The sequence below is a fragment of the Equus caballus genome, chromosome 10 (assembly GCF_041296265.1).
Source record: "Equus caballus isolate H_3958 breed thoroughbred chromosome 10, TB-T2T, whole genome shotgun sequence".
Taxonomy (NCBI): Eukaryota; Metazoa; Chordata; class Mammalia; order Perissodactyla; family Equidae; genus Equus; species Equus caballus.
In genome coordinates this window covers 5,018,169-5,090,257 of record NC_091693.1, presented here as the reverse complement: position 1 = coordinate 5,090,257, position 72,089 = coordinate 5,018,169, and the positions used below count along the sequence as shown (strand labels likewise).

Here is a 72,089-nt window from a genome sequence, read left to right as displayed (position 1 = left end):
GCATTTGTTTACGTTCACTCATTTTTCCGTTGAGCCATTCACCATATGTGTTGGTACTTTCCCTGTGCCAGGCTTTGTTCTGAGTGCTGCTGACCTGATGCTGATCAGCACGGTGACTCTCACAGGTCTTAGAGAAGCACACAGGCAAACACGGGGTAATTACAGCCCTGCCTGGTCAGGGGTATAATGAGGAGGGGCAGAGAGCAATGGGACGCACTACCCACCTTCTGGCCTTTGTGCCCAGGCACTCTGCCTTCCCTCCTACCACTGAGGACAGATGTTCTGCCCCTTGTCTGAGTCAGCCTCCACCGTGCACTAGATTCTGTCCCCTCTCACCTTCTGAGGCATTTGTTACAGCATCTCTCTCCTTTTTTCCCTTTATCATCAATTTTTCCTTCCCTACTGGATTATTTGCATTATGAAGAGTGAAATTCGTTCATAGCCCCATTTTCTCCTCCAATTACCACCCATTTCTCTGCTTACTTTTATGGCCCAAATCCTTGCATTATCTATATTCACTGTCTCCGGTTCCCCTCCCAGTCTCTCTGGAAGCCATTCCAGTCAGTCCTTCACTGCTACCACTCCACCAATACCTCTCATGCCAAGGTCACCAGTGACCTCTGTGTCACTAAATCCATTAGTTAGTTCACATCCTGACATTACCTGACCTACCAATGGCATCTGACACAACTGATCACTCCCGATACCTTTTCATCAATGGCTTTGGGGACACCACTCTCTTGGTTTTCCTTCTACATTATTGGCCACTTCTTCGTGGAGTTCTTTATTTCTCCATCTCTAAATGCTGGAGGACTTAGACCTTTTCCCTGCCCTCACCCCTTTGATGATCATATCCATCGCAGGTTTTAAATATCATCTCTCTAATGGAAACTCCGAATTTATAACCCCTACTCACACTTCTCCTCTGAGCTCCAGACTTGTGTGTCTACCTGCCTCTTTACATCTAACTTACCACCCACTAACATACTCCATTATTTTTAACCTATTTATGTATTTGTTTATTTCCCACTAGCCTGAAAGTTCCAGAAGGGCAGAGACTTTTGTCTGTTGTAGTCAAGGTTGTTTACACAGCTTCTAAAACAGTGTCTAGTGCACAACAATTGCTCAATAAATACTTGTTGAATGAATGAATGTCCTAAATATTCAAACTGATGTTTTCTGAAGTTTCTCCAATTTCTTACAATGAATTTATTTCTTATTTTAAGCTATTGAATTTCTTATTCTTAGATAATTTTTGGTTCATCTTTATAGAGGGAACTATGTTTGGCCAATGCTTAAATAATAATAGGTTTGATCAGTTATTCTATGATGGGTACCTGTTTCAAGTATTTCAGGTCAAGGTGAGAGGAGAAGAGAATAGTTTGCATTTGCCAGGGATTTATTTTTCCAGACAGAGTTACGATTGTCTGTGCAGAGTAGAAGAGAGCTCACCCAGAAGCAGCCAAGGGCAGGGAACTTCCCTGTGGGGCTGAAGCGTTTTGCTTTGTTTTTTTCCTTTTGTTATTGTTGTGGAAGTAGCAGCAGTAGGAATAGCAACAATAAGGTCAATAACAGATGCTAGCATTTATTGAGTGCTTCTCTGAGTGCCAGCACTATGATAGGGCTTTCCATGCATTCTCTCAGTTAAACCTTATAATTACCTTCTGAGCCAAGGACTATAATTATTCCAACTTTATAGACGATAGAACTAAAACTTGGATAACTTAGGTAATGCAGTAGCCAGCCTCCAAGATGGTTCCCAATGATCCTCACCTCCTGGTATTTACATATTTGTATAGTCTCCTCCCACATTACACCAGGGCTGGTCTGTGGGACCAATAACATCCAAAAGAAGTGAGGGTATGTTTCTTCTGAGATTAGGTTATAAAAGACTAAAGCTTCCTTCTTGGCCACTGTCTTGCTCACTCGCTCTCAGATCACTTGTTCTGGGGAAAGTATTATAAGTTCAGTCAGGCAGTCTACAGAGAGGCCCCTGGGGTAAGGACACTGTCTACTAGCCAGCGAGGAATTGAGACTTGCCAGCAACCAAAGGAATGAGCTCGGCAGTGGATTCTCCAGCCCCATTCGAGCCTTCAGATGGTTGCAGACCCGGCTGGCAGCTTGACTGCAACTTTGTGAGAGATCTTGAGCCCAACCACCCAGCTGAGCTGCTTCTGGATTCCTGATCTTCAGAAACTATTTGAGATAATGAATGGTAATTATTTTAAGCCACTAAGTTTTGGCATAATGTGTTATGCAGCAGTAGATAACCAATATAGGTAACTTGTTCAAGAGCACACTGCTGGGAAGTGGTGGAGCTAAAATTGGAACTTGGGTTTGTCAGACCTTAGAGCCTGAGTTCTTGGCCACTGGGCTCCACTGCCATGGTGAGAGCCACAGTGTCTAGCCCTCTTACCTGGGGGCCATTGTGAACTGCAGCTGAGTCTTGGGGTTCACTGCAGCCTGTGGGACTGATGGTGGTGCTGAGAACTGACCCCATGACTTTCCCTCATTCCCAGTATGGATTTAGCTTTTTACCTATTTGAAATTCCCCGAACCCTTTCTGTAAGCATTTGTGGAGAGCACCTCTGAGATATGGGTTGTGATCTCCATCTTAAACTGAACGCCTAGACTTCCTTTTTAGACCAGGAGCCAGCAAACTTTCCTTTAAAGGCACACGTAGTAAATATTTTAGGCTTTGCAGGTGTAACAGACTTTGTAAAATGCTGTCTGGACCCAGTTTTGAGACCCTCGTTAGGGGCTGGTCAGTTCTTTTCCTTGAGCAGCCGTTTAAGTCCATGCTCCCAACTACCTCCCTCATGGGGCTCTCACCCCTGGGCCACTGTATACCCACCCCGGGCCAGATATTTGACAACCAAGGACAGCCCCAATGCCCTCAGAGCCCTCTGAAATGATTCAAATTAACCTAGCTTAAGCCTGCCTACGCTGTTTTCATCGTTTCCTTTCTGTGGAAACTATGATGAAGGTACTTGCCCTCCGTTCCCCTTGTCCCTCTGCCTTGTGATCAACCCTGGTGCTTCCCTGAGTGGCCCTGGGTGGTTTGCTGTGTCCTCCCCCAGGGAACTATGAGTGACAAAATTGTGGAACTCTTTCCAGTTTCTCTCTTGATCTGCATCTGGCCTCACCATACCTCACCCAAGACAATATGGTAAAAACAGTAGGCCAGACGGTTTTGGTCACAGCTACGCAACTCTGTCAATGTCTCTCTCTCTCTCTAGTGCCAAAACAGCCGGGGCACTGTATCAATGAGCGGGTGTGACTTTGTTCCTGTAAAACTTGATTTATAAAAATAGGTGGTGGACCAGACTTGACCCACGAGCTATGGTTTGATGACCCCTCCTTTCAAACATCCTCATAGATGTTGATTTTTCTGGTCAATGGGTAACACTAAAGAAAGTTTAATATATATTACTTAACTACTAATTTTTTTTAACCTGTCAGTTGATACTGAACGACGCTGAAAAAAACTTGAAAGGTCCTTTTTACTCTGGGAAGTGTTTCAGCTCCAATGACAGTCCGTGTTGTAATCCATCATCCTAGAATTACACATCGTGTGATTTTAGAATGACAGTAATAAAAATGGAACCGCCACAGCAGAAAGTTGATGTATGCCAGCGACCGTGACAAGTGCTTTATATTCATTATCACTTTTCATTCTCCTAAGGACAACTGCAGCTCTCCATTTTATGGATGACAAAACTGAGGCTTAGAGAAGCTCAAGAGAATGCATCTGCTAAGTGGTAGAGGTGGCAGTCACTCCAGGTAGTCTGACTTAAAAAATTATGTTCTTAACCCAGTTATGCAATTGCATTTCTGAGATTCCCTTATCTCCTTTAAAACATGTCAAAGCCATCCTTTAAAAATGTCTATTGGCTTCAATTATGGTTATTTAATACATTATTTCTTTCGTTAAATAACTTTTAATTTTAGGTATCCCCAAAAGAATAGAAATAATTTTTCATAATTGGATGTTGTACAAAGTGACAGGATTGATTCTTGCATTCGTTTTTGTTCATAATAGAATATGTTAGTTTAGTTGGAATTGTTCATTTTCCCTTGGGCAGAATCCAGTGCCCAAGGCGCCGATTGATAAATCAATAAATCTTCAGTGAGTCTTGGAAATCACCTCTCACAAGTATGTCAACCTTTTCGCCGGTGGATAGATTTTACCCAGGACAAGTGTGTTTGTTCCTTTCCATTGTTTTCTCCCTCAAAATTGTATTATACTGAGGTATTTAAACAAATCTCTAAGATTGCAAGCTTTTTTCCTTTTTTAAAAAAATAGCAGTAGGGATCGTGCTTTTTCCAGCTATCTTAGGGAGAGAACTCAGTTGCTTGCATATTTGCATTTCAACCCCTAACCTCTCCCGAGGACAAATGGCCATCTGACTATTAAGCCCACAGGCACAGCACTGGGAGTGTGGGTTAAGCCTCTGAATGCTGACTAGTTTTGCGCAGCATTCCCAGCGTGTGTGAAGAATGTGTTTGTAGCTGGGAGGCAGACAGAGCATCCAAAGCCGGGCAAGAATTTTGAAAAATAGTTTTCTTATGTATAAATTTATTTTGCTCTTAGTGTTTTATTCTTGCCTGTTTCATTATTCCTTATGTCTACTTTCGTTTAAAATAGCTTAGTTTTGTTTAATGTCCTCATGACCCAAGTTTTGGTCACTTGTTGTTGAATGCTGCCGTTTTGATTTTTAAATGTTCTTTGTTTCTTTATCATTTCGATACCAAGCCATTGATGGGTGGCACAGATATCCTCCCCCTGGGAGAGAAGGCCTGGTGGTTTCCGCACAAGATGTCTGTGGCCTCCCCTCTGTACAATGAGGGCTCGGTGGGGAGCATCGGCAGGTACTGCAAGGCGGCAGCTTAGGTTTTACAGCGCGTATAATAGAAACAGCACAGCTTTGGGCTGTGGATTTATTTCTCTAACAGTTTAAGTCATTATTGTGCCTACTTTTGGGTAAAAAAAAAATCCAAATGTATTCTCCTAACTGGCTCTTTATTCTTTTAGCAAAGAGGCATATATCGAAGAAGTGGGAATTATATTTGGGTAGCAAAACCAAACGAATTTAATGAATTGGCACATTGACTTAAAGGGTCACCAATTAATTTCTGGAGAAGCTCCTTTTTGCACAGGAGGTGGGGAAGGTGAGGCACGATGCCAAGTGAGGTAAAATCCAGCCTCTGCCCTCAGGAGGACAAGATGAAATAAAGACAATTTACCCAGCAGTGAAGGAATCCAGTTTGAGAGGTTGTGGACAAGGCAGTGTTGGAGATGAACCTTGAAGGACTGATGGCATTTCAACAATGTAGCTACATTTATCCTGGCTATAAAAGCACAGGATGGAGCGTGAGTGAGAGGGAGAGAGAGAGAGTGAGAGTGTGTATGTGTGTGTGTGTGTCTTTGGGGAATAATTAGCTATTCACTTCAACTGGCACAAGTATAGGGGAGCGATGGGAGATGATTTTCTAAAAATAATTTAAATTTAAGTCTTATAATTCATTAGGTCTTTAGGAGAATAGCAATGCATATTTTCCTTTCATATGTAGTAAAATTAGATCCTTGTCTGTAGGGAGGATGATTAAATTTATTATAAAGTTAATGCCAAATCCATTGTGAGCTGTTTTGTCAGTCGTAATGTGACTGACACATAACGAGCTCTAAGTTGTAATTCTTAAAAATAGTTACAATAATGCTGCCCTCTAGGTCAGTGTCATGGTGTGGTTAAATTCCATCACACAGCCTGTGCTTTCTCAGTCTCTTTATTAATTATTTGTCTGTACACTTAAACTGGAATTGATCCCTAGTCTAGGCCAAACATCAGGATTAGCAGCAAGCAGTTTTAACTCTATCGTGGTTGTTTGAGAGGCAACTTCAAGGTACTGCTTGAGCTAAAATAGTTCACTCATAGGGTAAGCCATGGATAAAATTAAATTGCCTTTCTACTAAAAACATTGTGCTAGTTGGGATTTTTTTTATGTTATAAGAAAACAGATCACATTGCATACAAGTGTGTTTACTTTCTTCTTTTGCCTACATATTTATTTCTGTGTATTTTGGGGTGAGAATCTAGTATTACTTTGAACATATGCTTTATAGACATTCTGCTGTGTTGACATCAGAGAGGCCAGCAAAATTAATTGAGTAAGAGAGAGATTTCAAAAGCAGATGCGTTAAAATATGCTGTTTATAAGTGAAATGGATTGGGATTTGACGGGTGGCTTTTACTGGCTTGTAATTGAGGAGTATTATTTAGCAGCATTCCTAAGAAACTATTAGAAGTAACAGAATTATAGCGTTCCTCTGGAATCCATCATAATGGTTTAGTACACCAGTGGATCACTGGGAAATTTGAAGAGTGAAGATTCCCAGGTCTAAACTGTAGACATTTTGATTTTATAACTCGGGGGTGGGATCCATAAATCTACATTTTTAACCATTGTCTCAGGTGATTGAGAAATGCTTCACTGGAACATAGGTGTTTTAGCAAAACCCCATGTATAGTATTGAACACTCGCTCAATGAACATGTGTGGAGGTTGGATTAACGATGGTGACGGGCTGTGTCAAGTGACGGTGTAACCCACCACAGTGCTCTAAGCTAAAATTCTTGATGTCAGTGCTTTTGGGTTTTCCAAGTATAGATAATCTGTGGTTAATGACAGTTTTGTTTCTTTCTTTCTAATCTTTGTGCTTTTTTTTTTCTTTTCCATGACTTTCTCTGCCGGCTACAGTACAGTACTGAGCAGAACTGGTAATGGTGGACACCAGTGATTTCTTCTTTTTTCCTTCCAGTTTTACTAAGATCTAATTGACATACATCACTGTGTGGGTTTCAGAGGTACAGCATAGTGGTTTGACTTAGACATATTGTGAAATGATTACCACAGTAAGTTTAGTTAACACCCATCATCTCATATAGATTTATAAAAAGAGAAAGCAAAAAAAGAAAAAAAGAATTTTTTTTCCTTCTGATGAGAACACTTAGGATTTACTCTTTTAACAACTTTTAAATATATCCTACAGCAGCGTTAACTATAGTCATCATGCTGTACCTTATAGCCCCAGAATTTATTTATCTTGTAACTGGACACTTGTACCTCTTGACCACCTTTCTCCAATCCCCCACCCCCCATCTCCCCACCTCTGGTAACCACAAATCTGATCTCTTTTTCTATGAGTTTGGTTTTTTTTTAGATTCCACATATAAGTAAGATCATATAGTATTTGTCTTTCTCTGTCAGACTTATTTCGCTTAGCGTAATGCCCTCAAGGTCCATGCGTGTTGTTGCAAATGGCAGGATTTCCTTGTTTTTTTTAATGGCTGAGTAATATTCCATTGTGTACATGTACACCGCATCTTCTTTATCCTTTCGTCCCTTGATGGACCCTTAGGTTGTTTCCATATCTTGGCTGTTGTAGATAATGCTGCAGTGAACATAGGGGTGCAGATATCTTTTTGAGTTAGTGTTTTCATTTCCTTTGACTATATTCCCAGAAGTGGAATTGCTGGATCATATGGTAGTTCTATTTTTAATTTTTTGAGGATCCTCCGTACTGTTTTCCATAGTGACTATACCAATTACATTCCTACCAACAGTGCACAAGGGTTCCCTTTTCTTCACATCCTCACCAGCATTTGCTATCTCTTGTCTTTTTGGTGATGGCCATTCTAACAGGCAAGAAGTGATGTCTAAATGTGGTTTTGATTTGCGTTTCCTTGATTGTTAGTGATGTTGAGCATCTTTTCATGTACCGTCCTTTCATATAAGTAATTTATTCCTGATCCTAAAAAGAAACCTATTTTGTCACTGAGCATGTTACATATAGCTTCTTCATCATAATCTCTATCTAGTGAAGGAGCAGCAAACATCGCACTTAATGGTGGATGTGAAAGCTTTCTCTGAGGTGCCCTCTTTTCCTTACAATAACAATTTGTGCTTTAAATTCTATTTTGTCTGACAGTAAAATAATTACTTCAGCTTTCTTTTGGTTTTTATTTACATGCTATATAATTTTTCCATTCTTTTGCTTTCAACATTTCTATATCTTTATGTTTTAGATGCGTCTGTTATGAGCAGTGTATGGTTAAATTTTATTATTTTATCCATTTTGTCTTTTAGTTCATTTACTTGAGAGTGAATACTGATATATTTGGGCTCAAATCTGGGCTTTCTGTTTGTATCACCTCTTCTCTATTTTTTCTCATCTCCTGACTTGTTTTGGATTGATTTTTTGAAAAAATGATGTCATCATTCTTTCCCCTACTGCTAGATTGGAAATTATATACTATTTTCTACGGTGGTTACCTAAAACTTCAAAATTATTCTCTGATTTATCAAAGTATAATGTTAATCAAAGACCTCACTGTATACCTTCAAGCACACTAATTCCAACATTTCCCATTCTGAATTACCTGCTATTGTTGTTGTCTAGTTCAATTTTATATTTTTAAAAATCCCCACAAGGCATTTTTATAGTTATTTTATGACGTCAGTGTTCATTCACCCTTACCCACATGGTGACCACTGCATTTACTCTTCACCTCTTCTTGCTTCTCTGACATTCCATATGGGATCATTTTTCTTCTGCCTAAAATTTATGCTTAGAAATTTCCTTTGGTTCAATCTGCTAACCATTCCTCCCCATTTTTGTTTACCTAAAATGTCTTTATTTCAACTTTATTCTTTATTTTGATTTTCCATCTTGGGATAGGTGCAGACTTACAGAAAAGTTTTAAGAGTAGTGCAAAGAATTCCCAACACACTTTACTCAGATTCCCCAAATGTAATATTAATACCTTTGTTTTATCCTCTCTGTCTGGATAGTGTGTGTGAGTATTTTTCCCCCACTGTAATTTCACCCTTTTGAATTAATAAATATCTTCCGGAGGGTACGTTGAATCCATATAAATATCCTATTACTCACACTTTTACTTACTAGTTTTAGTCCCTTGATCATTCTTGCTTGAATCACCTATTATTATTATGACTCTCCCATGGTGATTTTCTAATTCCATTATTCTTTATATGGTTATTAGTTGTATTTCTACTATTTATTTATAGTTATAGAGGGGGTTTTTTTGGTAGGCTGTAATTCTTGATTATAAATGCTATTTATATTGGTGCTCAAATTATCCCAGATTTGGCCAGTAGCAACCCCCCAAGTTGGCTCCTGTGTCCTTTTGACATATCCGTATGATTCTTTGAGGACTTCCTTACTTTTTTTGAATTGTGGTAAAATATATATATACATAAACACATATATGAAACATAAAATTTGCTATTTTAACCATTTAAGTGTACAATTCATGGGCATTAATTACATTCACGATGTTGTGCAACCATCACCACTATTTGCAAAATTTTTTCATCACTCCAAACAGAATCTCTGTACCCATTCTCCTCTCCCACGCACCCTCTTAACCTCTCATCTACCTTCTGTCTCCATGACCTACCTACTCTAGATTTTCATATAAGTGGAATCATACAATATTTGTCCTTTTGTGTCTTCCTTATTTCACTCAGCATAATGTTTTCAAGGTTCATCCATGTTGTAGCATGGATCAGACTTCATTCCTTTTTATGGCTGAAGAATAGTCCATCATATGTGTATACCACATTTTATTTATCCCTTCATCTGCTGATGGACAATTGGGTTGTTTCTACCTTTGGCCCCTATGTTTCTGTCTTAGAGTTTTATAGTTGTAGCTCTTTGGTTTACATCTTTGATCCATTTTGAGTTAATTTTTGTATATTGTGTGTGGTAAGGATTCAATTTCATTCTTTTGCATGTGGCTATCCATTTTTACCAGCACCATCTGTTGAAAAGACTGTCCTTTTTCCCATCGAATGGTCCTCACATCCTTGTCAAAAATCAGTTGACCATATACATGAGGGTTTATTTTTGGCCTCTATTCCATTCATCTACATGTCTGTCCTTATGCCAGCATCACACTTTTGTGATAACTATTCCTTTATAGTTAATTTTTGAAGTCAGAAGGTATGAATCCTCCAACTTTTTCATTTTTAAGATTTTTTTGGGCTATTTGGGGTCCCTTGAATTCCAGATGAATTTGGGGATTGGCTCTTCCTGTTCTGCAAAAAATGCAGTTGGGATTTTGATAGGAAGGGATTGCTTGCATCTGTAGATCACTTTGGGTAGTACTGTCATCTTAATGATACTCAGTCTTCCAATCATGAACATGAGATGTCTTTCATTTTTTTGTATCTTCTTTAATTTCTTTCAGTGTTGTTTCATAGTTTTCAGCATACAAATCTTTTTCCTCTTTGGTAAAATTTATTCCTAAGTATTTTATTCTTTTTGACATTATTATAAATTGAATTGTTTTCTTAATTTCCTTTTCAGATTGATCCCTGCTAGTGTATAGAAATGCAACTGATTTTTATGTGTTATGTTTCATATCCTGCAACTTTGCTGATCTCATTTATTAGATCTAACAGTCTTTTTGTGGAATGTTAGGATTTTCTACATGTGAGATCATGTCATCTGTGAATAGAGATACTATTACTTCTTTCTTTCCATTTGGATGCCTTTTATTTCTTTTTCTTGCCTAATTGCTTTGGCTAGAACTTCCAGTACTATGTTGAATAGAAGTGGCCAATGCAGGCATCCTTGTCTTGTTCCTAAGAGGAAAAATCTGTTGAGTATGATATTAACTATGGGTTTTTCATGTATGGCCTTTATTATGTAGAGAAAGTTTCCTTTTATTTCTAGTTTACTGAGTATTTTTATCATGAAAAGATGTTGAATTTTGTCAAATGCTTTTCTGCATCAATTAAGATGATTATGTTTTTTCCCCCTTCATTCTATTAACGTGGAGTATTACATTTATTGATTTTTATATGTTGAGTCATCCTTGCATTCTAGGAATAAATCCCACTTGGTCATAATGTATAATCTTTTTAATATACTGCTGAATTCAGCTTGTTATACTTTGTTGGGAATTTTTGTATCAATATTGATAAGGGTTATTGGCCTGTAGTTTTCTTTTCTTGTAGTATCTGTGTCTGGGATTAGGAAGTGTTCCTTCCTCTTCAATTTTTTTGAAGAGTTTAGAAGGATTGATGTTATTTCCCTCCATTTTTAAGGCATATATTAAAATTAGGGATACTGTTAATTTATCTGTGATACATTGCAGAAGTTTTTTTTGTTCTGTTGACTTTGTTTATGGTAAAAAATGCAGGAGTTTTTAAAAAAAATTCTTATATGGTCAAATTTATCAATTTTTTCTTTTATAGGATCTGGATTTGGGGCCATAGTTAGGAAGCCTTTTCCTAAACTCAAATTCAAGCAAAATTCATCCCTGTTTTCTTCTGGTACTTGCATGGTTTCATTTTTATATTTAGATGTCTGATCCTCTTAGAGTTTATTCTTGTGTATTTTGGGGGGCATGGATCTAATTTAATTTTTTCTGAGTGATTAATCAATTTTCCTAGTACCATTTATTAAAAACTCCATTTCCCCACCTGTGATTTGAAATGCAGCTTTTACTATATACTAAAGTTTTATGTGTACTTGGGTCTATTTCCAGACTTTCTATTCTATCCCACCCTTCTGTCTATTCCTATGCACCATACTGTTTCAAGTATAGAATCTTTATAGTACATTTTAATATCTGGTAGGGCTAGTCCCTCGTGTAGCATTTGTCTCCCTCTCTCTCTCTTTCTTTCTTCCTTCCTTCCTTCCTATCTACCTACCCACCTACCTGTCTATGTATGTAACTACTTATTTTTAAAGCCTTTGTTTTTTAGGTTCACAGCAAAATTGAGAAGAAGATGCAGAAATTTCTCATATATCCCCTGGCCCCATACATGTACAGCCTGCCCTATTACCAACATCCCCCACCAGGTGGTGAATTTGTTATAATTGATGGACTTACATTAACACATTATAATCAACCCAAGTCCACAGTTGACATCAGGGTTCACTCTTAGTGTTGTACATCCTGTGGGTTTGGACACATGTATAGTGATACGTATCCATTATTGTTGTATTGTACAGAGTGTTTTCACTTCCCTGAAACCCCTCTATGCTTTACCTATAGCATGTATTTTTTCAGTATTTTCCTAATTCTTTTACATTTTAATTTTTTCAGATCAAGCTTAGTATCATCTTGCCTAGTTCCATAAAAAATCTTGTTGGTGTTGTTTACTGGGACTGCATTAAAATTTTAAATTAACTTAGAGAGAACTGACATCTTTATGATATTTATCCATCCTTTCTAAGAACAAGGGATAATCTTAGAAAAGATGTCTTTCCATCTGTTCAAGTCTAGTTTTATGTCTTTCAGGAGTGTTTTATAAATTTCCTTATATAGGTTTTACATATTTCTTGTTAAATCTGTTCTTAAGTATTTTATCTTCTTTGTTGTTACCATAAATGGAATTTTCTCTTCTATTCACCTTTATTCTTGAAGGCTATTTTTTTGCTGGGTATAAACAGAGGCAGTCTATGAAGATATAATGGCTTTATACCATTATGGCAGGTTGCTAATTATCTTCTTTCAGTATATTGATAATCTCATTCTACTGTTTCTTGGCATCCATATATTCTCTTGAGATATTAGCAGTCAGGCCAGCTGTTGCTCCTTTGAAGATTCTGTCTGCTTTTTTCTGGCTCCTTTTAGGACATTTTTCTCTTTGACTTTATGTAGTTTCACTATGATATGTCTAGGTGTGACTTTAAAAAATTATCTATCCTATTTGGGATTTTTTAAGCTTTATGAAGGTATGGTTTGGTGAATTTCATAAGTTCTGGAAAATTCTCAGTCGTTATATCTTCATATATTGCCTCTATTTATTCTATCTTCTTATATGGAATTCTGAATAAATGTACATTAAACTTTCTCACTATTCTCTGGCTCTTGTTCCTTTTCATCTGTATTTTCCATATATATATGGAAATATTAAATATATGTATATTTTCCTTCATGCTTCATCCTGGGTAGTTTCTTCTCCCTTATCTTTTGGCTTATCAATGATCTCTTCAGCTATGCCTAATTTGCTGTTAAATCTGTCCACTGAACCTTTAATTTTGCTGAATGCTTTTCAGTTGTACAGCTGCCACTGGATTCTTTTCACTTCTGTGATGCCACTTTTTAAAGTATGCAGTTTCTTGATGACGTTTTCAAGTTTTTCTTTTATTTCTTTGATTGTAGTAAAAATAGTGATTTTTATAGTCTGGGTCTGAAAACCTTAATATCTAAGGTTCTTGTGTTGAAGTCTTTCTGTTGTCTCTCTTTTGTTTTTTTCTACTGCTTCTTATTTATAGGGTCTTTTAAAAATTCCTTGTATGCTTATGTCTCTTTGACTGTATTCTGGTCATTGTATTTGAAAACCTATTTGTAGGAAAATTTTGAGACATTGCGATAATTGAATCTTCTTTCAGAGAGAATTTTTGTTTGCTTTTACCAGTAGTCTGCAGGCCCTACTAGTTTAGGACCACCTTACAGCAAGTTCAAGGCTTGAGATCCCCAGAATCACCCAGATGAAGCAAAGTCTTGAGGTCTTGTCCCAGCTTAAGGTGAAGGAGTGTTTATCAGACTTTCAGCTGTGTGTGGATCCTGCAGTTTCCCTTTTATCTCCCTCATTTCATAGCTATAACTCAGTTTGTGTATTTTTACCTTATGGATTGTTAAATGTCGCCCACATAAAAGGTGTATTGAATGTTGGATTACTTCTCTGGATTCTAACCTCCTAGATTTTGTTTCAAGAATTCTTCATTCTCTTTTTAGCTGGTATCTGTTTTTTTTTTTTTTAATATTTTATTTTTTCCTTTTTCTCTCCAAAGCCCCCGGTATATTATTGTATATTCTTTGTTGTGGGTCCTTCTAGTTGTGGCATGTGGGACGCTGCCTCAGTGTGGTTTGATGAGCAGTGCCATGTCTGCGCCCAGGATTCGAACCAACGAAACACTGGGCTGCCTGCAGTGGAGTGTGCAAACTTAACCACTTGGCCACGGGGCCAGCCCCAGCATCTGCTTTTAAAAAGATTTTTACAAATCATGTTTAATTCAGCTTTACTAGTGGTCCTTGGACGATTGTTTTGAATTACCTAATCTGCTAGTACTTCATGGATCAATTTTGGGGACTTTTTTTTTTGGAGGAAGATTGGCCCCAAGCTAACATCTGTGCCAAACTTCCTTCATTTTATGTGGGATGTCACCACAGCATGACTTTTGATGAGTGGTGCTAGGTCCACGCCCGGGATCTGAACCTGTGAACCCCAGGCTGCAGAAGCAGAGTGTGCAAACTTAACTTCCATGCCATTCCAGCCCCAGGGACTGTCTTTTGTTGTGAGCATCCAATTTTATTGCATTGTGGTTGGAATGTGCTTTATATGATATTAATTCTTTATTTTTTCAGACTGTCTTTGTGATATAGTATATGCTCTTCTTTTTCTTATCTATTTCAGGTTGGTAGAAAATAATATGTATTCTGTAATTGTCAGGTGTCTATATCTTCCCATTATTTCAACCTTGAAATTTATGATGTTTGAATCTTCTGTCATTACAAATTTCTTTTGTCTTCTTGATCTGTCAATTTCTGAAAGTAGTGTTTAAATCTCTTGTTATAATATTTGCCTTATACGTTTTATACATTTTTATATGTATTGTTAGATATAAATAAGTTACAGATCGTTATGTCTTCCTGGCAAATTTTTCCTTGTATTATTATTTGATGCCCCTTTGTCATTTTTTCTTTTAATATCTGTGTTGTTTATTTATAATACTGTTGTTCTAGCTTTCTTTTGGGTTTTCTTTTTTACGGCTCTTTATTTTTTATCTTTTTGTGTTCTTTTGTTTTAGGTATATCTCTGGAAAACAGCATATAGCTTGATTTTAATTTTTATTATTGTGGTAAAATATACATAGCATAAAATTTACCATTTTAACTGTTTTAAGTGTACAGTTCAGTGGCATTAAATATATTCACATTGCTGTTCAACCATCATCACCGTCCATCTCCAGAATTTTTTTGTCTTCCCAAACTGAAACTCTGTACCCATGAAACAATAATTCTCCTTTGCCTCTCTCCCCTCAGCTCCTGACAACCACCATTCTCCTTTCCGTCCCTAGGAATGTGACTACTCTAGGTACCTCTTGTAAGTGGAATCACACAATATTTGTCCTTTTATATTTAGTTTACTTCTCTTAGCATAATGTCTTTAGGGCTCATTTATGTTGTAGCCTGTGTCAGAATTTTGGATTAAAATTTTTTTTTTCTAGCACTCCAATGAAACAGACAATCTTAAAATCTTAAAACAAAACCCATTAGCTGGGCTCCAGCAAAGGACAAATGCTGTAGTAGAGGCCCCGCTTTTGTAGGAGAGAGGAACAGGATAACTGGTCCCTCTTTCTGGAGACAGTGTGCCACTTAGCCATCGGGATTAGGGCTTCAGGTCATGTCGTATCTGAATGTTTATTAGTATTATGAATATTATATATACACTATTGATAGAAAATATAAATATTTCTGTAGTCCATGAGTTTTATTAAATTGTGGTAAAATATACGTACAATAAAATGGGTGATTTTACCCATTTTTAAGTGCACAGTCCTGTGGCATTAAGTACATTCACGTTGTTCTGCAGTCATTGCCACCATCCTGCTCCAGAAGTTTTTTATCTTTCCACATTGAAACTGTGGTACCCATTGAGCACAAATGCCTCATCTTCCTGGGGCTTCGAGTGGACACTCTGAGCGCTTTCTTGAATGTAACTACAGTTTCATATCCCCCCAAACTTAGCCTTCTGACAGTGGCTTTCAATTTTCTAATTCAAACCAAAGCTAGACAGCCCTGGACATACACAGCATACAAATATAAATACATACAGAAAGAACTGAAAAAAAATCTACATTTATCTTTACTACATATAATAAAATCTAATATTTTCTGGCTTAATCTGTTTTATTTTGCTGAAAGATGCTATTTGAGACGGTTTACATTCATTTTATGATCTAGTCACAGGGTCTCTACTTGCAACCTAAAGAACAGCCCCTAACATGATGAAGTTGAAATGGGTGTAAGTGAGGATGAATTTAAATGGCGGTGTTAGCGGTAGGCTCTAAAAAGAGGAAGCTCTGACTTGTAGCGTTTGCTGATTTCCATGCGGTAAATACTCCCACCACGGCCAATTTCAAGCTACCAGGGGTTTAACTCATAAAATTCCTGATCTTGCACAATCTGCTGTTGTGAGTTGGTGCAAGCTGGCTCCCGCTCACCAATGGACTGAAAGCTTCAGTTCTGACTCAGAAAGTTTTCTCTGAAAATCTGAGGAATGGCTATAGGATATATAATAATATCAATAAGAAATTCAGCTTAAAAGCCTAAAAAGAGAGTGGACATGAAATAGATTAGCATAGGTGGAACTCAGGCGTCAGCTTCTCCTGAATCCTTCCAAACTCGGCATTCACTATGTTCACACACGGCTCCCTGTGAATGTGGCAGCTTCCTAGAGAATCTTTTCTTGTATATCTTGAAAATCGAGGCATACTAAGTTGTTAGCAATGACAAAGTCATCTTTGAGTAAAGATAATTCTTTGATGCTTTTGTTTTAACTAAGAAAAACTGCATCAAGTCAAACATTCGTCGTGGGATATTTTTGTTTTATGAAAATAAATTTCACCTGTTCCTTTAAAATTTTGTTTGATTTGGCGACCAGAACATTAAAATTACACGTGAGCTCACGTTATGTTTCTATTGGACAGCACTGGTGTGAAGGATGTATCTTAGACAAAAGTAAAGTGATCCCGGATAAGAAGTCTGAGATACACTAAGAAATGAAGATCAGAGAAAATAATAAATACGTGGTTAAACCTGGACGAAGATGATTGTATAAAACAATGATAATAATAAGGGTTTGGGGAGTCAAAAACAAGATAGAATATAAATATATGGCAACAATAGCCTGTGAGTCTGGGGCAGAGATGACTAGGGTAGAATTGATCTGAAGTCCTGTGTTGTTCCCGAGGAGGCTAAAGGTATGGACCAAATTCGCAGTGGATAAGTGAATCATGCAAGTTAAAATATCTAGGGTTTCCTCTAAAAGAATTTAGAGCATGTAATTGCCTAACCAGTAGGGGAAAAGAATGGAATAAGAAGATAGAAAACAGTTCTTTAAAAAAGGCAAAAATGAGAGAAAAAGCATAAGACAGCATAAACTAAGAATTTGGAAATAAACTTATCTCTCTATACAATTACAATAAGTGTAAATAGAGTAAATGTTCTCATGGAGAGAGAAAGATTATCTGGCTGGATTTTTAAAATTGCTTTAAAAATTAGCTACTTATAAGAGGTACATCTAAAACAGAAGGATGATAAAAAATATATGAGGCAAATACCAAAAGGAAGATTACTAGCAGATAAAATAGACTTTTAAAAAAATCATTAGAAAAGGACAGATCATTACATGAATTATATGATGCAGTATCTGTCCAGTCACAACTTTTCCCCCTGGTTGCCTTTATGTTTTTGAGGTTTATCTAATTGGTGTCTGTTTTATTTGGATGCAGCATTCCCTGCTGGATGCAGGGCAACCCCTCCCAAGAATTTATGGATATTGGGGTGCCTACGTTGACACAGAGCTTTCAATGGACATGAAACACGGTTTATTCCCCACATTGTCAACATCAGAAATATTCCCTGAAGGAGAAGGGCTTGGGTTTGGTCTAAAGTGGAAAAGAGAGAAGGTGGGCGTCATGGCTCTGGTTTTTGGTGGCTAGGAAGCGAGGCGGAGGACAGATTCCGTGGAGGGGCGTGCTGGTTTGAACTTTCCTGCCGGCCCCAAGGGAGGAGTGGGGTTGGAAAGCTGTCAGTGGTCAAACATCAAACAGACTCTAGTACCATACCCACAGGTCTAATGCATTTATTTTAACTAGTATATAGCAGTCTACCATGTGGAAAAAAGAATTATTTTTCAGTTTTTCTACTGAAGGACATTTACGTCTTTCTATACTTTTGAACTATTAGAAACAATTCTGCAGTGAACATCTCTGTATAGAATCTTTGCATGAGATTTCTCAGGGAGAAGCGGGATGAGGAATGGGGGTCAAAAGATGTCCTGATCTTCAAGTGTACTAGGCATTGGCCAGATTGTTCTCCAGGGTAGTTGTATCGATTTATATGCCCATGTCTTGAAGTGGTGGAGTTCGCACTTTGTTCCAAGGGTGGTGGGAGGCCACTGGAGGACTGAGTGGGAGGACGATACAATCTGATTAATAAAGAAGTAACTCTGGCTGCTTTGTGGGGACCTAGGGGTGGTGAGTAGGAGAGGAAGCAGGAGACAGTTCCGAGGCTGTTGTAGTAATCTGGGTGAGAGACAACAGTACCTTGGATGTGGGTGGTGCTGGTGAAGATGGTGATAAATGGTGGGTACACTCTGAAGATAGAGTTCACAGAACTTGTTGATGGATTGGATATGGCCCGTAACAGAATGACTCCTAGTCTTTATTCTCACTCATGAGATGGGGAAGACAAGACAACGAGGGCATTGGGAGAATCAAGAGTTGTTCTTGCCATATTAAGTTTGAAATACCAGTTAGACATACAAGTAGAAATGGAATGGGCAGCTTGTTATGCGTGCTGGGAGCTCGGGGGGTAGTGGGGTGGGGAGGGGCTGGAGACACTTAGGATCATATTTAAAACCACAGGCTCAGGTGAGATTACCCAGATCACCCAGGCGTGTGGAGAGAGACGAGAAGAGGTTTTCAGGCTGAGCCTGTGGAACTCTAAGAGCTAGAACTCTGCTAGAAGGGCAAAGGATCTAGCAAGGGAAGGGGAGGAGGACGCCAGTGAAGACTGAAATAAAACCAGGAGGAGTGCGGTGAGCCAGGGGCCATGAGAAGGCAGTACGTGAAGGAGGGAAAATCACTGTGTCAAATGCTGCTGTAGGTTAAGATGAGCTCTGAGAGGAGACCAAAACCGTCTAAACCCTTTGGTTCCTTTTTATCTTTGATTTTCTTGTATTTTGCTATCTTAATTATAGTTCTCAGTATTTGTTAATGGTCTTGGGGGGAGGAATTAAAACCCACGCCACAACCCCCATCCCATTCTAAGTGTATCATTAGGCCTAGAATGAAAGAGATTAAAGAATTGAAACGTGCTGGAGGCCTTGTGTCTGTTGGTAGCCATTTAACCTACCCCATAGTGGCATCCTGGTGTCAAGCAGCTGTGTATATTTTTAAAGAGCCCATCCGAATGCTCTAGAGGGCTTTTTATATCATGAGTTAGAACTGCGTGGAAGATCTGATTGGCCCAATTCCACAAACAGAGTTCCAATAGGTTTTAAAAGCCTTCTGTCTCATTTCTCTGTGCATTTGTTATTAGCTCAATAAATAATAAATAGAGGAATTACCCAGTCACTAATTTGCTTTTTTTATCAAGCAGAGTTCATGTTTTAATAAATTGCTATTTTTTGTATTATTGAACATGTGCTATAATATGCCTGTAATTCAAACAGAAGACTATTTTTATTATAGTATCTGTTGCTTTACCCAGACTTATTTTCGTCAGCTCTAGTTTTTGTCAGGACGTGTGTTCATTTATTTCTTCTCTGATCCTATCTTATGATGTCTTCTAGTAAAACGGTTCCTTTCTTTCCTGAATTGTCGCATTTTAAAAATCAATATTTATTTTTCTCTAATCATAATAGTGATAAATGATGCCCTTTTCTTAAATTTGCCCTTTTTTTGGTGTAATGTTCTTTTTGCTACTGTCATGTTTTGGGTTAGTGTTGCCTTTTTAATAGCTACCTATATTTTCAGGAAACGTTTAATGGGTTATATGAAATTGCTGACATTTGACTATTTTTGGCTACAGAAATGGCAATTCCAAATGGTTCAACCTAATACTTCTGTTTGCTTTAGTAATATTTCTTAACACTCACTCAGCCTTTTAATTAAAACTCTGGCTCTTAGTTGTCGCAGATTAATTTGATGAGAGCTGGGGTAGTTTGCTGGAACCTGATCCCCTGGGCTCTGTTGCCTTCCTGGCTTACTCCCCTCTCCTTAAACTGTTCAGGCCACAGGCCACGTGTTAGCCTTTTTTGCACCGTGTTCTGAGATTGCTAAAACCACACAGAAGTAGCAATGAGACTTCCCTGTTAGAAAGGGTTGTGTTTGGCTATGAATGTTGGAGGTGCTTTAGTTTATAGCCTTGTGAATGTTTGCAGGTTGTTTTCCACTTTATTAAAGCTGTTGCCCAGCTAGCCTTCCTGCCCTCTGGAGAGATCGTGTCCGATCTGCCCCGTGCTTTCCTTCTCTTCTCTCTCTTCTGCAGGCTCCTTACTTCAGGCCTCTCCTCTTCTTTTCAGGGGTGTAATAATAATAACAGTAATAAAATGGCTTCCGTTTATGGAAGATTTTGTGCCAGACGCTGTGCTTTCTCTAAGCATTTGCTCATTTACTCTTCCCAATAAGCTGTGCTCATCATAGGTGCTATTATTACACCTACTTAGAGGTGAGGCAGAACTGGTGACATAATTTGCAGGGTCCAGTGCAAAAGGAAAACGTGGGGCTCGTTGTTTAAAAATTACCAAGAATTTCAAGACAGGGACCACAGATCATTAAAGCAAGTGCAGAGCCCTTCCAATGGTGGGGCCATCTGCGACTACCCAGGCCAGACAAGCTAGTCCTGAGGTGAGGAATCTGAGGCAGAAGGAGGTCAAGTGAAAGTTTCACATTATGACAATGAACTTGACGTTAAACGGAGGTCTGCAGACTCCCAGGGTCGGCTTGTCTAAACGTGCTGCTGCGCTGTAGTGACCTCCTTATTGGTCTCTCTTTCTCTGGTCTTACCTGACTCCGTTCAGCCAACAGAGTGATGTTTCTACAACTGAAATCTGACCACACTACTCCCCCATGGAAACTCTTCTGTGCTGCTGCCTTCAAAGAAAATCTACACTCCTTGGCACGGAACCCAAGACCACGTAGAATCTGGCCTCTGCCGGTCCCCTGTACTGCACCCAGGCTCTCGTCCCCTCCTCACATATACAGTATATGCTTTGGTCATCCTGACCTGCTTGAAGATGTAGAACACGCCATGCTCTTTCACGCCTTCTTGGTTTTTCACATGCTAGTCTCTTCCGCTGACATCCCCCCACCCCCAAGTGCCTAGCAAATTCATATCCATTCTTGAACATCCAGTGTAAATATTTCTTTCTGTCCGAAGCTCCTTTGAATCCCTCTGGCAGAGTTGGCACCCTCCTCCTCTGTGCTCTCGGTGTCTTTGAATCATGTCTCTTGAGGTGCTTACTGCACCTGTGGCAGTCATTTCACATCTGTCTCTCCAACTAAACCGAGCTCCTCACGGGCAGGAGCAGTGTGTCTTATCTGGGGTGGTGCCCACCCCAAGGCTTGACATGAGACGTGTGTTAGATCAATGCTAATTGTATTGACTTAAATTCAGGACTGGCTAAGTAGAGATATGAGGATAGTTTAACAGGAACAGGAGAAGAATTGAGGGCATTGGCTGTTGGTGACAGACCCAAAGTCTTACCAATTACCAGCCTGAAGAGGTGAGGTTAGATGGGTACCTGTAACAGTTGTGTGTTTGTGCCCACCTGGAGCCAAGGACGGGTATGAACCTGAAGGTCCAGGCCTTTCACTGCTGTGAGGGCTCAGCAGATTATGGCACGTGAGCCCGTCAGCACCTGGGATGGTCCGTTGGAGAGACTGTTGGAAGCTCCTGTCTCTTGAGCTCATCATGAGGGAAGAGAACATGCTAGTTGCTCAAATGTGGAAGAAAATTATTCTCCTTTATTCCCCCTTAGGTAGATGATTAAGCACTTCAAAGAGAATTTCAGCTTTATGCAATGATTTATTTTAGAGCCTAAACAGAAAATATAAAGGCAGTAGATTTGCTAAATAAACCTAAGTAATTAGCAGTCTAACCAGTATTGTGAAGTTTATCATTTTTGTTTCATAGGTGTATGATTTTCGACTTCTCATGCTGCTGAGGCTGCTGTCTGTGTGAGGCCTGGTGGCTTGAACGTCATCACGAGCAGTAGGGTGTGTTGCTATTGGTGAGGAAGAGGCACTGTCATTTCTCTTTGGAAACCTTGTGTAGAGGTCTTTTCGTGCTTCTTATCCCAGGAGAATTCCTTCCCTATCAGCCTCTTTCACTGAAAAGCATTCTCTTGAAAAGGTGTTTATTCCTAAAATAGATCACAGCTATGCAGAAAGCCCTGACCACGCTCTTTTGAAGTTGTGGTTCTGAAGGTTTGTCTTGCTCTATTTCCTGAAAAGCAATATGGACTCTTGTCCTTCTTCCTTTACCATGTGTTTGCATAGACTCTTTCCCAGGGTCCCTGGCTTTGCTGGGTGTCGGGCACATTTGGAATCACGTTCTGGAAGAACGTGAGCACCTTGCTGGTGGTTGTGACATCCTCCTTGAGAAGGGTGCTGGCCTGAGCCCAGTGGCCCTTCTCTTTGTTTTCAAATGTATAGTTTCTCCATAGTCTCTCTTTCTCTCACTCTGTCTCTCTTGGTATTTCCTTTGATATTTAGAAAGACACCCCCCCTCCTTTTGGTACAGCCAGAAGGACCTACAACTATAACATACAACTATGCACTGGGGCTTTGAGGAGGAAAAAAAAAAAAAAGGGAAGATTGGCCACAGATGTTAGCTCAGGACCAATCTTCCTCACCAAAAAGCAGACCCTAAAAAAATAAATAAATAAATAACAAAGACATTTGCCCACGTAATCTCAATATTATTAGGAAAGTTGCATTGATATATTACTAACGTCTAACCCTCAGGCACAGCTGAAGTTTCACCAGTCGTTCTGGTAATGTCTTTTATACGTTATCCAGCCCAGATCCAGCCAGGAACATGCATCGCGTTTAGTGCTCACATCTCTTTACCTCCTTCCGTCTGAAACAGTTCCTCTGTCTTTTCTTGACTTTGATGCCCTCCATAGTTTTGAAGATTACAGACCAGTTAATTTGCAGAATGTCCCTCAAGTTGGGTGTCTGACGCCATCTGACAATTAGACTCAGGTTATCCATTTAGGGGAAGAATATTACAAAAGTACTACTGTGTTCTGAATGCGTCCTATCAGGTGTCACGCAATTTTGATTTGTCCCCTTACTGATGTGTTCACGGTGCTCACTTGATTAAGGTGATGTTGCCAGGCTTCTCCGTGGCAAAGTGTCTCTTTCCCCTTTGTAATTAACCAGTGCTTTGTGGGGAGGTACTTTATAACTGTATAAATACCCTGTTCCTCATCAAACTTCCAATTTCTTCATTCATTCATTTATATCAGATTCAAGGTTTTCTATTTTATTTAGTAGATTATATTCCATTGTCATCATTATTCAATTTAATGCTCAATCTGTCCCAGATTTGGCGAGTGGGCGCCTCTTCAAGCTCATTCTTGTGTTCTTTTGACATGTGCCTATCATTTTTTGAGAACTTCCTTACTTTCTGGTACAAGATATCCAGGCAGATCTTGTTCCTGTACCAGCCCTGGATTCAGTCATTTTTCCAAGGAGCCCTGGTTTCTTCTATTGCGGAGTGATACGCAGAAACTAAGATCTGGGTGCTGGGTGTGCTGACCAATTCTGTGGTATAGTTGCTCCCAGGCACACTCAGTGAACAAACGAAGGGATATTTGCATGCAATATTCTGCATATATACACATTTGCATCTATGTCTGTCTATCCTCCATCCATCCATCCATCCATCCATCCGCCCATCGTATACCTATGTATGTAAGCAGGAGTCACATCAGTTCCTCCAATTCCAATTAGAATCACAGAGTTCATTCTATTTCACTTCTTTTCCATGTTTGTATCCCTTTTCTTTGACAGTGAGAAACTCGTTCCTATTATCCTTAATGTATTAACTTATTTGTTTAACCCTCTTGTAAGTAACAAATCTCCCATCTTGACTGCCGCCTTCAGCCCTCACACGGATGCCCTTCTCACTCTGCTTGGGATCTCACTCCCCTTGCCAGGATGCTCCCTATGTGGATGCCTTTTTCACCTGGGCCGGGTGGTCCCTTACATGCCCTTATCCTACTTGGCCTCTGACTCCCTATACTGGGGTGCCTCCCCACCCTCCCTCCACACACATTGATGGTTCCTCCCCTTGCTTGGGTTTTGGCACCCCAATCTAGACTATCTTTTTCATCCCATTCAGACTCTGACTTTCTATGTCAGGCTTCACCCCCTGAGCCCCCAAACCCCATGGCAGGCTGCCTGCTTTGTGTCAATATCTTTCTCTTCCCACCCAAGCTCTGCTAGGCACCCTCCCCTGTGAATGCCTTCCTCAGCCCACTTGGGCACTGCACTCCACTTTAGGCCACCACAGCTGCTCCCTGCCCTCACCCTCACCCCCCGTGCAGGTGACTACCTTGTTCTCCTCCACCTACTGGCTGAGTTAGGACTGAACTGTTTAGGATGGGAAGGGGGAAGAGGAAGAAGGAAGAGGTGATATCGGATATCTGCTGTGCTCATAAGAAATTGGTTGGTGACTTTATACTTGACAGTTATTCAGCAGATAATCTTTGGTGGAAACTATCTTTCCTTGAGGGCCTTAAATATGCTACTCATATGTGTTCTGGTTTTGCGGTTGTTGTTGAAAAATTTGGTGCCAAGCCGATTTTCTTTTTCTTAAAAGTCACTTTGTCTTTTTGTCTGAATGCTGAAAGCATTTTTTTCTTTAAAGTCCCATTGTTTTACTAGAATATGTCTCAATATTGACCATCCTGGGTTGATTTTCCCAGATACGTGGTGTATCTTATAAATAGGAATGTTCAAGACTTCTTTTTCTTCAGGGAAGGTTTTTTAATTACAGTTTTATGTTTTTAAGTATTTTCTCACTACTTTCTTTGGTTTTATTCCTGTGCATATGTTGGCCCTTCTATATTTATCATTTTTCTCTTACTGCTTTTTATTTCCTCATTTCTGTTGTATTTTGCCCTTTTCTTCTCATTTCTAAAATTGATTTCTTGCTGTCCATTCTGTGGTTTCTAGTCTTTCCTTCTAGTTTAGTCTTCATTCCTGAGAAGTTTTTCCTTTTCCTTAGAGTTGGTCCCGAGGTTTGCCAGCTCTCTTCCTATCTACCTGCTGTCTGGCTATCTCAGTTCTGGGCTTTTAGTTCTGGTTTATGCTGTTCTTTTGTAGTTTCTACTATTTTCTTAATTTTATTTAACTCATTTTTGAAAGATTAGCTGTTTTCATTTGCTTTGTAGTCATATTTTTCTGAAAAACATTTATTTTCCGAGTATAGGTTATTTGGATAATTTTTCTCTTTTTGGTATTTTCGAATGGAAGATTGACCATAATCTTTTTTCTGTGGCTGAAGTTGTGTTTTCACAAGGAAGTTTCTGTGTAGGGGATGAGGGTGGACCAGAATGTCTTTCTTTTCCAATTTTATCACAAAGTATCTAATGGGTCTTGTGCGTTCATCTCTTGACGCTTTCTGATATTTGCTTCCTCTTGTCCTCTCCCCACTAGTATAGGAACATTTTCTGTCTTTTCTGCCCAGGTGTCCTGCCCTGATGGACTTGGGTTCTACTCCCAGCTGTTTCTCCTCCATGTGGGGTTCTGCCTTTGCAGAAGGTAGCCCTACTGGGTGTTACTCAGAGTCCTAATGGTCAGCTGCCTCACCGCTTTTCAATCTTCCTGTAGTGGCCTCACTCTCACCGTGAGGCCTCTCCCAGTTTCACCTTTGTGCCCGCATCCACATTTCAGTGGGAGCCCCTCCTTTTGGGGCTGACTGCTGGCCATCTCTCAGTCCCCCAGCACGTAGGACCCTGGCTTCCGCTGCGTGTGGCCTGCTTCATTCTCCTGTGGGTCTCCTGCTGTCAGTGGTTCGGCCCCACCGACTTGCATTCCAAGATTATTGGGAATTCTTTGTGATCTAGTTTTGTTGATGATGTCCTCCATCAGTTTTGTCTTTTGCTGTCTTACTTGATCTCTATTTTACGAAGGGATTTGGGGGAAATTACAAAACCATGCTGGCCTCATTTCCAGTTTACCTGTCTCTTCCTTTTGTCCATTTTCACAGCCTGGACCCCATCCATCTCTGTGTGCTTTTCTGATTGGGGCTTAAAAGAACCCTCTAAGGACCATTCTATATAGAAATGACTCATCTCATTCTCTCGGGGTAGATTCTTGGCTCTTATTCATGTTGGAGGTATAGGCACAACAAAGTCAGATGAGGGATCCGCGAGCTCTCAGCTTTCTTATGAGGAAAAGGAAAAGCAAATAGGTTTTTAGAATGTGATAAAAACTGCACATTAGTTCTTTCGTGTTTGTTTGAAGGTGATCATGTTGCAATGTTTCACTACTAAAAAGCCTGATTCAGTGTCACATACCCACATGTGAGATGAAGGAAGCATTCTGCTTCTTTATGTTTTTGTCCTTTTTCCCCTCTTACATATTCGGTATTTATTTTATTTTATTTTTGCTTTATTAATTAACTGTGGTACTTTTAGTAGCATCATGATCTACAATTTTCTGATGCATATGTTTTATTCTGGACTTGAGTTCAGAACTTGCTTTAGGATTAGTATTGGTTATAATTTTGTATTTTGGGTGAGACTGTCATCAGAGTCTATTTCAAAAGCCTCAGTTTATTTGTCAACTGCCACTTTCTTGACTATAGTAGTAATGAGTGTTGTTCTGATATCTTTAAGAAATTGTTAGTGTCTTGTAAAGTATGATAACATATAATCCTTGGATTATTTACAGTAAATTATGATTTCTTTTTCTTTTTTTTTTTTTTTGAGGAAGATTAGCCCAACTAACATCTGTGCCCATCTTCTTCTACTTTATATGTGGGACGCCCACCACAGCGTGGTTCAAGCTGATGTGAAAGGACACTGGACAGTGACCTAATCCATATGCTGAAATAAAGAGCTCCAGTAAAGATAACTAATACTATTGAAATTAAGTTGGTATTAATCTAAACTACATTGTTATAGGTTATTAATTATAATCCCTGGGAGAAACTATTAAGAAAATAAAGAAAAAATAAATATAGACAGATAATAAAAGAAATGATGAGAGAATTGAAATGATTCAATAGAAAATATCTAACATGAAAGAAAGCAATAATGGAGGCACAGCGGAACAGAAAGGACATGAGACATATACAAAATAGCTAAATGGCAAACGTAAATCTTACTTAATCAGTAATTATATTACATGTAAATAGATTAAATACTTGAAATGGTAAACTATTAGTTCTAATTAGACTGTGAAAATTTAGGCAAGAATTATAATAACAAAATCAAACAGCAAAAAACTATACAAAGAGATATAGTATTAGAAAGCAACCAGATAAATTAAAATGGAATGCTAAAAATATTTGCATAAACCAGAGAAAATAAGAAAGGGGGAGCATAGAAAACGAAAGTGGAAAAAATAGAAAACAGCAAAATGGTGGACCTAAATCCAAACATATCAATGATTACGTTAAATGTAACTGATCTGCACATACTCACTGAAAGTCAGAGATTGTCAAATTGGACTAAAAAACAGAAGCCAACTATATGCTGTCTCTAAGAACTCACCCTAAATACAATGATATAGGTAAATTAAGAATAAAATATTAGAAAAGTATATATTATGCAAATACTAATCAAAAGGAAACTGGAGTGGCTATATTAATATCAAAATAGTCTTCAGAGGAAGGTAAATTACCAGGGATATGGATGGATATTACACAATGATAAAAGGCTCAATTCACCATGAAGACACAACTCTTTAAAATACGTATGCATCTAACAACAGAGCTTTGAAATACATGAAGCTAAAACCTGATAGAACTTAAAGGAGAAATCCACAATTACAAGGAGATCTCAACACTTCTCTGTCAGTAATTTATGTAACAAATAGACAGAAACTCAACAAGGATATAGAAGAATTGATCAACACCATCAACCAGCTGGATCTAATTGACATGTATGGAACCTCCACTTACCAACAACGAAACGCATTTGTTTTTCAAGCACATGTGGGACATTCACCAAGATATGCCACACCTTCTGTCATAAAATGAATCTTAACAAATTTAAAGGAATTAAAATCACATGAAGTGTGTTCTCTGAGGTGGTGGGATTTAATAGAAAATAGGAAGAGAGAAATTGTAGATTGTGATTAAAAACAAATTGTATTGGTTTTCTAGTGCTGCATAACGATATTATCACAAACTTAGTGGCTTAAAACAACACACACTTATTATCTCAAGTTTCTATGAGTCAGGAGTTCAGACATGGATTAGCTGAGCCCTCTGTTTAAGGTCTCACAAGGCTGCAGTTAAGGTGTTGGCCAGGACTGGGTTCTCATCTAGAGGTTCACCTGGGGAAGGATCCCTTTCCCACTCATGTGGTTGTTGACAACATTTTGTTCTTGAGGTTGTATGATGGAGAGTTTTAGTTTTTTCTAGCTTTTGGCTCGAGGTGTCCTCAGCTCATACAGGCTACTTGCAATTTCTTCCCACTTAGGATTCTCCATCATGGCCATTTGTTTCCTCACATCCAGCAAAGGAGAAAGTTCCAAGAGTAAGTCTGCTAGCAAGATGGAATCATATATGGTGTAACATGATAGTGGGAGTGACCTCCCATCACGTTTGTCATAGTCTCTGGTTAAAAGCAAGTCATAGGTCCTGCCCACACTCAAGGGGAAAGGATTATACAAGGCTGCTAATACCAGGATGTGGGGATTTTTGAGGGTCACCTTAGAGTCTGTCCACCACAGTCTAATCCCAATGATTCCCTCACCTTTGTACTCTATGTACCTCTTCATCTGACTGTTCATTTTTATCCTTTATATTATCCTTATTATAATAACCTGGTAAATGTAAGTAAAGTTTCTCTGAGTTCTGTGAGCTGTTATGGCAAATTATCAAACCTAAGGAGGGGATTGTGAGAATCCCTAATTTGTTACCAAGTCAGTCAGAAGTACCAGAGACCCAGGACTTGCAACTGTCATCTGAAGTGGATTGGTCTTGTGGGACCAAGCCTTTAACTCATGGGGTCTGATGCTAAATCCAGGTAGATAGTATCAGAATTGAATTGCATTGAATTGTAGGACATCTAGTTAGTGTCCAGAGAGTTGGAGAATTGGTTCTTAGTGTGGAGAAGACCCACACATCTGGTGTCAGAAGTCTGAGTAGAGAAACAGTTTTCCTTTAGTGTTTCTCAGCTCTGCTCTCTGGGTTCTTGCTTCTGCCTTTAAGTCATTTTTCCCTTTTCACAAAAGATAGCATGTGTTTGCACCTGAATTTTTCCAGCCTGCTTCCTGCCAATAGAATTTTAGGGGTCCTATGGCTTTCTTTCATTTTGTACTCTTTTTCCCTTTTAGTCTATTCTTTTAGTTTCTGCTGAAATAATTTTCTCAAGAATTATTTGGGCTTTCCATGGATTTCTCTTAGATTCCCCCCCATATAACAAAGCCACCCATGCACAGATCTTCTTAAGATAAGCCCTTGCCTACCTGGGTCTCCTGCCAAGAGGGTTGGGGGACAATTTCCTAAGCTCCTACAGGGTGTATGATTAGATTGAGAGGCTCTGCAAGGTCTACCCTTAATCTCTTGAAAGGACACCGTGTGACTGAATACTGTGACCTTTTCATCCTTCTGAGATTTAAGGAAAAGGTTGTACAGTCATGCCCTCAGCTTTTTCTATGGAGAATGCTTTCCCATTAATGCTTGGAAGTCATTTAATAGTATTTGCTATTTGGGAAGGCTGAGAATTTTAAAAATCATCAAGCTCTGTTTTGTTTTTGTTTAACAATTCTTCTCTTAATTTACCTCTCTCCTCTTACATTTTACTATAAGCAGCAAGAAGAAACCAGGCAGCATCTTTAATACTTTGCTTGGAAATTTCCTTAGCTAGATAACCAAGTCAATTATTTACAAGTTCAGTTTTCCATGTAACTGCAGGAGACAATTTAACTAAGCTTGCTGCTGCTGCATAACAATGATCCCCTTCCTTCATTTTCCAAAAAGATGTTCCTCATTTCCTTCTGAGATGTCACGAGCAGTATCCTCCACGTCCAGATTTCTACTTATAGTCTGTTTAAGGCTTTCAGTTTAGGCTTTCTCTTTGATGCTTGTCAAAATTCTTCCAGCCTCTGTCCACACTCAGTTCCAAAGCCACTCTCACATTTTTAGGTATTTGTTACAGTAGTACTACTACCAGGTAACAAAATCTTTATTAGTTATCTGTTGCTGCCGTGAAGTAAAAGATTAACCCAGCAAGGCTGGATTGTCCAAACCTTGCACATTCCAAAGAAAGGTTTGGTCCTTGCCTGGCTCCTGGGAGATAGTTTCTAATCTCTTGGAATATCCTGCCTGTTAAGAGTGTCTTTGTTTACCTGAGGCCTGGGGCTAGGCCGGATAGTTTATGCTAATGTTGTGATTTGTGGTGGGGCCTTAGGCTACACAGTATGTGTTTGATCTCTGGAGGGGTTGGAGACTGAAGGTCGGCCACACCCACATAACCAACCTCAGATAAAACCCTGGGTACCAAAGCTTGAGTGAGCTTCCTAGGCCATACATTGTGTGAGTTGTCACAAAACATTGCTGGGGGGATTAAGTGCTGTCCACATGGCTCTGCCGGGAGCAAACAACTGGAAACCTATGCTTGGTCTCTCCTGTACTCTGCTCTATGCATCTTTTTCCCTTGCTGATTTTAATCTGTATCCATTAATGGCAATACACTTTAACTATGATTGTAATGGCTTTGCTGAATTATGTGAGTCCTTCTAGCAAATCAACGAACCCAAGGTTGGTCTTGGAGACCTCTGGACACAGCTACATAACAAATTACCACAAACTTAGCGACTTAAAAGAAAACACACTTGTTGTCTCACAAGAGCCCTGGCACAGATTAGCTGGGTCTCACAGGGCTATGATCAAGGCTGGGCTGTGTTCTTATCTGGAGACTCAGCTGGGGAAGAACCTGCTTCCACGTTCACTCAGGTTGTTGGCAGAACGCATTTTCTTGTGGTTATAGGGCCCCAGCTTCTTGCGGGCTGTTGGCTGTCCTCAGGCCCTAGAGGCTGCCTTCAGCTTTTTGGCAAGAAACCCATATGGGCCTCCCATTATGGCTGCTTATTTCTTCACAACTAGCTAGGGAGAGAGAGTCTCTAGAGTGAGCGTGATAGCAAGATAGAGCCTTATACCACATAATGTAATCACGGGCAGCACACCCCATCACTTTTGCCATACACTGTTGAGTAGGAGCAAGTCACAGGTCTGCCCACAGCCAAGGGGAGGGGACTGTTCAAGGGTGTGATACCAGACGGTGGGATCATGGGGAGCTCACCTTAGAGTGTGTCCAACACAGCTCTTATGAGGAGTTTCACTGTCAAGGGAAGGAAAAATAAGGCATTAACTAGAGGGTGAAATAAGCTCAAAACTGTGTTTCTCAAGATGGGAAAAAAGCGTACTGATTGGAATGATCCGATAGAGAAGAAATAAACCGATGAAATGATGCTTTGTGGGTCAGCCACTGCATTCTTTTTAACATCAAACCAAACAAAAATTCTTATTTTCTCTCTCATGTATCAGAAAACACATAACTTATGGGCCCCAATTTCCCCACATTAAAGTCGGGAATGTATATTCTAGGGAAAGTTCAAGAAAGATGATCATTTGGGATATGGGAGAAAAATCTTAGAACTTACATCTTTATTCTTTTTACGCTGCCTTTTAACAACTTTTATTTTTATGTGTTTTATCAGTACACTATATCAGTACATGCTATATCAGTACGATCTTGGGAATAATTTGTAAGTAAAATATACATCCATTTGGAGAGCATGTTGCCACATTTTTTCCTGATGAGGTACCAAATCGAAAAAATCTGCAGCGTGCCTTTCCAATCTTATAATTCTGTGTTTGGGGAAAATGTTTCATTCTACTTATTTTCTTGACAAGGGTGATTCATAGAAATAATCATTTAAAACTAGTTTTCTGCTCAGCTCGTTGCATTTATGAAAAGATATCACTGGATTGTGACTGACCGCCTGTGACTTCAGGATTCTATATGATTTTTAAACTTTCTTTTTTATAACTTTGAAGGTTTCAAAATTATTCCTGCGAGATACTTTTGCTAATGCAAAATATCTAGAATGTTTATATTTTAGTACTTACCACTTCTCCTAAACCTGGTAACCCTATTTTAGTAATAATAAATGTGACATATGGCTCAGGTTAATTGGTTGAATTTATGTTAAATACTAATAGTTGGACCATTTTCTTACATCTGAGGGCACTTTCCTGGCTTATAGCTGAGCCTGCTTAGGAAATAATTTAGGCTCAAGAAGCTATGAACTGAAGCAGTCTTTTTTTTTTTTTTAAAGATTGGCACCTGAGCTAACAACCGTTGCCAATTTTTTTTTTTTCTGCTTTTTCTCCCCTAATCCCCCAGTACATAGTTGTATATTTTAGTTGTGGGTCCTTCTAGTTGTGGTATGTGGGACGTCGCTTCAGCATGGCCTGATGAGCAGTGCCGTGTCCGTGCCCAGGATCCGAACCGGGGAAACCCCGGGCCCCCAAAGCTGAGCACACAAACCTAACCACTGGGCCACTGGGCCACCCCGAAGCAGTGTTAATGAGGGAGAGTTTGGTACTCTGTCTTTTATGACGTTCCTGCTACTGAAAGGATTCCAGAAGGGCTTGGTATTTATGACCCAACCATTATGACCCAACCAGCGCCATTTTGTCATTTTAAGATATACTCCAGTCCTCAGAACACCCTACAGTGGCCATTCCCACCGAAGCACACGTGGAGATGTCCTATCACTTGTGTGGCAATGTGTTTGTCTGGGATGGCGACATGCATTTTTCAGTTTCCTGAAATACTCGTTTGTCAATCTTCAGCTTTTGAACTACTTTGCCTACAGAAAGACCCCGCTGCAGTGCCCCCTGCTGGTGAGCGGCAGCGGCGAGTTTGCGTCACATCAGTGATGGACAGAGTGGGTCCCTTTGCTGACACTGAGCCGGGGGTGATGCCGAGCCTGCCAGGTCATTTTAGATCAGGTCATTAAAGGAACAGAAGGTCGAATCGATATAAAATGAGCAGCTCACAGTTTTCTCTACATTTTTTAGACGTGATGATTTGCTGTAGTTCAGTTTGGCTGATAAAATATGAACACTTCACAAAAATGTTTCTATTTCAGCCTCTGTCTTAGCTCATTTAACAAGCCGTTTGCCGTAACTCTCAAGAGCTGCATTGTTCGGTGGGAAAGCTAACTGGAGCCCTGGCAGAGAAGATTTTAAACACGAAATATTTTAGGAGTGTTCGTTTTGTTAAATAATTGGAAAAGCACTTCAAACAAAAACCCCTTTCTTTTTTACCTCAGTGATATGAATTAGCACTCGTTAGTGTGGGTTTATAAATGATGATGATTATGTTAAAGAAAATTAATTAAAACTAAGGATCAGATTAGTGTTTAAATTATTATTTAACTTTGGCCTCTGGTGAAGGTGATTGTTTTATAATGAATGACTATAAAATTATTAATTTTGTTCTCATGGTAGGTGGGTCTAATCGCTTTGTATACATCTGTGGTGGGTATGTCAGGGCAGTGACATTTTTGGTGCACTTTAATTCAGGAATGTAGTACACACTTCAGGATTTTAGTGTCTTAGGTTCACGAACAAGTGGCTTGTCTACTTAGGTATTTCCAGTGAGGTAGGAAAAAAACCAGGACAATGTGTGTTCTCAAACCCAAGTGAAGAAAGCATATTAGAAGGGAGAGAGCAATCACGCTGTTGAATGAATACTGAGAGTTGATCATTGGTCACTTTCTCCCCCTTGATGGGGGAGGTTTTGGCGGAGTGGTGGGACAAAAGTCTGATTAGAGAGGGTTTATAAGAGAATAGGCTTTTCCTCTTCCTCTCCCCTCACCTCTTTCTTTTCCTGAACAAATCAATTTAAAAGCCATTAGATAAGACCAAGCAAGGTAAGTATCCATATACAGTGGTAGGAAGCTCCCATACCGCAAAGTACGTGTCTACTGGTGTCCTACAAAAGAGGGTGGCCACATAGCGGGAAGATGGCCCAGCTTGGAGTGTTGGAGCCAACCAGGATGAGGTGTGGTGGTCTGATACAGGGCATTGGAACTTGAGTGGGACAAAATGGATGGATGGCCCAGCTTGGGGTGCAGAACATTGGAGGGCATTCATGTAGGATGAAAACCTAGTGGGGGAGGGTGTCTGAGTTGGAGGGAGTTGTCTGCATAGGAGGGTCTGGTGCGCTGGGTTGGAGACTGACCAGATGAGAGGATGTCCACACAAGGGATCAGAATTTGAGCAAGGTGAGGAAGATATCTGCATAGGACAGCAGCCTGGCGTGGGGTGTTGGAGCCCTAAGGGTGAGGAGGCATCCACACATGGTGGGCAGCGTGGTGTGGGGTATGAGAGTCCATGCAGAATGAAGAAGGCATGCATATGGCGAGGGTGGAAAAGCTGCCTGGCATGGAGTGTCAGAACTCAAATGGGAGAGGGAAGGTTGGGGTAGGAAAGTATAAGATGAACCTGGAACATCGTATGCCGGGAAGTATGTGTGTACTTCAAAAATGATGGAGATGTATCAAACAGACAGGGAGGCCATCTCAAAGGGGCTTCCACTGGCCACATCTGGGACAATTAAAGCATCAGAAGAGTGAGAGCAATGGATTGAAGAAAATAGAAATCCTTGAGTTCACGCTGGTATAAATGAATGAATAAATTGAATGTTTGGTGAGGAAGAGGATATTCAAAAGGTGTCAAAGTACCTCCCTACAAAATGCTTATTAATTATAAAGAGGAAAAGTAGCTTTGCAGTACAGAAGTGTGGCTGACACCCTTAATCAAATGACCAAACCCAACGTCATCAGTAAAGAGACAAATTGAAATCCTGTGCGACTTGATCAGATGCAATGGGAAGGTCACAGCACCACTTATGCCGGGGATGCATAACCCAAATCTGAAGAGACAAAGCCCAATTGATGGAGCTTCTGCAATTTAATTGGCCTGTAATCTTCAAAACTGTCCGGATCATGGAAGTCAAGGATAGACTAAGGAGCTGATTCAAACTAGGAGACTAGAGATGTGACAGCTAAATACAACATGTGGTTCTGAACGGAATTATTTTGTTACAAAGTCTATTATTGGACAGAACTTGAACGTGGTCTGAGGATTAAACGGAAGTCACGTATCAGTGTTAATTTTCTGATTTTGATGTTTTTCTGTGGTTTTATATGAGAATGTCCTTATTCGTAGAAACGGTGCACTGGACTATTCAAGCGTGATGCAGCGCCATATTGGCAGCTTCCTAACAACGATTTAAGAAAAATTAAGTTCTTTCTATTTTAAATTGAGATTGTGTACAAATGAAACAAAGAGAGAGTAGGAGAGAAAAACTGGGAGTCAACGAGGACAGGTAACTCTTTCTGGGAGTTTTATCGTAAAGAGGAGCAAAGAACTAGGGCAGTAGAGAGTGTAGAAAGATGCAGTGGGAGGCACTTTCTGGGATGAGGGTGTAAGACAGGCCTGGAAGTTTGGATTAGTCACCTAGAGAATGTGGCTGTTCATGCTTCAGTGATTTCCAAGAAAACAATGTCACACACCTTTCCATGGACTTGTTCTTTCCAAAATCAGCCCTCCTTTCAGGAAGAACTTCTTTGTACCTAAGATAGGTTGGAATTGCTGTATTTAAGCTTATTTCCTCTTCTCTGTGAAGATAGAATAATTACCACCACATCTGTTGTGTATATTTAAAGTCAATTATTGTCATTTGCTAAATTTTCCGTTTTAAATCCTTAGACCATTTAGGTCATTCATCCCAGAAACATTGACTGAATCTGACTCTCTGAAGCAAGGGTTATGTAGCTTAGGTATAAAACTGACATGTTCCCAGATCCCCCAGATCTTAGAGTCTAGCAGTGGCAGCCTGTTTTAAACAAACAATCCTGAAATTGTGGTGAATCCTGTGAAAAGAAAACACAGAGATCTAGATGGCATATAAAAGGAAGCTTGAATTTAAGTTGGGGACGGGAGGAGGACCTCATTAAGGCAGTGCCAGGTGAGCTGTGACGTGAAGGGGAAGAAGGTCACAGCTGAGCGCAAAGCTGGGAGAAGAGCTCTTGGAGCGGAGTGAGCAGAGTGCCAAGGCCCAGGGTGGGAAGGAGTCGGGGAAGGAGTGGGAGAAAAGCCAGTGAGGCCGGGGCCCAGGCAGCAAGGGTGCTGGCAGCTGGAGGAGTCCAAGAACAGAGGTCAGATCTTGTCAGGCCAAGGGTTTGGAGTTTCCTCCTGCAGCAGCATGAAGCCATTGAAAGGTTTTAGTAAAGAGAATGCCATAATTAGAGTAGTGTGTTGTTTGTAAAGATCACTTTGTGGGGACTGGATTGTCGGAGGCAAGTGTGGAAGCAGAGAGATGAGTGAAGTGGCTGTTTCACAAATCCAGGGGAGAGAGAATGGTAGCATATGCCACTCTGTCAGCAGCAGTACTGCAGAGGAGTGGAGGGACTTGATGTATAATTTCTGACAGTACAATTGATAGAACTTATTGATAGATTAAATTTGGGGAGGAGGTAAAATCAAGGAGACAAGGGAAAAATCAAGGATGACTTTCAGATGTGGTCAACGTAGTAGAAAGAAAAGCAGGAGTGTGTGGAGTCACAGGAGCAGGGAAATCAGCTAAGGTGAAGAGAAGAGCATCTGTTGGGTTGGCAACATATACCCCAGTGACGATCTTAGCAGAACAATTTGGGTGTGTTGTAGGAACAGAAGCCACATTACTGTGTGCTGAACAGTGAATGAAGCCTGGGAGGTGAAGAAGTGGAGACGTGGCGGTGAGAGTCTTTGGAGAAGCTATTCACTGAAGGGAATAGAGAGGGAACCATCACCATAGGAGGATAGAAGTTCCGGAAGCAGGTGATCAGATAGGCTTGCTAAGGCAAGTCCGTATTCTGATAGGAAAAATCATAGACCCATGACCAGGGACCCCTGTTGGCTGTGTCAGCAGAAACGTGTGGAGTGTTTGGTGAGTAAGGATAGTTTCCCCCCCAACCCCGTCCTCCATGCACATACGTACCATGGCTCCACAGAAGGCCCCAGTTGAGGACACGGTCCCAGGGCAAAGGTGAACTCAGCCTCTGAATTGAAGGAAATTGTTTCTGACACCTAGAGAATGGGGGATCCTGCTAGACGTTAAGGTCCCAAAGAAAAGAGGAAACAGCACATCTTGCCACCTGGATGTATGCACTGAAATTTGAATCCATTGCACTGCTGTGGTTTTCCCAATGGTAGTCTTCTGTTATTTCTGCTGCCTGGACTCCTCCCCCACTCACATCACCCCTTCCCCACTTTCTGTCATTCAGGAGTCAGCTCAGCGGCCCTAACCTCTGGGACGAGAGTACCCCTCTATACTCTGATGGCAGCCGGGTGCCCACCTCCATCCAACTTACCGTGTTGGGTTGGACTAGCACCCACCTGTCTCCCAGTGTGTGCTCTCTCTCTCTACACCCCATCACAAACCTGATGCCTGGAAACAGAGTGGCTGAAAGGCAGCTGACATCTGGCAGTTAGGAAGGAGCCCAAGCTCCAGAGGCATATTTCAGCACTGTCATTTCTTGGCTGTGTGGCCTCAAGCATGTTATTTAACCTCTCTGTGTTTTGTTCTTCATCTGTACAATGGGGGATATTAAGAGCACTTACCTCATAACACTGTTGTGACGATTAAATGAAATAATACCTGTAAAGCAGTACCAGTACCAGGCAGCTAGAAAGTGCTATTAGTATTAAGACATGGTAGATATCGGTACATTTTTTGGAAAGAATAAGTGAGTAAATGGAAGAATAAAGTGAGACGTAAAAGGAAGCGGAACACGTGCCAGCCTGTTTTCAATGCCTCTTCCGCCAGGCCTGTCTGAGTACCTCTCTGGTGAAGTGCGTAAGTTCTCTGAGCCAATTTTCAGGCCGTGTACGGCACGGAATGGGGACACACAAGTAGTGGTCTCCTGGGGGTGCCTGGAACTGGCAGAGCCATCTGGGCACTTTGATCAATGTCCATGCCTGGGCCCTGAGTCTGTCCCCGAGTTCTGGGCCTGGGCCCCAGTGTGGACATTTCTATAAAGCTCCCAGGTGGTCTGTTTTCCTGAAACAGAGCTGGATGGTAGGCGTGTCAGTCCACTTGGGCTGCTGTAACAAAAATACCAGAGGCTGGGTGGCTTCAACAGCAAACATTCGTGTCTCAGTTCTGGGGTTAAGTCCAAGATCAAGGCACGGGCAGTGCCTTGGGAGGGCGCACTTCCCAGTTCAGACATGGCCGTCCTCTCACTGTGTCCTCACATGGTGGCCTAAGAGCGAGAGAACTCTCTGAGGTCCCTTTTTAGGGGCACTAATCCTATTCATGAGGGCTCCACCCTCATGACCTAATCACTTCCAAAGGCCAGACCTCCTAACCCCATCACACTGGGGACTGGGATTTCAACGTACGAAGTTTCGGTTTACAGCCGTAGCTAAGATTCCTTCCACCTCTGAAGTCCCTGAATTCTGCGATTCTCTCTTACGATGCTTCTGGTTTCTGAATGTGATAGTGAAACATCTGAAACCGCTCTTTGCATTTGTGTCGCATGGCGATCAAAGCTTCAGGAAGGTTTAACTAGACGGCATTTACTGAATCATGAAGGAATTACATTTTCTGATGAAACCATTTTCTTAAATCATTTATTTGGCTTCCATATCTGTACATTACAGTGAAAGGATGTTTTAAAATGTTTTATTTAAATGAATGAGGATTCTATTCTGCCATGATGTTCAGAGAACAGTTTGGTGATTTTCTCCCCAGCGGGCCGCTAACTTTCATTGAGAGACGCAGCTCTGGAGGTGGGGGCGGGCTGGCCACCGGCCAGGGGCCCGTGCTTGCCTCTGGGCGAACTGCCCGCATGACTGGGCTCCCCTCAGCCAACTCCATCAGCCCGCCCCGGGGCAGGAGGCTGGGGCGTTAGTTCACACACCAAGGAGGACACATATCTTTGTGTGTGGAAATACATATAGTATTATTTTTTACAATTAGAAAAATTAAGTCACGGGTAAACATAGTGCATTCAACACATGCATTTACTTGTGGTCTCTCCTGAAACCCGTCCAGACCAAGACCAAAAAGATTTTTTTTTTTAAAATAAAAATCCTCTAGGACAACAAACAAACAAGAAAGAAGAAGACGGCAGCATCTTGCAAGCTAGGAAGCACGTGGATGAGCGGTAACTCGGCCGACAGAAGAAAGCGTATCCTAACCCGGTCGGGGAAAGCCAGCAAGCATCTCAATTTATATGACAAAGTCTTGCGAAGGCCTAGGAATAGGCAGCCGGAGGTGGAAAGTGGACCTGAAAATAGGGGAATTCTATGAAAAGCCGTCTGAAAGCCCATTGGAGCCCCAGATCCTCCCCGCCTCAGTACTCCTGGGGGACTGCCCCCTTCTGCGCCGGCAGAGGGCAGCAATTTCACTGTCCAGGGGGCTGAGGTTGAGAGCCTCGTTCACGACGTAGGCGTCTGGCTCGGGACTCCCTCTCCACTCTGAGCCTTGCAGTCATCCCGGAGTTCCTCGTGAGCACTTGGACAATCTGCCCTGCGCCTTGACCCTGGGGTTCCGCTGACCTTCTTCCTCACTTCAGCCGCTGCACCTTGGCCTTATCATCCCTGGGGCTTGCTGACTTATTCAGACATTTCACGCTGAGTGCCTCCGCAAGTCCTTCTGGTGAAGCGGCCTCCACCACGTTTCTTCCCTGACCGGGTCCTCCAGGCCATTGACTGCTCTGCTTTTTCTTAGTCTTCTGGTCTCCTTCTTTCCTTCCCATACCCCAACCCTAAAATTTCTTGAAAATAGGAGGAGCTGGTATTTGACTTGCCACTTCTCTCTCTTCCTCCTCCCTTCTGGCCTCATGGCCAGGCCTTTCTAATGGAGTGGATCTAACAGGGAGGAAATGGGGGAGGGAGGAAACAAGAGAGCAGGGGCTGAATCAGGAGGAATCCTGAGTCTCTGATTTGCTGCTTACAGGAATTCCCCATCCTCTCCTCCTTGGTTCCTAGTACAACAGTGGGGCTGTCGCTGTCTCCAAAACACTCTGTCACCTGGATGTCAATGCTGGCCTCCCCCGTCTTCTCAAGCCTTGCCCTTTGCATCAGTGGCTCCCACACTTTTTGACTGAGCCCTGCAGTTTCCCTTGCATTCCAGTGTGCACACGTGCGCGTGCACACGCACTTACCTTACAGGTCTCAGGAAACAATCCTTATTTGGATGTTCTCTGATATTTTCTACTTTGTTCTGTTTTATTCTATCCATTCTGTTTAATGTTTAAAATTCTGGCCAACATATTGATATTTCAACCCACGGGTGGATCCTGACTCACAATTTGAAAAATTCCACTGAAGATCATCCTTTCTATTTCTCATATATTCCACTTGCTTCTCTCAGCTGGATCCTTTGTTTATTGTTAACCAGCTCACATCTATCTGGATTTTTAAAGAACCCTCCCACCCCCTTCACAGCCATATTCTGGAAAGAGTTGTCCACACATGTTGTTCCATGTCCTCTTCACTCTCTCTCCCCTCCATCCACCCAATCCTGTCTGCCTTCAGCACCAGCCTTGCACTGGAACAGCTCTTGTTCTGGCCACAGGTCACTCCTGTGTCATTAATTCTGATGGTTGATGTCCAGGCCTCTCCCTACTGGTTCTCCAGCAGCATTTAGCTCCTTCCCGCGGCTTCCCCAGCACTCCCTTCCTGGATGCATGGGCTCCCTCTAGGTGACATTACACACCCACTTAGATGCAGACCATTCACTGAGTAGCACCCCTGTCCAAATCTCGGAACTCCAGACCATTCTATCTGACAATCCTTGGATCCGAGTCCTGGCCCTGCTGTGCAATCACTTACACACCTGCTCCCCAGTTTTCCTCACACAATGCCTCTGGCCCTGGTTGTTTAGTTTGTGCGACTCTTTAGAATCTGAATCCTGAATGTTTTCCTCTGTTAGGAGACAGAGTCATGGAAGAAACAGTTTTCTCCCCCACCCCTCTATTATATCTTTGCTCCTTTGGTAATGTGGAGCTTTTCTCTCATGTTTCCTATTCATTTATTATGTGCTTGGTGCCGTCTCTCAAATCTCATTTGAATTTTCCCTGGAGGGCAGCTTTCCTCACTCCTGTTGAGGGGCCTGGGGGGGAATGTGGGTGCAGTTCCTGGCTTCTGTGCCATACTGTTAAGTGAGCCCGGTCAGTGGGCGACCCACAGCGGCTTAAGGCCACAGGCTGATTCTTAAGCACCTCAGTCTTCTCAGGGGACTTCTGTATTCATTCCTTGCTCTCTCTACAGTTTTGTTTCTGATCTGGGGGGGGGTCCAACAAGTTAAGGTTCTTGGAAGTCTAGATAATATTAGGCCGAACATGAAGTAGTTTTCTTAGTTCAAGTATAGGAAGTCTACTTATAACTGTCACCAAAAAACATCAGAAGGCTGTGGAAGGATTGTTTCTGTTTGTGTTCACTAAATTAATCAGTTTTCCCATGTTCTAAAATATAGTCTAATATTCTGTTAATTTTCATGAATGTCAGAAATGGAAAAGCCCTTAAAGATCATCCAGCAAGATTTCTTCTGCAGAGAAGCTGAGCCTGGCTAGTTAAATGCCCCGTGGTTAAACGGCTCCCTCCTGGTGGAGCTTGGACTGAGGCCTGTGGATTCAAGGCAGGGCTTTTTCTACCTGCCTTTCATCTCCGTGTCCATCAGCGCTTTCCCTATTCCCACAAATACCTATATGCACAGAGACACCCGCTCTCCCTTAATCGTCATTTTGGCAGATGGGGAATTATCCTGCTTAGTGACATTTTTGGTGAGATGACCTTGGCTTTACTGCATTTTCATTTTGTTATTTTTATCCCTATAAAACATATTTTTAACTGAATTTTTATGTAAAGTTGTTTCACATTTATGGATCATGCACGTTTTCTTTTATGCTTATATATATATATATATATATATATATATATTCTTATATGCTTAACAAATAGAGTATAGACAACCTCTGAATATTTTTATATTTATTGCTAGGAATGAATGTGAGAATCTGGTCGTTGAAATCCCAAATCTTCCAGGACCCTCAGTTGCATCCCCATAGACTGTGTACAGATTAGAGCATGCTCCAGGAGCTTTCGGAACATATGGGAAATGGTTACATTTAAATCTGTAATATCAGTTTTTTCAGATTATCTTCTTTGATGCCATTTTTGAGAATGCGATTAACTTGAGCATCTTGAATTTCGTTTAAGTTTCCGATGTTTTTAGCATAGTACACCCATAGTGCCAATCAGTTGCTTTGTTAGCTTTTCTTTTGCAGAATTGATGCTTTAGATCAAGGGCCAGCAAACTTTCTCTTTAAAGGGGCAGACAGTAAATATTTTAGGCTTTGTGGACCATCTGGTCTCACACCGCTCAGCCCTGCTGCTGTGGTGGGAGAGCAGCCATGGGTGACGATAAATGATCGGGTGGCTGTTCGAGAAACCGACTTTCACAAAAACAGCCTGAGTTTGCCAACCCTTGATCTACACTGTTGTTGAGTAGTTTCTAAGTGCTAGTAGCCATCACTGCCAGCAATTTTTTTCCCCCGAAAGGAGTCACTGAGCCTAGAATTGGAATAGCAACAGCAGCAGTTGTGTTCCCACTTCTGCGCCTTTTCAAAGTTGGTCTCCCTCCTGAGATGCTGTTTCGTGTGTTCCATCTGTCTAAATGTCACCCAGAAAGCCTTCCCACTCAGCTCACAGTGCTCTCCCTCCTCTGGACTCTGCTGGCGTGCGGTTTGCATGTCTCATTTGCGGGTCTTGTGGTGTTTGTGCGTTCGTGGGTTTAGGGCTTCCTGCCAAGCTCCGGAGCGCAGCGTCTTGCCGCGTGCTCTGCACACAGTGAGTGCTCAGGAGCAGCCCTAGCACCCAGTGAAAGCTCTGCTCCTCCACCCACCCGGGAGGGACCATCCCAGGAGCGGGCAGTAGGACAGACACGTGATCAAGTCAGCAAGAACCACAGTTATTGTTTGATGGCTCTCATTTCTCTGAAAGGACACAGGGTATGTTGTGGTAATGGGAGTATTAGAAACCACAGAAAGGTTAGGGAGGAACCAAGACAGCATCACAGAGCAGCACAGACTGCTCCAGCAAGTACGTCATTCAGTCCTCAGAGCAGAAATGGCCAAAGGACGCTTTACATGCTGGAAATGAAGTCACCGCTTCCTAGCTGTGGGAGCCTGGTAAGCTGCTGAACTTGCTCAGTTTTCTCCCCTGTACAATGGAGATAATAATAGTATCTACCCATAAGGTCGATAGAGCATTGGATGAGTTAGAGCATGTAAAGGGCATAGAGCGGTGTCTAGCACCCACTAAGCCCCAGTAGATGTTGGCTCTGGTTGTCATTTGACACACAGAGCCTGGCTTGAGTCAATGTGACCCCGAGCCCAGTGATGAGTTAGTGCAATGACGAAGCGAGCCGAGGACCGCAGACTGTAAAAGGAAGCCTGTCTCCTAGGCTGAAATTCACACCTTAAATATGCAGTTACCAAAAGATAATCTTACTGCGGATGTTTCTAAGACTAAAGGGATAAAACTTAACTACATTTCTGTTTAACTAAAACGTACTGAGTGATTCCCTATGCTGCATCCTGGGGGTGCAGAGATGCCTAAGCCGTGGTTGCTGACTTTAGAGACTTCGAGTCAGGGAGATGCAGACTTTCCTTATATTTGAGTAAGTGGCAGGATAGACAAACGATATTGTAAGAAGAACATTATCCTGGTTGAAGTGGATATTAAAGGGTGAAAGGGTATTAAAAACTTTAAACCTACAGAGATTCAGTTATGAGATTGCTGATTCAAGGGTACTGAAAAATGTGGCTCCTGAATCAGTCTTGGGGGAGGCTGGCTGTGTGTCACAGGAGAACAGTCTGCTGGCATTTTATATACGATGTGGGAAACCCGGGAGCTGCTCCTGAGCCTCCCTGGTTCTCAGCGAGGCCAACGCCATCTAACTGAAAGAATCGCTCCTCATCTGCCTGGCAGGTTCAGGAGGATGCGGCCGCCCCCGGCTGGTGTCTGTCTGCAGCAGAGCTTACCGGCTGCTCTGAAGGCAGAGAGGACTCTGGAGCGAACGTGCAGAGCACGTGTGATCTGGGAGAAATGTATTTCCCACGGGGACAGGGGCAGCTCTGCTGTCTGTAAAGGTGACTGATAAAGTATTTTTTTACATCTACATAGCACTTTACACGTCCTTTATTGTGCATGAAAGAAATAAAAATCTGATGTCAACAGACTGTGGATATCTTCTCTTCTTACAGAAAGTGATCCATCACGCTGTAATGAGAGGTAGGACATCTGATTGAATTTTCACCTTTGCTGTGGCAAGAGCTTCCGTGGGTCCTGTACCGGACGCAGCCTGTGCTCTCCCCTCTTCTAGATGTCGCCACCACAGCAACCAGTTCTGCACGGTGAAACCGTCAGCACCTCCCTGCGCCTCTTGATTCCTGCCCTGGGGCCTCTGATGCTGGGCTGTGGGAGGCCCATGGGTACCTGTTCAGCACTCCCACAGGAGCACCTTGGAAGTGTAGGGGAGATAATATCCCCAGGGAAACCCTTAACTCGTGGGGGATGGGGCTGATGGATAGAAGCTGCTCCTTTCTTCCCTGCAGCGGGGCAGTGGGCGGGGTTGGCGGTTCCCAGACACATTTCATCAAGCTCCTTGGGCAGTCCCATGGGATTGAGCCACCCATGTCTGCTGTGGTAGCCAACTTAGAAAGTGCCCTGGATTGGCTGTTCCTGTCTCATCCTCCTGTATCCGCACATCTGCCCTGTGTGATCACGAATGAAACCATGCTGCAGGCTCTGCTTTTTCAGGAGCCTGGATCAAGACAGGTCCCTCCTGAGCTTCTCTCATGCCCTTGGCACCTCTTCATCACAGAAGGCTCTTCCTTTCTTGTTCACTGGGAATCTCCCTTGTGGCGATTTGAGTCTTCTCTGCCTCAGGAAGTGGTCCTCCCTGGGAAGTCCTCCCAGCATGGAACACGGATATTTATGGAGGACCTTTGGGGCTGGAGATGGGAGGGGCCTTTCTTTTTCAAGAAAACTCACCCTTCAGGATGTTGGTCTTTTTGTGGCCTCCAAAAAGCCAGTTTTGAGATGGAAAGCTGACAAGGGACCCGTCAGTTTTCGGCTATGCCACTGACTCCTTCCCTGGTACACGAAATCTTGGCTTTGCTTATTTGGTGGAATATGACCAGAAGGGAGTAAAAATTACATATTTTTAATATTTTAAAAATATTACCCTTGTTACTCAGGCAGTGGAGTTCCAGCATAAAGAAAAAATAAATGTGAACCTCTTACAGAGGAACGGAAGCCAATGTGCATGAAAACACACACACTGGGTTTTTGGCAAAAATTGGCAGGACAATTTTGGGGTACTTCTTATAATATTTGGGAATTCTAGGTTCACCTCAACCAATACTTAGGATATTGATGCCATAAGTGCATCAGGGAGACCCGTCCTGGTATCTGGTATTCATATTAGCTGTTTGAATGATCATATTAAAGTAGCCATAGTAATAAGGGATTCTGGGAAGATGTTGGCACTAGTGGTGGCAGAGTTTTCTGATCTCTGCAAATTTACACATAAAAAGAGAGCACTAGATGGCAAAACCAAAAACTATGGATGACGTTTACAACAAAACTGGTGCCCAGGTATCCCCACAAACTCTAAAATACCAATGAGCAAAGACAAAGCGACAGCAGCCGCAGAGCTTTGGAGTATTGGTGTCCATGTGGACGAATGCAGAGAAAGTAACGGGGCATTTGGCCAACTTCAGAATAGCAGCACCCCAAAGTATCCGACAGGGGTTCAAGGGAAAGTGAGCGGACCAATTTGAAAACCATAGCTGAGACCAGGAGAGGTCATGCCCTCTCCTCTCCTGCAGGGAGGGTGGAAGGGGCTGGAGCGGACTAGCCTGTATGGACGCTCTTAGCTTGTCCCTTCTAGGATAGGGCCTCATACTGAGAAGCAACTGCTAGGGATGGAAATTAAGTTGAGCTGAGTGGAGGCAATAGAGAGGAAGGAAAGAGAAGGTCCAGATAAAAGTGCTGGAGGGGAACAGAGACAGGACATCTCAAAAAGCAACCTCCAGGGCCAGCCCCACTGGCCTAGTGGTTAAGTTCGCTGTGCTCCACCTCAGCTGCCTGGGTTTTCTTCCCGGGCACGGATCTGCACCACTTGTCAATGGCCATGCTGTGGTGATGGCTCACATACAAAAAAAAGAGGAATATCGGCAACAGATCTTCACTCAGGGTGAATTTTCCTCAGGAAAAAAAAAAAAAAGAAAGAAAAAGAAAAAAATCAACCTCCATATTTTTTAATGCTTCGAGAGAATGACAGAAGGGGGAGCTCTGTGAAATTAGAAAAGCTAACCCTTTCTTCTAAAATTTCTGGAAAATTAATTTCATATAAAAATGAGCAAGCAATTGAGGTCAAATCCCATACTGTTATTATTTTTAAAGGGAGATTAGAGAGCAGAATAGTATGTCTTCAGACAATGAAAACACACATAAAGTCGTGCCCACAAAACAAATCAAAACTCTCACGTTCTATTTCAGAGTAAGGTAAAGGACGCCAAGAAAATCATACAAGTCGTGAAAGAACAACATAAATCAGAATTAGAAAAACAGCAAAGCTGCCAGAACTCTTTTAAGAATAAAAGAAAACATCATTTTAGAAATTAAGACTAAACTAGAAGGAATAGAAGAACAAACAAAACTGTAGATAACGTCTTAAAAATAGTTAAAAGGAGGAAATTGTTAAAAATAAAAAATAAATGAGGCAAGAGATGAAAATATTCTAGAGGAAGTGATGAATGTTGAGGCCAAGATGGTGCAACCTGCAAAAAATGAGTCCTTGAGGAAGACGGCAAGGGGAGCAAACAAATGCTCAAAGCTGTAATTTTAGAAAAGTTTCTGGAATTTAAAAAATATTTGAAATTGCCTATTGAAAGAGCCCACCGCCTACTGAGAATATTGATCCAGAATGGACGTTAATCCAGAGTGAGCAACACCAAGACATATTCCGGTAAAGTAACTGGACTTAAAAGAAAAAAACTATTATGGTAATCACTCAAACTTATGCAGTAATGTATGTCAATTATATCAAGAAAACTGGACAAAAAATGGAAAACAATTCCTTTGGCTCCCTAAACGAGAAGCACAAGTGACTTAAAACGGAAAGTCAATTAAATTATTGACTTTTTTTCGCAGCAGCACTTTATGCTAGAAGAAAATGGAGTAGTATGTTTAAAATACTCAAGGAAAGGACATGCGAGCCAAAGATTTTATATCCAGGAAACCTGACTTTCAAGTATACAGGTTACTGTTATCAGTTTGCAAGAACTCAGAAAATAATGTTTCTATGAACCTTTTTTGAAGAATCTTCTAGAGAAAGAGCTTCAGACAACCAAAATGCCTAGAAAGGCATCAATATAAGGACTGGTGGTGAACATTAAACATATAATTACTTACAAATTTTAGACTAAATGAGGGTGAGAGGGAGCGTGGTATGTGATGGTATGTGCGCTGACGCTGTATGGTACAACTACAAAAAATGGAGGAGAAAGGAGAGAGCATATGCAAGATTATTTTAACTGTTCTCTGTAATTCGGTTGGCGGTGGTAGTATTAGCATCGTTAATCTGAAGATGTTGTGTAACTTGGGATAAAGAAAATGAGTAATTGTGAGATATTCTAATTGTCATCTATTATGTTTTAGAGAACCAGAGTAGAATGGTCTAGAAGTATAGAAGAAAGGAGACATAGGTAGAATACAGGCGAGATTATGTTAAAAAGCAGTCTTGAGTTTAAATGAGAAGTTATCAGTATAAACCCATAAGCTATTTTATTTAGAAAAATGTTATATGTATGTATGTGTGCATTTGTGTGTATATGTATTTCTAGTTCTGACTAATGAAAAGGCCTAGGACTGAGCGAGCACCCACAGTGCCCAGATTGTAGCCTTACAATATCATTTCCCACTAAAGGAAACCAGGGATCTCGGAGAAATGGCTGGTTCCAGATCTGGAGCAGAGAATGTACAAGATGAACTGGAGCATCTTGTCTAGCCACATAATGAGGAAGCTAGCAGAGACTATAAGGACTCAGAAGCTAATTTGAAAAGACCCCTACTGGCCAAGTTTAGGACCATTTGAACTACAATAAGGGAAATATTTGTAATGGATCAAAGCTTATCACAGTATGTTTAAATCCATGAGTGCATAATGATTTTTAAAATAAAAACTCGGTTGGTCACCTTCAAAGAATGATAGGGGTCCAATTAATTATCTTGTAATTCATCAATAAAAGGAAAGATTCAAGCATTTAATCAGCCTTTTCTAGGTGACCTGGGACAGTGGCAACCAGACTGTAGAAGAGAGGAGGCATCTCTTTATAAAAACATTCCACCTAATAAGTAAAAAAGAATTAGAATTAGAATGTCATCATTTTAATGAATTTAGGCACTGCACCTTGACAGCTGCTCACATCTGATAGAGAGATCATCAGACTATATGTGCCTCCTCTTGAAAGACCTCAGAACCACCTATGCTATCACCAAAGGGACTGAACCTGAGTCTGATCCAGCCTTTAGATCCAGCTACCAAGTTGTAAGAAACACATAGGAACATGTTGAATTACACCAAGGGTATCAATCAGCAAAACCAACCTGTGAACTCTACAGGTCAAATGCCCTAGGTTTTTCAACAGATAAATTGTAATGAAAAGCAAGAGATGGAGAGAGTCCTGTAAAATTAAGAGAAACCTAAAAGACGTATTAAATTTTTATTTATTTATTTTATTGAGTTAATGATAGGTTACAATCTTCTGAAATTTCAGTTGAACATTAATGTTTGTCATTTGTGTTGTAGGTGCACCACTTCACCCTTTGTGCTCACCCCCCACCCCACCTTTCCCCTGGTAGCCACTAATCTGTTCTCTTAGTCCACATTTTTAAATTCCTCACATGAGTGGAGTCATACAGAGATTATCCTTCTCTATCTGGCTTCTTTCACTTAACATAATTCCCTCAAGGTCCATCCATGTTATTGCAAATGGAATGATTTTGTTCTGTTTTGCAGCTGAGTAGTATTCCATTGTATATATGTACCACATCTTCTTTCTCCATTCGTCTGTTGATGGGCACTTAGGTTGCTTCCATGTCTTGGTGATTGTAAATAATGCTGCAATAAACATTGGGGTGCATAGGACTTTTGGAATTGCTGACTTCAAGCTCTTTGGGTAGATACCCAGTAGTGGGATGGCTGGGTCGTATGGTAGTTCTATTTTTAATTTTTTGAGGAATCTCCATACTGTTTTCCATAGTGGCTGCACCAGTTTGCATTCCCACCAGCAGTGTATGAGGGTTCCTTTTTCTTCATAACCTCTCCAACATTTGTTACTATTTGTTTTAGATATTTTTGTCATTCTAACGGGTGTAAGGTGATATCTTAGTGTAGTTTTGATTTGCATTTCCCTGATGATCAGCGATGATGAGCATCTTTTCATGTGCCTATTGGCCATCCGTATATCTTCTTTGGAGAAATGTCTGTTCATGTCTCCAGCCCATTTTTTGATCGGGTTGTTTGATTTTTTGTTGTTGAGTTGTGTGAGTTCTTTATATATTATGGATATTAAGCCTTTGTCAGATATATGACTTGCAAATATTTTTTCCCAGTTAGTGGGTTGTTTTTTTGTTTCAATCCTGTTTTCATTTGCCTTGAAGAAGCTCTTTAGTCTGATGAAGTCCCATTTGTTTATTCTTTCTATTGTTTCCCTTCTCTGAGAAGACATGGTGTCCGAAAAGATCCTTTTAATACTGAAGTCAAAGAGTGTACTGCCTACGTTTTCTTCTAGAAGCCTTATGGTTTCAGGTCTCACCTTTAGGTCTTTGATCCATTTTGAGTTTATTTTGGTGAATGGTGAGAAAGAATGGTCAATTTTCATTCTTTTACATGTGGCTTTCCAGTTTTCCCAGCACCATTTGTTGAAAAGACTTTCTTTTCTCCATTGTAGGCCCTCAGCTCCTTTGTCAAGATAAGCTGTCCATAGATGTGTGGGTTTATTTCTGGGCTTTCAATTCTGTTCCATTGATCTGTGCACCTGTTTTTGTACCAGTACCATGCTGTTTTGATTACTGTAGCTTTGTAGTATGTTTTGAAGTCAGGGATTGTGATGCCTCCCATTTTGTTCTTTTCTCTCAGGATTGCTTTAGCAGTTTGGGGTCTTTTCTTGCCCCATATGAATTTTAGGATTCTTTGTTCTAATTCTGTAAACAATGTCATTGGGATTCTGATTGGGATAGCATTGAATCTGTAGATTGCTTTAGGTAGAATGGACATTTTAACTATGTTTATTCTTCCAATCCATGTGCATGGAATGTCTTTCCATCCCCTTATGTCATCATCCAATTCTCTCAGAAAGGCCTTGTAATTTTCATTGTATAGGTCTTTCACTTCCTTAGTTAAATTCACCCAGAGGTATTTTATTCTTTTTGTAGTGATTGTGAATGGTATCGTGTTCTCGAGTTCTTTTTCTGCTAATTCGTTATTAGAATATAGAAATGCTACTGATTTATGCAAATTGATTTTATACCCTGCAACTTTGCTGTAGTTGTTGATTACTTCTAAGAGTTTTCCACTGGATTCTTTGGGGTTTTCTATATATAAGATCATGGTGTCTGCAAACAGCGACAGTTTCACTTCTTCCCTCCCTATTTGGATTCCTTTTATTCCTTTTTCTTGCCTGATTGCTCTGGTCAGGACCTCCAGTACTATGTTAAATAAGAGTGGTGATACAGGGCATTCTTGTCTCGTTCCTGATTTCAGGGGGATGGCGCTCAGTTTTTGTCCCTTGAGTATGATGTTGGCTGTGGGTTTGTCATATATGGCCTTTATTATGTTGAGGTAGTTTCCTTCTATGACCATTTTGTTCAGAGTTTTTATCATAAATGGCTGTTGGATCTTGTCAAATGCTTTCTCTGCATCTATTGAGATGATCATGTGGTTTTTATTCCTCAGTTTGTTGATGTGGTGTATCACGTTGATTGATTTGCGGATGTTGAACCATCCCTGTGTCCCTGGTATGAATCCCACCTGATCATGATGTATGATCCTTTTGATGAATTGCTGAATTCTGGTTGCCAAAATTTTGTGTAGAATTTTTGCATCTATGTTCATCAGTGATATTGGCCTGTAGTTCTCTTTTTTCATGATGTCCTTGTCAGGCTTTGGTATCAGCGTGATGTTGGCCTCACAGAATGTGTTAGGAAGTGTTCCATCTTCCCTAATTTTTTGGAATAGCTTGAAAAGGATAGGTATTAAATCCTCTCTGAAAGTTTGGTAGAATTCCCCAAGAAAGCCATCTGGTCCTGGGGTTTTATTCTTTGAGATGTTTTTGATTGGTGTTTGAATCTCTTTCCTTGTGATTGGTCTGTTCAAATTGTCTGCCTCTTCTTGAGTAAGCTTTGGGAGATTGTAGGAGTCCAAGAATTTATCCATTTCCTCTAGGTTATCCATTTTGTTGGCATATAATTTTTCGTAGTATTCTCTTATAATCTGTTGTATTTCTGCGGAGTCTGTTGTTATTTCTCCTCTTTCATTTCTGACTTTGTTTATTTGAGCTTTCTCCCTTTTTTTCTTTGTAAGTCTGGGTAGGGGTTTGTCAATTTTATTTATCTTCTCAAAGAACCAGCTCTTTGTTTCATTGATCCTTTCTACCACCTTTTTCATTTCAATAGCATTTATTTCTGCTCTGATTTTTATTATTTCTCTCCTTCTGCTGACTTTGGGCTTTGTTTGTTCTTCTTGCTCTAATTCGGTTAGGTGCAGTTTAAGATTGCTTATTTGGGATTTTTCTTGTTTGTTAAGATGTGTCCGTATTGCGATGAACTTTCCTCTTAATACAGCTTTTGCTGTATCCCATATGAGTTGGTATGGCATGTTATCATTTTCATTTGTCTCCAGGTATTTTTTGATTTCTTCATTAATTTCTTCAATCATCCCTTGCTTGTTCAGTAGCGTATTGTTTAGTCTCCACGTCCTTGTGCCTTTCTCAGCTTTTTTTTGTAATTAATTTCTAGCCTTATAGCAGTATGATTGGAGAAGATGCTTGTTATTATTTCAATTTTTGTAAATTTGTAGAGGCTTGCCTTGTTTCCCAGCATATGGTCTATCCTTAAGAATGTTCCATGCACACTTGAGAAGAATGTGTATTCTGTTTTTGGATGAAGTGTTCTATATATGTCTATTAAGTCCAATTGTTTTAGTTTTTCATTTAGCTCCACTATTTCCTTGTTGATTTTCTGTCTGGATGATCTGTCCATTGATGTGAGTGGGGTGTTGAGGTCCCCTACTATTAGTGTGTTGTTTTTAACATCTTCCTTTAGGTCTGTTAATAGTTGCTTTATGAACTTTGGTGCTCCTGTGTTGGGTGCATAGATATTTATAAGTGTTATTTCTTCTTGATGAAGTGTCCCTTTGATCATTATATATTGTCCCTCTGTGTCTCTCTTTACCTGCCTTATTTTGAAATCTGTTTTGTCTGATATAAGTATTGCAACACCTGCTTTCTTTTGCTTGCTATTAGCTTGAAGTATTGTAAAGACATATAAAATTTTTTAAAAGGGCATGGCAAGGTGTATATGAGGGGTACACACTTGGTGACAAAATCACCAAAAAAAAGCAAAGCCAGGATATTGGTTCTTTTTGGGAAATAGGATGGAGCTGATGCCGGGACAAGGCACACAGAGGGATTTCTGGGGTTGCCTGTAAATTTGTATTTCTTGACCTTGGTGCTGGTTACAAGGTTTGTTTGTTTTTAATAATGATGTTTATTTTATAATAAAAAGGTTATAAAAGAAAAAAGTAATGAGAAGGTGACTAAAATACTTTAAGAGATGTATATAGTGATTTTGTTCTATTAAGGCCCCATATTGGGGGTTTTCTGGTCTAGGCAGACATTTAGCCCCACAAGACCCAAATCAACCATGTTTGGCACTGTTTACTCACTCCAGTGAGTCATCCTCTTTGCCTCCCTTCCTCCACACAAGGACAGCCTGGGAACATGCTGACCTTCCACCTTGATTGGCTTTCCAGGGGGACAGAGCAAGAATGTTAACCCAAGGTCAAATTTGTCCATAAAGAAGGTGAAAGATATTTTTGTTTAGTTCTTTGTTTTTTAAACCCATTACTTACACCCCCTGAGACTTAGAGAACCATCATCCTTGCATTTATTTTTACCACATGCCTTTCAAGGTACCTCATGCATAAACTAAGGCAGATAAACAAGGTGAGTATCAAGGCCTCTTTCAGCTCTCATAGTCGGTATTTGACATAGAAGAATATTCACTTCTTACTCTTCATATGGAGATAATATGAAACAGAGAGGTTGAACGGAATTTTCCAGGTCACACAGAGAGCTGGAGGCTCTGCTAGGCCACCTGGTGAAATTTATTGCCAGTGTAATTCCTCCGTTTGCTTTGTTTTCAATGCCATTCTAGAAATGGATTTTATTTATAATTTTTTTGCAAGGACCTGAGAAGAAGCGCATCGTTTCTGAAGCATAGGAATTCAAGGTATATTTGGAATGGTGTGTTCTCTGATTCAAACCCCTGAAACACCAGAAGAGCTTTTGACAGAATTAGGACATGGGAAGCAAAAAGTCAATTAAAGCGGATTTTTTTCAAGAGCCACATAAATGTTATAAAAGTGCCACATACTTGAGCCATTTTAGCAGTTTTCCATCTGCTTTTGTTGTCTCAGAAAGAAGGAAGTTTTTCTGACATTTCTCTGAATCGTCTTCAGTGACTTTTGGATCATCACAGTGAGTGGGGTGGTCCTAATTCTCAATGTTCCAATTTGACTCTGAAGTTTAGAGCAGGATGCACTAATTCATTTGATTAGTTTCGCCCTCTTTTGGCTTGAAAAAGAAAAGACTGTGAATTCAAGTAGCATTGCGGGTTGTCCTTCAAATACGTTTTCCACAGGCACCCATCTCTTTGGGGGCATAAACAGGCTGTTGCTGAACAGACAGACATTCAGGAGATTCTATAAATTGAATCTTCCATCTTCTGCTAATATGGCTTTTGGCAATAAAGCCATTATCATGAAGCGCCATAAAAGGCATCTTTTTTTTTTTCATCTGTTGCCTCCTCAGCATGGGGTTTATTGCTGTTTAGAAGTCTGATTGCTAAATGCTAAACTAGTCAGGTCACCCTGCAGTAAGTGGATAGATGGCTCTCTGATATGCCACCTGCTGTCCTTTGGGACAACTGGCAAATTTTTTGGTGGCGAGACCTAAACTGGCAACAAAGCCATGCTCCCTTATTTTTAATCGCCGGTTGGACATTGGCTAATTGGCACTAACGAAGGTCAGTAGACGCGTAGTCTATGAACTGATGCAACTTAGGTACTTATTAATTACCCATTGGAGTCTGGTGCTGTGAAAAAAATCTAGAGCTGGATAAAATAGAAATTCTCCTCTCAAGAGATTTACACCAAAGTCGGGGAAAAAATACTGAACAATAAGAAACATTTGAGAACCTCCAAATGCCCAAGTCCATTCATTTTGTAAAGACTTGACATTACACTGGGCACTTTGTTAAGTGCTCTTTAGATGGTTCCTGGTTATCATTATTATTAGAACCACAAAGGTAGGATTTTAGAGTGAACAGAGGGCGGGCTGGAGTATCGATAATGTCCAAAAGGAGGAGGTCTTTGGAGAATCGAGGGGGTTTGCACAGAGAAGGAGTGTGAAGGGAGCACAGTGCAGATTAGTCAATTCTCAGTTTAGGATTCGGTGTTCTTGTGTCTAAGTCATTCTTCCACCTGCTTTCCACCTCCCAAAAGTTTGTTCTTGTTGCTTCTATTATTCATCCTCTTCTTGTGGCTTTGTCTCTTTTTTTTTTTTTTTGAGAAATTAACTTTACTATGGTTTTCGTGAGGTTTTCAGAGTAAAAGTAGATGTGTATGTTCAAATTATCATTTTAATTTTTTTAGAGATTTTTAAAGAGAACTTTTTAAAAGAGAAGTAACTTCATTTTTTTTTGAACAGATACATACTCATTGTTTTTAAGAAAATCAAGCAGAGGCCAGCCCAGTGGCGCAGTGGTTAGGTTCGCACTTTCTGCCTCTTGGCAGCCCGGTGGGGTTCACCCGTTTGAATCCCAGGTGTGGACATGGCACCACTTGGCAAGCCATGCTGTGGTAGGCTTCCCACATATAAAGTAGAGGAAGATGGGCACGGATGTTAGCTCAGGGCCAGTGTTCCTCAGCAAAAAGGAGGAGGATTGGCAGCAGATGTTAGCTCAGGGCTAATCTTCCTCAAAAAAAAAATTTCTTCTTTTATATTCTGGAAAAGATTGTGTAGAATTGATATCATTTCTTCTTTGAATGTTTTGTAGAATTCACCAGTGAAACCATCTGGGCCTGGAGATTTCTTTTCCTGGAAGATTTTCTAAACTAGGCATTCAGTTTCTCTAATAGTTTTATGACTATTCAGAATATCTGTTTCATCTTGAGTGAGTTTTGATAATTTGTGGCTTTCAAACATTGGCCCATTTGATCTAAGTTGTTGAGTTTCTGTGTGTAGAGTTGTTCTTAGTGTTCCTATCTGTAGTGATATCCCTGTTTCATTCCTGATATTGGTAATTTGTATCTTCTCTCTAATTTCTTGGTGTATCTTGCTAGGAATTTCTCAGTTTTATTGACTGTTTCAAAGAATCAGTTTTGATTTCATTAATTTTCTCTATTATTTTCTCTTTTTACTTTCATTGATTTCTGCTCTAATTTTATTGTTTCCTTCCTGCTGTTTGATTTGCACTTAGTTTGCTCTTCTTTTTTTAACTTCTTAGACATAAGATTAGATTATTGACTTAAGAGCTTCTTTTCTTTCTTTCTTTCTTTCTTTTTTTTTAAGGAAGATTGTCTCTGAACTAACATCCACTGCCAATTTTCCTCTTTTTGCTGAGGAAGATTAGTCTTGAGCTAACATCTGCACCCCTCTTCCTCTATTTTGTATATGGGATGCTGCCACGGCATGGCTTGATGAGTGGTCCCTGCCCGGGATCTGAACCAGTGAACCCCAGGCTGCCGAAGTGGAGTGGGTGACTTAACCACTATGCCACCAGGCCGGCCCCAAGAGCTTCTTTTCTCATATAAGCATTTTACACTATAAATTTTCCACTAAGCACTGCTTTTTTCTTTTTTTGAGGAAGATTAACCCTGAGCTGACATCTGCCGCCAATCCTCCTCTTTTTGCTGAGGGAGACTGGCCCTGAGCTAACATCCGTGCCCATCTTCCTCTACTTTATACATGGGACGCCCGCCACAGCATGGCTTGCCAAGCGGTGCACAGGTCTGCACTGGGGATCCAAACCGGCAAACCCCAGGCCACCGAATCAGAACGTGTGAACTTAACCACTGCTCCACTGGGCTGGCCCTCCCACTAAGCACGACTTTAACCACGCCCCGCAAATTTTGAAATGTTTATCTACATATTCTTCTAATTTAGAATATTTTCTAATTTCCTTTGTGGCTCTCTCTTTGACCCATGAATTATTTAGGAGAATGTTGTTTAATTTCTAAGTTTTGAGGAGGGGATTTTTCCTTTTATCTTTCCATATTGATGTCTAGTTTACTACAGTTATAGTCAGAGAATATAGGCTATATAATTTTAATTCTTTTAAGTTTGTTAAGATGTAGTTTATGACCCAGGATGTGGCCTAACTTGGTGAATGTTCCCCGCACCCTTGAAAAGAATGTGTATTCTGCTGTCCTGAAGTGAAGCCTTCAGTAACGTAGATTTAGATTCCGTCAGTCGATGGGGTTGACTCGTTCTCCTGCATCCTTGCTGATTTTCTGTTTACGAGTTCTGTTAACTACCGACAGAGTGTTCACGTCTCCAACTCTAATTGCCGGTGTGTCTATTTCTCCTTTCAGTTTTGTCAGTTTTTGCTTCGTATATTTTGAAGCTCTGTTGCTACATGCATACACATTTGGGATTGTTATGTTTTCTTGGTTAGTTGATACTTTAATCATGGTGCAATGTCTCTTTTTATCTCACATAATTTTTGGTTCTAAAATCTACTTTGTCTAATATTAATATAGCCATTCCTTCTTTTGATTAGTGTTATCATGGTATATTTTTTCCATTCTTTACTTCTAACATATCAAATTATTATATTTGAAGTGAGTTTCTTTTAAATAGCATTTAGTTGGATCATTTTTACCCATTCTACTTGATTTATCTTTTAATTGGCGTGTTTCGATTGTTTACATTTAATGTAATTATTGATATGTTTTGATGGGTCATTTTATTGTTTTCTGTTTGTTCCTTCTTTTTTTATTTTCTGTGTTTACCTTTCCTGCCTTCTTTTGGGTTATTTAAACTTTAAAAGAAAAATCTAACTGACAGTTCTAAGAAATAACATGAAGAGACCTCTTGTACAGTTTGTCCATTTCCCCCAATGATAACATTTTGCGAAACTATAGTATAATATCACAATCAGGATATTGACATTAAGACAGCCTACTAATTTTATCAGATGTCCCCTGTTTTACTTGTGTTCATTTGTGTGTGTATGTATATTACGTTCTGTACAATTTCATTGCCTGCGTATGTGTGTGTATCCACCACCCTAGTCAAGATACTGAACAGTTCCAACACCACGAGGAGCCCAAGGGTCCCTGTGTTTCCCTCTTATAACCATGTTCACCTTCTTCCAGCTTCCCCTGCCCTAATCCTTGGCAGCCACTAATCTCTTCTCCATTTCTAAAATTTTATTATTTTAAAAATATGATAAAAATGGAATCATACAGTATATAACCTTTTGGGATTGGCTTTTTTTGCGCAGCATAATTTTCTGGAGATCCATCCATCGTTGCATGTATTATTAGTTTGCTCCTTGTTATAGCTGAGTAATATTTTATGGTATGTAGGTACCACCATTTGTTTAACCACGCCTGCAGAAGAACATCTAGGCTGATTACAGTTTTTTGTAATTACAAATAAAGCTGCTATGAATATTTTTGTAATATTTAAAGGTTTCAGTATTCCATTTTAGTTTAGCGGTTTTGGTTTCGATAATATCTCAGTATAATTTCATTGCTCTAGGAATTACAATAAACACACTTAACTTTTCAGTTTATCTAGAATCAATATTTTACTACTTCCGGTGGAATGTAGAAACTCACCATCATATAGATTCTATCACCCCTCTGATGTTATAGTTGCCTTATGTAGTAAACCTTTATCTACCCTGTTGGATTCAGGCTGAAATCTTCAATCAGATCTATGGGTTATGGTTCCAATGGCAATTCCGTTTGCAAAGCCTTGGCAGTGCTATGGGATTTGCCCCCATATGCATTCCAAGCTCGTAGGGTTTATTTTTGTTTTTATTTTGTTATTGTTGATAACAAAGATATCTATTAGACAAGTGGAAGAGTGAATTTTAAAGGAATTGATTGGAAATCTGATGTTTGGCTTTTTCAGCTCATTGGTTTGAAATAGAGCTTTTCGTTAATGTTAGAAGATATGTATAACTGATAAAGAAGACATTCAGATTTTTCTGTCTCTTTATGTTAACCAAATAAAAAGTACCTTAATTTGTTCACTCTATAATAATAAAACCCTTTACATCTGTATAGTGCTTTTATGCCTTAACATTAGTTCTTTAGATTTGATAATTGCAGGCTTTCTTTCTTATACGTCAACATCTACACGTTTCTTTTTGAGAAGAATTATTTTTATTTCACTCTTTTTGGGATTTCTGCTGTCTATCTTTACTAATTACCTACGTACCATTTTGCCAAGTGTCTTTAGAATGGTGAAAGCTTTGCTGAATAGAAATATCTATTCTAGACTAGTAATCAGCCCCAATAGTTGGTTTTTAAATATTTTCGACTTTCCTTGTTCTTTTTATTTTATTTCGTCATAAGCATCGACCTTTAACTTAACGCCTTTATGAGAAAGGAGAACCTGGAGTTCAGAACTAGATTTATCCACAGGTACACTGCTTTTAACTTTCACTTTTTATTAACAAAGCTAATGTGAAAGCAAAGTGTTTTCTGTTGCCAATTTAGCTTCTTTAATTAAAAATGAAAGTTATAAGGTAGAAGTGCCATGGGTGAAGTTCTAATGTCATCGGAATGGGGAAAACGGGTTTAAAATTGAAATTGTTGGCCTGGTGGTGACTCTGTAGTGTAGCAACAGGAGTTTTGACACTTTATTTAATGGAAAACGGATACCAGTGCCTTAAACTCTTCCAGTATTACCTTCTTAAAATTATAAAACTATAAGAGGCATGACTATGAGAAAAGCTCTGATGAAAGCCAAGGTTGAAAGATTAAAGCGTGAGTACTTGGGGTTTCAAATTCTAAACGAACGTGTGTTCCCGTTCGTAAATGAGGTCAGGCAAAGCAGAGTTCCTCCTCACTTTTACCAACCCCGTAAAGCTGGCAAGTGTCCGAAACAAGCAATCATGCTGGAATATGCTGCTCCCAATTATAACAGAAGCCCAGTGAGAAAGCCCTGGTATAGTCTTTGCACCAGTGGGAGTGGCTTTAGGAGTTTTAATTTTTGGGGGGTGAAAAGCAAAATACTCAGAAAGGTACTTTTTATGGAAAGTCTTAAGATCCCCTTCCCCCCACCCTGGCCAATTTACAATTATATCAGAAATTATCTTTTCAAACAGTAGTTTCCCGTTCATGAAGACCTCAACTTATTGAGATTGGCGTAACTGTCGCTGCACAGTCCACTCAGTAGAATTTCTAATATTTTGTAGAATTATTTTCTTTTCCCCCAGAAAAAAACCAAGTGCCATACCAGACATGTCATTTTACAAAATATTAATAGATTTTTCCAATATCAGTATTATACACAGAAGTATTTCAGGCGTACAAAATGTTACATCTACAAAGACTTTAACATAAAAATGTCCTCGGCTCAGGGCTCACAGTAAAGTGTAATAGTGAAACTCAATTAATTTCACGGTAATTTATCATCCTTAAAATTTAAAGCAGGAGGAGGTGAAGGGTCTTTCAGTCAAGTTCCTTCCTCATGTCTTCCAACAAGAACTGAAAGCTGAAATTTAGTGAAAACAAACTAAAATATGGTATATCTGTGTGTGTCTTTATCAGGCACCTTTTTCCCCAAGCCCACAGGTTGGTCCTTCTTGACTTTCTTGATGAAAGCTGTAGACGCTGAGTCCCAACACCCACACCCCACTGGCCTTCAGGGCCCAGAAAGCTGGAGGCACCCCATCCTCTCCCAAGTCAGACCCTAGGCTCAGCCTGTGGTGTGACAAGGAAGGGGCTGTGGGCCCCTCTGTCCCGCCTTCATAGGGCAGAGTGGGCCGCACACAACAGGAAAGAGACTGCAGCCCTGGCCTGAGTCTCTGAATAAGCGTCACAGCCTTTCCAAGGCCACCTCACCTTCTGCTCTGTTATTGCTTTGATTGAGCTGGTAGGGAATTCTTCCTCCTTACCCCACCTTCCAGGGATGGCTAGAGAATGGTCTCCACCCACTTCACCTGGAAATCCACAAGGAGGACGCTCGGGTCCTGTTGACGTCCGGGTATGTTTCCAGCGGCTTTGCAGGTTCGTCTTGGGTGTGATTTCCAGTACTGTGCTTTTCTGCATTTTCCCCAAGCGATTCATTAGTATTTTCCTGTTGTAGAGGGTTATTAATATCCAAATTAATAGTCAAGGAAGCATCCAAATTTAGGGCAGCGGTTTTTCTACAGGAAATTGGGTTAGTTGCTTGCTTTCCTAACAAACCTCATTTTGCTGCATTTCAAATTTTTAAATTTATTTTAAGGCATAGCTTTATTGTTTTTATCTGTTTATAAAATGAAATACATACTCATTGAAAAATATTACGAAATCCTGAAACATATAAAGACCTGAAAAATATAGAGTTTTGGTAGCAAAAACTATCCATCATTCCACTTCTTGGGGACAGTGTCTCTTTTCATTTGATTTAAATCCCTTTTTAGGTAACTAGAAATACAGCCGTCTCTAGGTGCGTGGTCCACAGCTATACTCCTCAGAACATTCCCAACTCCCTCGTCCCTCTGCTGGCCCAGTACCCCGCTACGTCGGCCCTACTTTAATGTTATCACCGCAGACCTCAAGTGGGTCCTTAGCACAGCCCAGTGTAGGAGTCCATTTCCCAGCGGGTTCGCTCTGCCACTCTCCAAGACCACTCTTTTATGCCTTCTTATCTCTCCTCCAATCTTTAACACCCTTTCTCTTCCTCACATTTAAATAACGACCTCGTTTCCTACATCTCCTCCTTGCTCCTCTATTTTCATTTTCTTTCTTTTCCCACCAGTTTCGTACAAGGAGGCTCTGGTGAGGCAGGAAGGAAGCAGTGATGAGACAAGAAGCTGATTTCCGTCAGCAGCTCTAGTAACTGGGAGGGTCCGGTGCCTATTATCTAGAGGAGGAAAAGCTCGTGTGTGTCAGGAGGCAGTTTGTACATCAGAAGCTGCCTGGGACAGCTGTGTGTTTGATGGGGAGGGTCCAGCCACTGCAGTCAGGAAGGGGGACAGGCACTGGTGGCAGTCATGGGGCAGCTCAGGGCTCCTCTCTGGGGAGAGAGGGGAGCCCCCATTAGTCCAGCACCAGGAGGCTCCTCCTTCTGCCAACAGTGAAGCTGTCTCCTCTCCCCTCACATCTCCGCGTGGGTGTCAGTGTCCAGATTCACGTCCCTCTGATGGAGGTCTCTGCCCTTGATCCGTGTAAGCCGGCACAGTGTGGCTTAGCATTCTCCATTTTGTCTGTATAAAACGTGTTGCTAATAAATACAGATTAGAACCAGGCAATTTTTTTCTTTTGGAATTTCAAGTCAAATATTTTTTGTTTTTCGATTTCTTTTTTATTAAGGCCTAATTGACATACAATTTATATTAGTTTCAGGTGTACAACATAATGATTCAATATTTGTGTATATTGTGAAATGATCACCACAGTAAATCTAGTTAATATCTGTTACCATACACAGCCACAGGATTTTTTTGGTTGATGAGAACTTTTAAGATCTACTCTCTTAGCAACTTTTGAACATGCAAAATAGTATTATTAACTATAGTCACCATGCTATACATTACACACCCATGACTTATTTATTTTAAAATTAGAAGTTTGTACCAGGTGAATCTCTTTACCCATTTTGCCCACCCCTCACCCCCAGCCTCTGGCACCCACCAATCTGTTCTCTGTATCAATGAGCTTGGTTTTGTTTTTCGTTATTCCATGTATAAGTGAGATCATAGAACATTTGTCTTTCTCTGTCTGATTTATTTCACTTAGCATAATGCCCTCAAGGTCCATCTTATTGTCACAAATGGCAAGATTCATTCTTTTTTATGGCTAAATATAATAATGTTTCATATATATGAATGTATATTTTTTCTTTATCCATTCATTTGTTGATGGACACAAGTTGTTTCCATATCTTGGCTATTGTAAATAATGCTACAGTGAACATGGGGGTGCATATATCTTTTTGAGTTAGTCTTTTCATTTTTTTCAGATAAAAACCCCGAAGTCAAATTGCTGGATCGTGTGGTAGTTCTATTTGTAATTTTTTAAGGATCCTTCACACTGTTTTCCACAGTGGCTGCACCAAGTTACATTCCTACGAGTGCACAAGGGTTCCCCTTTCTCCACATCCTTGCCAGCATTTGTTATCTCTTGTCTTTTCAAGTTAAACATTATTAATTTTTATTTTCTTCTTTACGTAGCTCTTTAGGTCCTAAGTATATCAGCACGTGCTAAATAGCATGGCAGAGGGGATCCTGCACATGTGGCTGGCATAGTTATGTGATAGATGTGGGAAGATCTGTTAGCAATAAGGATTGACCTCATTGTCCAAGAGATTTGGGGACTGAAAGTTGGGCACCACAGGATATTTTGGGATCCAGTAAGTGGGAAATGTGCGTTATGCACATTTCTTTTCTGGCTTTATAGTGGCCACTTCTCTATCAGATGAGTTGGGTTTCCTGGAAAGAAAAGATTGGGGGCACAGATTTACTTAGAGGGCCTAATGAATGTGGCGGACTCAGTGTACAGCATCTTATACGGAAAAAAGAACAGAAACATTTTTAAACTTAAGAGTTAGCCGTATTATAAGTAAAGTGGGTTGATTTTTTTAAACCTACAGTAGATTTTATTTAAAACTGAATATTTAGCAGTCGATTGGGTAAGCCTAAAGGCTTGACATTACACATCTATGAATTTAGGCCTTGCGTTTGACACCTTGGGTCCTATGCTCCTTCCTTTGCTATTTTTTAACTTACTGCAACAGACGAGGGGCTCTTAAACCATCTGTTAACCTTTCCTTCTCCTTTTTTTAACCATATAGAGACGCTCAAGGCAAGAGGACCCACAGCCAGCAAGACTGAAACAAAAAGCAAAGGAGGTGAGCATGGCTAGAGATCATCGGGTTTGACATTTCAAGGTTTGAGCCTATTAATTTTTTATGCCCTGCTACTTGTATATCGTTAATAAAAATCTGACGAAAAACTTTTTAGGATGTATTTGTTGCTTTGGCTTTGATCTTAATGTTTGCAAACTAATACATTAATACATGTGAAGCCTTAAGGAGTTTTTCTAAGAGAATATTTCCATACATTATATTTTCATTTCCATTTGAGGTAGCTGGGCCTCTGTGGGGTTGTTGATGGCAGCGGCATTCGATTTTGGTGGGAAATGCATCTCTTTGCCTGCCGTTAAACGTTACTTCCTGGGCACTTGAAACCTTGTCATCAATATTTTACCCAAATCCGCTTCCGTAAGAGCCCGCACTTCTAAGATGTGTTGCCATTTCAAATTCTTCATTTTGAAAAGCTATGTGAAACTCTGTTTGGTTATTTGCGATAGTAAAACTAGTTCCAAGTCCCGGAGTCACAGGGCTTGCTGTCTGACTATGAAAATTTCACATGGATTCGGCCGCAGGGATCCGCTCAGCTGAACTTACCCATCTTCGCTTTCTTTAAGGTGCCCGTTCTGGAGGCGCGGCGTCTGGACGAACTAATTGAGTTGTGGTGAGCTCGCTTGTCTGGAAATGGAAGTCGTGCCAATGAAACATGTCATTTTGTTACTTATGTACATGTCCCCAAATGCAAAATGTGGGCAAACAAAATGTTCCCTGAAAACTTCTAAATAGCATTTGAGCCTTGATGTTCTGATGAATAATTAGATTCTATTTTAAATTTTTCTTTATAAAAAAATAAGTAGATATGAAAGCTGAATGATTACTTATTAAAAAGTGATTGCTAACCCAATTTTGAACACTTTGAGTGACACGTGGGAGCTGTTGAAATGACTCTCTAAGTTGCACTTTACTCGAAAGTGACTGAAATTCTTTGAATATTTATGATTTATGTCGAGTACGATACAACCTTCGGTAGTTTTCAAATTTTTATCCTTGTCTATCATTTTCTGATTTATGAGTGGTTAATTATTCAGATAAATGTGAAGTACCTTTTTCTTAGAGGAGAGGGAATGGATAAAAGCATCCTACACAGGAAAGCAAAATTAACTCGCTATGGTGATCATTAAAATAACCACCGATCAGATCAGAGTGATTGTTATGGAAATTTCTTTTACTATGGTTCCAAAAAAGATGAAATTGCTATAAACATGGTTATTTTTTAGATCCACTAGAGGGAGTAATGCTGTACAGATGTATATTTTTTAATGAAAAAGATTTATTTGTCTCTGAATTAGCAAAGAAATTTGCGGTAGAAGAATTACCAGAATTCAACAACTGTGATGGTTTGTCTCGCTCTTTATTTAAGAATGTTTCGCGGTGGCTAATTTCAACTTGAAACCAGCTTTTCGGTGACAGAGGGGAGTGCTCTATACTTTGACGCATTTGTCCTACTTCTTTCTCTCTATCTAATGAAATTCCTTAATTTTTAAATTCTGCTTATTGTCCTGAGGCAATTTTGATATGCAAATAAGCTTTAGCATGAAAAAAACGGAAGCTTTTGAGATTTTGACTTTCATTTTTTGTACAGATTATGTGTTTGGTACAGTAGCCCCACAACAGGGAGTAAATGATGACAACCTCGCTTCTACTGTGGCTTTCAGGAGCAAGTGCTGACTGCAGACCCTGCCCCCAGACCTCCGGGGGGTGTCCCCAGCCAGGGCTCCAGCTCGGGGTCAGTGATGCCCTCCCAAACAGATTTCTTCTCATCTTCTGTCTTCCACGAAGCAACGAAGCTTCAAATTTGAATGTGTTTTATTTTTCAAAACTTTAAGAATTTAAAGTAATCCATACACATGCTTTTACAAATTTTAAGAAACACTGAAGGGCTTATAATGAAAAGCAGACTCCAGGCACAACTTCCTTTCCTCTCGTATCACTCCTCAGAGCGGCCACTTTATAAAATAAAGCTTTTATTGAGGTGAAATTTACATGCAGTGAAACGCACAGTTAACAGTCTTCAGATAAATTGGTGTTGGTACCGTTGTGCAACTACCACCACACTCAAGATACAGGTCATTTCTATCCAGAAAGGGCCCTCATGCCTCTTGTCAAAGTTAATTCACAGGAGTGACCATTAAAATGACCACTGATTAGAGCGATAGCTATAGAAATTTCTTTTACTATTGTTTCAAAAAAAGATGAAATAATAATAAATAAGGTTATATTTTAGATCCACTAGGGGGAGTAATGAAGTCCAATTTATCAGTTTCTCTTTTCTCTCTTATGCTTTTAATATCATATCTAAGAAAGCACGGCCTAACCCAGGTCACTAAAATTTACCCCTATGCTTTCTTCTAAGAGTTTTATAATTTCAATTCTCACATTTAGGTCTTGATCTGTTCTGAGTTAAATTTGATGTATGGTGTGAGATAAGTGTCCAAATATAGCCTTCTGCATGTGGCTATCCAGCTGTGCCTGCACCATTTATTGAGAGGATTCTCTGCCCCATTGGATTGTCTTGGTACCCTTGTGGGAAATTAGTTGACTGAGAATGTACAGGTTTATTTCTGGACTCTCAGTTCTCTTCCATTGATCCAAATGTCTATCCTTATGCCAGTGTCGCACCGTCTGGATTACAGTAGCTTTGTACCAAGTTTTGAAATTGGGATATATCAGTCCTCCAACTTCGTTCTTCTTTTTCCAGATTGTTTAGTTATTCTGTGTTCATTGGATTTGCATAGGAATTTTAGATCAGCTTGTCAACTTCTGCCCAAAAAAATGCCAGCTGGAATTTTGGTGGGATTGCATAGTCTTGGGTAATTAGCGGAAAATTGCCATCTTAACTATCTTGACCCTTCCAATGCATGAAGATGTAATGTCTCTCCATTTGTTTAGATCTTCTTTAATTCTTTCAACAATATCTTGTAGTTTTCAGAGTATAAGTTTTACACTTCTTTTGTTAAATGTATTCCTAACTCTTTTTTGGATACTATTATGAACGGAACTGCTTTCTTAATTTCATTTCAGATGTTCATTGCTAGCAGGTAGAAATACAATTGACTTTTATGTGTTGATTTTCTATGCTGCCAACTTCCTGTACTCATTTATTAGTTATAGTCCTCTTTTTAAAAGTGGATTCCTTAGGATTTTCTGAATACAAGATTGTGTTGTCTGAGAATAAAGATGGTTGTATTTCTGCCTTTTCAGTATGGCTGCCTTTTATTTCTTTTTCTTGCCTAATCTCCCTGGCCAGAACCTCCAGTGCAACGTTGAACGGAAGAGGTAAGAGTGGACATCCTTGTCTTGTTCTCAATCTTGGGAGGAAAGTGTTTGGTCTTTTGGTTAGCAGAGATTTTTAATTTTGATGAAGTGCATGTTATTGATTTTTCTCTTTTACATTTAGCGCTTTTTGTGTTCTAAGACATCTTTGCCTACATTTGTTCTGTACTCCAGTTCCAACGTGGGGAGACAGTTTCACACACCAGTAAGCAATGCTCCGACACCAGCTGGGTGTCCCACAGTTCAACTCAATTCTGACACTGTCTGCGCTGAGATAGCATTAGATTCCACAGGTTAAGGGCTCAGTCCCACAAGACTTCCCTCCACTTCAGGTGCCAATCACAAGCCCAAGTTACCCGTGCTTCTGACTGACCCGATCAGCTACAGATTGGAGGTTCCCAGGACTCCCTCCTTGGTTCTGACTAATTTGCTACAGCAGCTCACGGAACTCAGGAAACCCGTTTACTCACTAGATTACTGGTTTCTTGTAAAGGATATTAAAGGATACAAATCAACAGCCAGATGAAGAGGTACAGAAGGCGAAGTCCTGAACAAAGGAGCTCTGTCCTCCTGCAGTGTGGGCCTGGCATGGTTGCATGTGGAAGTGTTCTGGTTCCCCAGCCTGGAAGCTCTCTGAACCCTGTCCTTTTGGGTTTTTATGGAGGCTTTATTACGCAGGCATGGCTGACTAAATCATTGGCCATTGACAACTGATTCAACCTCCAGCCTCTCTCCCCTCCCCAGAGCCAGGGGATGGGGCTGAAAGGTGTGACCCTCCAATCACGTGGTTGGTTCTCCTGGCAACCAGCCCCATCCCTAGGAGCCTTCCAAAAGTCACCTCGTTCACGTAACAGGAGACACCTTTATGGTTTTCATCACAGGAAATCCCGAGGGTTTTAGAGTTCTGTGCCAGCAACAGATTTGAAGACTAAATATATATTTCTTACTATAAATCACAATATCACATTCTACTTCAAGGTTATGAAGATTTTTTCCTATCTTTTCTGTAGCAGTTTTGTAGTTTATCTTATAAGTTTAGGTCTATGATCTATTTCAAATTAATTTTTGTATAGTTGTTGATTTCTCCCTTTACTTCTGTCATTTTTGCTTCATGTTTTTTGAAGTTCTGTTATTAGGTGCATACATGTTTAGAATCCCGATGAGTTGTCCCTTTCATTATACAATATTTCACTTTATCTCTAGTAGTACTCTTTGTCTTGACATCTACTTTTCTGATATTAAAATAGCCATTGCAGCATTCTCATGCGTGCTGTTTGCATGGTATGTATTTTCTCACACTTTTACTTCCAATCACACTTTATTTTATATTTAAAATGCGTCTTTTATGGGTAGCATATAATTGGGTATTGCTTTTATATATGGTCTGACATTCTTTGCCATTTAATTGAAATATATGCTTCATTTACATTTAATGCAATTATGGGCGTGGTTGAGTTGAAGTCAACCATCTTGTTGTTATTTTGTTTTCTTCTTTTGGCCTTCATTCCTTCGATCATTTTATCTTGCCTTCTTTTGAATTAATTGAATGTTTTTGGAGCTTATTTTATTTCCACTATTGGCATTTTAGCTACACCTATTTTTATTATATACTAGTGGTTATTCTAAGGCTAGACTTACGTATCCTTAATTTATCAAAGGCTGCTTAGAATTATATCGTAACACTGTTCACGTAATGCTTCACACCTAGCACTTCTCATTTCACACTTTATACTTCCCACATCACAGATCACACTTCATGCTTCACAAATGTAATAAATTTAAAATAGAATCATTCCGTTTATCCACTCTCCCACCCCATCCTTTATGCTATTGTTGTTATATCTTTTATTTCAACTTTATAAAGCCCACCATACAGTGCTATTATTTTGTTTTAAAAAGTTTTTAAAGTAAATATGGGAAGAGAAAAAGTCTTGTATGTTTACAAAGTTATTTACCACTTCTAGTTTTTTTAATTCCTTCCTGAGATTCAAATTTCCATCATTTTTCTTTAGCCTGAAGAACTTCTTTTAGCATTTTTTGTATTATATGTCTAATGGTGAATTCTTTTAGCTTGCATTTATCTGAAAATATCTTTATTTAATCTCATTTTTGGAGGATACTTTCACTGAATATAGAATTCAGTGTTGACAGCATTTTTCTTCAACACTTTAGAGATGTCATTCCATTGTCAACTGGCCTCCATTATGTCTTATGAGACATCAGTGAAAATTCTTATCTTTGTACCCTGTGTGTAATGTCTCTTTTTTCCCCTCTGGCTGCTTTCAACATTTTCTTTTTATCTTTAGCTTCTAGAAATTTGATTATGACGTGACTAAGTGTGATTGTTTTCATTCTTCTTGGTAGATGTTGAGCCTCTTGAACCTGTGTTTTGTTTTTATTTTTTGTTTGTTTGTTTGTTTTTGTTTTACCAAATTTGGTAATTTTTGGTCATTATTCTTTTAAATATTTTTCTGCTCCTTACCCTCTCCTTCATGGACTTTAATTGCATTTATTGTTAGACCACTTGATATTATCTCAGAGTTCACAGAGACTGTATTTTTTTTCCTTCAACTTTTTATCTCTGTTCTTTATACTGGATAATTTCTATTGATCCATCCTAAAGTATGTTTACCCTCTTTTCTGTCATGTCTAATTTATTGTAAGCTTATTCAGTGCATTTTTTCATTTCAGATATTATACTTTTCAGTTCTAAAATTTCTGTAGTTTCCATCTTCTGCAGAAATCTTTTAATTTTTTGAATATTTTATAACAGCTATTTTAAAGTCCTTGTCTACTAATTTCAACATCTAGATCATCTTGGGATCTATTTTTATTGAATAGGGTTTTCCCTCCATGACTATTAGTCACATTTTACAGTTTCTTTGTATGTCTAAATTTTTTTATTGAATACTGGACATTTTGCATGACAGCTGCTCAGTTTTTCCAGTGTTCCAGCTGCTGCTTTCTAGCAGGCTTCTTAGAGTTTCCCTGCACATTCACAGTTCAGGGTCAGCTGAGGATTTGGGGGCAGTTTATATGCAAATTTGGCTACTCCTCAATCTGTGACTCCTCTTTTTTTCCCGGCTTTTCTCCTCTCAATTTTCAGCTTCTCTGGCTGTTTCAAACTCTAACGCTTCAAGCCAACTCAGGCTTCTGTTTCAGTTCTATCTGCTCCACTCCAGGCAGACTATGGAGTGACTTTGGGAAAAATTAGTAAGAACACAGATCTTACCCTGTGAAATTCCCTTCTTTCAAGAGTTAAATCCCCTCCTCTTTATGTCTACTTTGGGTCATTTTCTTGTGCCTTCAAATAGTTTTTTAAATATTTTGTCCAGGGTTAATAATTATCTACAGAAGTAGTAGTCTAATACACTGTAGTCTTTCATTATTGAAACCACAATTTCACAGCTATCATGTTCAACCATTTCTTGTGTAAGATCTTCTGAGGTTATCTCCATACTCTAAATACTATGCTGCCACTTACATTTCTGAATGTCTTAATGTTAGAATTATTTAGGGGACTTTTGCTATGTTAGATGAAATTTAATTTATATGTCTTTCACCTCCTCTGGCTCACTTATACCAATATGGTTACATCACAATTTTTAGTTATTTTGGTTGATACCTATGGAACTTTAAATAATTTTCCTAAACCTATATTTCTTATTTCACCAGCTCTGGACAGCATCTTGATTATCCACATGGTAAAATGAGACTATTAGCACTCTTAACCTTCCTTCTCCCTCTTTTGTTTTTTGCCTTTCCACCTCAACTTTTGTGAGCTGTGCCTTTATTTTTGCATTTTCAAGTACAATGACATTTAATTTCTATCAGACAAACACAATTAAGGTTTATGTGACTTGCTTATGGCTTGATTCAACATTTATTAATTCAACAAATATTTATTGTGGACCTACCATGAGCCAGTCCCTGTCCTTGGTGCTGGGGAAACAGGAGTGAAGACAATAGCCAAAAAAAAAAAAAAAAAAAAAAATTCCTGCCCTAGTGAAAAATAACTTTCCAATGGGAGGAAGAAAAAATAAACAAGTAAAATATTTAGTATGCTAGTTGTGCTTAGGAGAAGAATTAAGCTAGGAAGGGGTATCAGGAGTGTATGTTTTGCGATTTAAACAGAACGGTCAGGAAAGGTCTCTCTAAAAGGTGATATTTGAGTAAAGTCTTAAAGGAGATAAGGCAATAAGCCATGTGGATGTCTGGGGAAAGAGAGTTCCATGCAGTAAGTATACGTATATTATAAAGAGTAAATGGTATTTGCTTCAGAACAGAGAAGAAACGATTATTGCATTCCTTCACGATGATTCCAGAGACCCCACTCTTGTGCTACTCACAGAGGAACGTTCAAAAGAATTTATTCTTATACTCAACTAATTGCCCACAGTCATGTCATGTTTTCTTCTACGTTATATTTAGATCATACTTTCTTGTGTATTTCTCCCCACCCCCTTTGCTGGTTACTTATCTTTATTCTTGATGAAAGAAGAAATATATTTTATTCATTATATTACTAATACCTTCCAGGTTATTTTCTCCTTTACTTAGAATTTATTCCATTCTTTCTTCAAGTCCACCGACTTCCACTCAGATCTACCCTGATTTTACAATGTTATGACTTTATGGTGCAGCTGTTAATTTTTCCTAGAGTTTCTAGTTATCTTTCCTTTTTTTTTTTTTTTTTTTTGCCTTGCATTCTGTGCATTTTCGTATTCTCTCCCATATTCTTGTTATTATAAAGCCCAATTAGACTCTCCTATGGAAATCCCACCCCCGCCATTTTCCCGGGAGACCTCCCTTCCAAAGCCTGCTGTCTTCCTGCTCCAGGCAGGGCTGCTGGTTCTCTGGCTGCTGAGCAGCCGACATTCTGGTTCCTCCCTGCTCTCCCAGTTCCATGTCTTCTTCCACGTAAGCTAGACCCATGGAATCAGCTAGACTAACTCTTTAAGTAACTTCTTCAGAAGGGGTGCATAAGAAGGAAACCTTCTGAGTGTCTGCGTGTCTGAAAACTGCTTCTATTCTTTCTTCACATTTGGTCAATAATTTGGCCGGGTATAGAATTCCAGGTATAAAATAAAACCCCCTCAGCAATTTGAAGATGATGCTCTGTTGTCCTCTACCATCTAGTACTGCGGATGAGAAACCTAACGTGAGTATGATTCTTTTGTTTTTTTATAGCTGACTCTGTTTTCTTTCAGGAGTCTTTCAATCTTCTTTTTCTCTTTGTGGTTTTCTGATTTTCACAATGATGTATTTAG

At 40.1% G+C, this 72,089-nt stretch overlaps 1 long non-coding RNA gene across 1 annotated transcript; it reads left to right on the top strand.

Moving 5' to 3' along the window:
- Positions 1-43,057: 43,057 nt before the first annotated feature.
- LOC138916033 (uncharacterized) lies at positions 43,058-66,746 on the top strand. Its single transcript, XR_011422672.1, has 5 exons — positions 43,058-43,284; positions 44,087-44,247; positions 44,362-44,389; positions 63,469-63,525; positions 64,104-66,746. It is a non-coding gene; the product is annotated as an uncharacterized lncRNA (long non-coding RNA).
- Positions 66,747-72,089: the final 5,343 nt, after the last annotated feature.